This window comes from Lissotriton vulgaris, chromosome 2_1, assembly GCF_964263255.1.
Source record: "Lissotriton vulgaris chromosome 2_1, aLisVul1.2, whole genome shotgun sequence".
Lineage (NCBI taxonomy): Eukaryota > Metazoa > Chordata > Amphibia > Caudata > Salamandridae > Lissotriton > Lissotriton vulgaris.
The window spans coordinates 161002204-161074292 of record NC_141687.1 but is presented as its reverse complement, the minus strand read 5'-3'; the positions used below and the strand labels follow the sequence as shown (position 1 = coordinate 161074292).

Below are 72089 nucleotides of genomic sequence, written 5' to 3'. Positions count from 1 at the left end.
TGCTATTGGAACCCTGACCCATATTTTGAATTCAGACCTAATTAAAACCTGCTGTCATTGTGCCTTCCCACTCATATAAGTCATTACCCTAGTGTTGTATTAGAGAATTAGGTCCAGCCTTCACGTTCTGACCATGGTTCTACTATGGATTATTTTCCAAGGAAATATGACCATGTTGCATGCTATTCTATAAAGAATATAGTGATTACCATAACCAAAATAATGAACTGAACAATGTTACAAGTGCATAGTGAATAAAAACATTGTTAGTGGCTTATCTAAAAGCAGCAGCTAAAGTCAATCATGTTGTGGAATATCTATTTTGTCGCAGCCAATTCATGGTGCCTGCACCAGTTTCACCCAGCCGGGTTCACCTAGCACATGACTACCATGAAGAGGAGACATGAATAGAACACAGAGTCAGGGCAGGCAGGTGTAGAGATCCTCCGTGATGTGAAGGCCTATTGGGGTCTTAGTGTTAAGTAATAAAATGTACTTGGTTTCAAGCCTTCTTAACTTCGTTTCCCTGTCACCTCCCCTTCTGCTGTTGATAATCGCATCAATCACCCAATATTTAAGATTGGTGTTGTCGCTCTGGTGACATTCCCTAAAGTGGCGGGCCACCGGGTAGGTATTGTCACCATTGCTGATAGCGCGAAGGTGCTGGAGGATTCTCCTGTGAACAGCATGTTTGGTGCTGCCGACGTACTGCTTATCACAGGGACACTGTAAAACATATACTGCAAATTCTGTTTTGCATGTTAGTATCTGATTTATAGTGTGCTGTGTGTCAGTGAAACCATCTTTGTAACTTCTGGTGTTAATTCCGTGTTGGCAGGCTTTACAAGTTTTGAACTTGTAAAAACCATTGTTCTCCTGCCACCATGAAGATTTTACATAAGGCTCTGAATTAGTTGTCATTATATGGTCGCGCATGGATGGTGCTTTGCTGAAGGTTAACGATACTCGTTTGGGGAGGTCTTTGCCTATAACGTTGTCTTTGGTAACGATAGGCCAATGTTTATCACATATTTTGCGAATCTGTTTGTGTTGTTTGTTAAAACCAGTGATTATTCTAAAACAGTTCGCCCCTGGTGTCTCCTCACCCTGAGTATTATCAATGGATGTCGTTTGGCGTTCAGATTTCTTTACCAAAAGTTCATCCCTCGATAAGACCATAGATTTCTGTATGGCACCCTTAATTACTTGGCTTGAGTAGCCCCTTTCAAGAAAGCGAGCTTCACTCTCTTTCTGTGCCTGTTCCAGATCTCGGGGTTTGCTGCAAATTCGTCTCAATCGCAACATTTCCCCATAGGGAATGCTGGAGATCAAATGTGCTGGATGCGAGCTGGCAGCATGTAAAATGCTGTTGCCAGCCGTGGTCTTGCGGTATAGTTTAGATTCCAACTTATTGTCATTGACATATAGCTCAGTGTCAAGGAAAGTCACTTTTTCCTGGCTAAGGGTCGCAGTAAATTTTTAATTTAGATCGTTGTTATTGATTTGATCGATGAAATCAAGAGCTCCCTCATGGGTGCCCCTCCATACGACCAGCAGGTCGTCAATGAAGCGGAACCATGCCACCAAGTTGTTGCGTATGTAGTGCTGGTATTCAAGGCCAAGGACCAACTCCTCCCAAGCTCCCATGTGGAGACAAGCGAAGCTTGGGGAGAAGCTGGCCCCCATAGCCACCCCCTGCAACTGGCGGTATGCTTGCTGGTTAAACAAAAAAATATTATTAACCAGACAGAATTCCAACATGTCAAGGAGCATAGCATTATGTTCTTTGAACTCTGGACCCCTTCTTGACAAGTAATAACGGACTGCATTTAGACCATCCTTGTGTGTTATGCTCGTGTATAATGCTGTGACATCCAAAGCAATCAGCCAGTCTCCCGGCGACATTTCTATACTACTATTATAAAGAGAGAACACAAACATTTGAGCCAGGTAAACTCGAAAAGTACACCACCAATCAAAACACCCAAGACATCTTTGAAAACCTCAGGGCAAGCAGAAGGACATAGGCTATTAAAAATAAAAAATATACGTTGTTTAAAAAATGTCGAAATAAAAATAAAGTAGTCTCTTCCAAGCAGCGCCGGCCGCGACGTCTGCGTGATGACATTATTTGGGTTTGCGCACCCTGGCAACACTTCCGGAAATGGCGCCGAAGATCGCGACCTGCTGGGAGGGCTGCCACGGCCCTGCTTGCTGCTGGGCGAAGTGGCGGCCTGTGCGGGCGGGGCGCATGGAGAGTGGCGGCCTGTGCGGGCGTAGCCCCTGGAGAGTGGCGGCCTGTGCGGGCAGTACGCCTGGAGAGTGGCGGCCTATGCGGGCGGGGCGCCTGGAGAGTGGCGGTCTGTGCGGGCGGGGCACCTGGAGCGGGACCGGCGGCTGAGGTAAGGATCAGGCGGGAGTGGGGGCCGGGATGGGAGGGAGCGGGACAGCTTGGGACGGGACGGGGAGGGAGGGGGTGGGGGCATAAGTGTACGCAAGCCTCAAATGCTGCCCCCAGCCCCTTTCTGCCCCAGGCAACGCTGGGGCGGGCTGCTAGTATATATATATATATCCATACTAATATAATAAAGAGAGAGCCCAAATCTTTGAGGCGGGTAATCTCAGGAACCACAGCACCAATCACAACACCCAATACAGCGTTGGAAAGGGCAGTTGCAGCAGAAGGACATAGGCTATGCAGAAGCCCACCATATACATTTAAAGGGTAAAAGAACAGTGCCAGCAAAGTAGTCCCGTGTGGGCGTGTCTGCGTTGTGCTGTGGGCGTGTGCTGGGGGCGTGAAAAACGCTGGGGGCGTGTGGTACGTTCCGCCCTTCATGCCTTGTCTCATATCATGTGCTAATCCCACCCTGATCCCTTTAAATACCCCTGCACCCCATAATCATAACCCACCCTTACTCATTAAAATAACCCAACACCCTTAAACACTAACCCATCTTAACCCTATAAATATACCCTGTACCCTAAAACCCAAACCTATCCCTAAACCCTAAAAATACCCCTGTACCCCAAAACTCAAACCTAGCCCTGAACCCTATAAATACCCCTGTACCTCCAAACCTACCCCTGAACCATAAAAATACCCATGTTCCCCAAAACCCATACCTAGCCCTGAACCCTAAAAATACCACTGTACCCCAAAACCCAAACCTACCCCTGAACCCTTAAAATACCCCTGTACCCCAAAATCCAAACCTACCCCTGAACCCTAAAAATACCCCTGTACCCCAAAACCCAAACCTAGCCCTGAACCCTAAGGCGCTACTTGCAAGGGACTACTTTATTTTTATTTCAACATTTTTTAAACAACGTATATTTTTTATTTTTAATAGCCTATGTCCTTCTGCTTGCCCTGAGGTTTTCAAAGATGTCTTGGGTGTTTTGATTGGTGGTGTACTTTTCGAGTTTACCTGGCTCAAAGGTTTGTGTTCTCTCTTTAGAATAGTAGTATAGATATACTTCACTTGGCTTACCATATGTAAAAGGTCCTATTACATCAATAGCCTGTTTGGACCAAGCCTTATCCGGCACAGGGACTAGAAACAGTAATCTGGGTTTTTATCTCTACCAACACAGGACCTACATTGCATAACAAATTGTTCTACTTACCTATCCATTCCTGGCTACCAAAAGAGTTCTCTCACTCTCCTTTTCATGGCTCGCAAGTCAATAAGTCCTTCATGAACAAGCTCTACAATCCTGAACGTTATAGCCACAACCAAGGCATCCAATCAACGAAGTAATCCTTTGACAATATACAATTCCAAAACAATATGATGGAAACAATCCAATTCAGCAGGAGATATTTTACAAGTTGGCCATCCTTGATTCACATAATCCACAACCGTCCACTCTTGCTCTGAAATAGCATCATTGGTAATTGTCAAAAGGGTGCTCACTTCTGCTTTCTCATCGTCCATAATGACACTCTCTTCACAGTCCTTCAAGGGCAATCTAGAAAGACAATCAGCCATTATATTCTTTATTCCATGTGTGTATTCAATGCAGCTCCTGCAACCTAAATTGCCGCTTGGCAATTCTGGGCATGAACCTACTACCACCTTTTGGGGTAAACAAATCAACCAAAGGCTTGTTATCCATCCTAACAACCCACTCCAATATCCACAAAAACTGATGGAAATAGTCGACAACCCACGAGCAAGCTAGGCCGTCACGCTCTAATACAGAATATGAGGGATCTGGCCCTTTAAGCCTAAGAATAGCAAAAGCAACTATTTCCTCTGTACATTCTCTTTGCAGTAACAGAAGCACAGCTAATTCATGCTGACTTGCATCCATCATTATAATAATTGCAGCAAACTTAGAAAGAGGAACATGCCCAAAAGGATTGTTTATGTGCAGGAAGGTGTGCCTTCCCACGCAAAAGCAATCCTGCTTTTAATGCAGACACCCTTGCTATATAGCACAAGGGTGCTTGCATTGGCGCTGGGCTGCTAATTGCGTGCCAGTGCAGGCAGATGCACACGAATGTGCCGTATCTTCTCAGATATGGCGCGTTCCTGCCCTCCCTCTTTCACGCAGAGCATCAAGGTGTCTTGCTGCGCTGTGCTGCGTAAAGGTTTGAGAAAACTGGCCCTCAGCATACAATGATTGGTTCCCACCAACCGTTTAGGGCTAACTTTGCATTTAAATGGGCATTTGTAAATATGCCACCTGTGCCTAGGACTGGATATAAGTGGGCCACTCTTGCAGAAAGGAGATGATCAGTCCCAGTATGAATGGCTGTCTTCCTTTAAAAGGCATGGGCTAAATCCTTAGGACTCTGAGAAGATCTGTGCTGCTGATCCCTGCTGAGAAGGAGCTAGACTATGGTGTGCATTGAGAACTTGTCTTCCACTGGCAAAGCTTTAAAACCTGAGCTGCTACGCTGCTATGGGCTGCTTTGTGCTACTGTCTGAGACAGAGATTGGGGTTGACCCTTTATGGTCCAGGACCTCTCGAAGCTGATCATCCAAAGCATTCCACTCCATAAACCACTGCTGGCCTGAAACTGGCATGTGACCATGGGAGGGACACCCCTCAAGGTGCCTGACACCACTGCAAGTCCATGCACTCTGCAAGAGACCCCCTGTGAGATGGCCGTCCTCATTATGGAACCATCCACCCTACAGATGTGAGGCCTGTGTACGACCCTTCAAGTGGCCCTCCGCTTAGTGGTCTCTCACCACTCTGAGCATCCTGCAACACGAGTCAAACTGCACTTAGGATCCGGCATCCCTCATGTGACTATTGCAAGCTGCAATGAAGACCCACCCATGGCCAACACTGACACCGTGTGATTCCTCTGTAAGATCCCCAGAGAGCTCTAGAGCGCATGTGCCTGGTTAAATCCAAGATTAAATTCATGTATGATTGGAGCCCTGGAAACTTAATCACGAGGAAACTGGAATTAATATAAGAGTCACAGAACTTCTTAAATTTACCGAGCCTGTTTGCTTAGTATCAATAAACGTGTCCTCCCTGCTTATAAAAGAAAGACCATTGCTGTAACAATCTGTTTATTATTGTGAGTGACGCATGTGCTGCTCGACCTTCATCCCACCACCCTCCAAGAGTGCACATTGACCTTGTTTCCCTTGAGAGTCAAAGCCTATGAAGTGGGCCCTTTGCTCTCAGAGAGCTCCCAGCAGTATCTGCTGTCTGTACATCTAGGATCAGTGCCAATGCTTGGTGCAAGGATTTCCCTATCTGCCCTTTATTTGCACAGGTCCTTAAAGTGGGTACCTTGTACCAGTCCATACAACCCTTATGATGTATGAGGTCAAAGATAACCTTTATTGAAAGCTATCCTAGTGGTAGCTATGGAGAGCAGCCTTCAGGATTAATCTTGAAAGAACGAAAGTAGCTTGTTTTTCCAGAATCTCACCTCCTAAATGACTAAATGAAAAGAGAACCACATAATGTTTATATAAAAATATGTATTATAAATAGCTCATAGACAGCGGGCTCCAGGGGAGACCGAACCATGTACTAAACAAAATGGTATAACAACAATGACTTAACTAGACACAGTACCTAGAGCACGTAGAATTGCTGGGACCCCAAGGAACCACCCAGAGGATTGACACAGGGAGCCCCTGGAGGACGGGTGCAGTGAAGAAACACTGACGCGTGCTCCGTACAACTGTACGGGAAATTCGAGGTTGGAAAATTACAAATAAGGACACTTCTAAGAGGACTTCAAACAAACCCTTTGGAACATAGGAGGTTCTAAGGCCAACCCACCAGTGAGTACCGAGGTACCCGTGTTACCTATCCCAGAGGAGCCAGGTGCATAGGTGTCAAGTGGTGTGGGAAACCTTCGTCATTTTCAATGGAGAGCTGCAAAGAAGTACTGCTGTCAGGACGGCGAAGAGTGTCCGGTGGAATCCAAGCCTGGATCCAAGGTGAGAGGAGCCTGAAAGCAGAGGGGACAGAGTCTGGGTCACTTCTGTTGACCAGGGGCTCGGTAGTCGAGCTTGACTCTGCAGCCACGGGGACCAGGAGACGTCTAGGATGACCAGAATCCGGAGGTGAGCTGTCCCATGAAGGATGTTGAGAGCTGAGGAGTCGTCTGGCTGGAGCACCAACAAGATTTTGCAACTGCAACCCATGCGGCCAGAGGAAACAGGTTACTGTGTGGACCAGCAAGGTCCAGGTTTCATAGTTACGGCGTCCTGGCCACAGCTTGTACCTCCTCGCACATACAGAGGGCAGGAACCCTCGCTTCAGTGTGTCTGATGGGTTGCGGTCTAGTTCCGCGACCAGGAAACGCCCCCATTGACATTGGCGCTTCCGGGGGAATCCGCATATCAACAGCGGTTACCGCCGGCACGGCGCTTTGAATTGTCACCGGAATCCTTTCCATTTCTGCCTGCTACGGATTTGACCACATCCCAGGTAATCTGAGGTCACGCAGGAGCGCTGCCTCGTTACCGATTTTTTTTTACCAGCTCTACGCCGACGAGGGTGCTCGTCTCAGAGCTGGGTTCTTCCGTGTGCCTGCCATTTGACTTGCCTCTCTGGGAACCTAGCCCAGTTCATGTGGGATTGCTGTGGGGGTAACCTACACTGCGCTGGACACTTGTTTCTTTTGCATTTATACTAAGGAACGCTGCTGTTCCTTGAGCTTACTCACGTTGCGCTGGAGCGCTTGCTGTGGGGGTAGCTTACACCGTGCTGGAGCGCTTTACTTTGGGCATCCCTACACCGCACTGGAGCGCTTTACTTTGGGCTTCCCTACACCGCGCTGGAGTGCTTTGTTTTGAGTTTGCACACACCGCACTGGAACGCTTTATATTGAGTTTGCACACACCGCGCTGGAGAGCTTGTTTCTTTTGTGTTTGTACTAATGTGCTGGGGCATTAATCATTTGTTCCTGTGACTGCGCTGAGCGCTTTATCCTTGTTTTGATACGCATTGCGCTGGAGCGCTTATATTGGTATCACTGATCCATGCTGGAGCACCACTTCCTTTCCTTGGCTAAAGATGTCTTCTGGATCCATGGTGCTTCATCTGCCAGGTAGCTACTGTTCTGTATGTGGGCAGAGGTACACATAGGTAAGGGTGGTTTTGTGCCCATTCTAACAGGATTTCCCTTTGTTTCCCTGCTAGCTGGAGTTAATGGTCCTTCCCCGAGTCAAGAGAAGCCCTCTTCTGGTCCACTGAACTCTTTTCCCACCATCTTTAGCTTCCTTCCCTTGCCCCATGTCCATCCCAGTTCAGTTCACTGTTCTTCACTGGGTAAGGTGGGTACAAGGGCGATAGCTCTGGTCGTCTCTGCGAAAACACTTCGCAAGCAACAGGTAAGCCTTGTGGGGTGCCTGACACCAGGGGACTCTCCAAGCAATGGATAGTCAGGGCACATCTGGAGCAACTAGGCAGGCCCAAGAATTCACAAGGTGACCATCATAGGACCCATTGTCCGATGGACCAGGGATCGCGAGGAGACCTCAAGCAAGTATGCAAAGGACCAGCCCACAGGACACTCGGAGAGTAGAGGCCGGAAATCTTTGGTGCAAATACGGCTCGGGTCGGGACTACAAAGAGTCCAAAGCACAGGCTCAAGAATCATCACTAAGAATATGAAACTGCAAAAATATGCTGTGCACAGGGGGTTTGGTTGCACGGTCCGCACGAGGGATACTGCTCTCAAAATCGCTGAGAGGGTAGGTTGACCTCAGTGACATTCGAGAACCCACCTTCTGTGTTGCTGAAATCTTTGGAGTCCGCAGGAGCTTGGGAGAAGCAAACTGGGTAGATGCGTTTAGGTGCCCGCTTTTGCAGGGAAGTAAATCCTTTACTCCAAGGGATATTCTTCAGTCATGCAGCGTCATGCAGGCAGTCAAAGTACTTGGTCTCTTCTTAGCAGAATCGTGTCCAGGTAAAATCTAAAGTCCTGTGAGCATGTAACCAACTTTTTACCCATGGGAAGGGGTTGGATAGATTCTATGGACCCTCCTGTGGGAGGGGCAGGACAGAGGGTTGGCTACACACATGTCCTTTGTCCAGTTTGCGCCACAGCAGGAACCAATGGCTCCTAGAACTGGTTTTAGGCAGACTATGCACTGGGACACCAAATGTGTCCCCAATGCAGACTTTTAGGCACTCAGAGAGTGCACCCATCCAGCCCCAAAACACTAAATAATGTCTGGGAAGTGGTTACACTACCCTGTGACAGGATGCCTATTGTCATGCCTTCCTCTGCGCGAGCTTGGCTCAGCAGCAGGAGGGCAGACCTGTGTCTGTGTCTGTGGCTGGCAGCATCCATTTTGTGCTGCCCTGGTCGAGAAAGCTGGTACCTGGTATACAGGTGACCCACAAATGTCCCTCTAGAAGGTTGGAATCATACCTCCCACGCCAGTTACTGGTGTGAAGGTATGATTCCAAGGTGTTTGACACCAAAAACAATATGTTTCTAATCAGCCGTTTTAAAGTTAGCATTTACCGTGAGGTTAAACTGCACTTAAACATATATGTCTGGATGTATCACAGACAACCATGGAGAATGGTCTCCGAAGGCTGCAGAGGGGCTCTGCTCATGCAGGGGCACCCCCTAATGTAAAACCCATCACCCTGCCTTCAGGATTGTTAAGGCCTGCCATAGGGGTGATGGGTAGGTATTTAAGTGTAGTGATTTAGAGAGATGTAGGGAACCTATATCTCAGTAAGTGGTGAAAGCACCATATTACACAGTCTGCAGTAGCAGGCCTGTCGTGTCAATGTTGATGGCATCTCATGGGTGGCATAATAAATGCTGGGTCCCATGGGAGGCCTCTGGGGTACCTATGCCCTGGGTACATGGTGTACCATATGCTAGGGACTGATAAGGGCACCCCAGAATCCAATCTGGAGTGTACCTAAAGTACATGAATTGCAATTTAAGGGAGAAAGCAGATAACCTGGGGTCCTGGATAGCAGGCTCCCAGTTAGACTAAGCCAAAAACAGTGTGACAAAAGCAAAAAGTGGGGGTAACCATAAGAAGCCGATACTACTTTCCTACAGGGGTTACTTGGTAATCCACTCGGAGGGCAATGGTACCTGTGGGCCCAGAACTACTGTGGGAAACAACGGGGCAGAGGAGGGATACTGCCCAGGAACCAAGCCCTCCCTCCGACCCAGAGAAGATACCTCCGAGAAACAGATTTCCAATGTAAACTTATTGGAAGGGGGTGGAAACTGTATCATTTTGAGTTTTCCTTCTTTGCTGCCTCAACTCGATGTATTAATTATTTGCAACATTTCTATAGCACGCTCATGAGAGTTTGGAACCTGCCACATAACGCTGAGGCTTCAATGAGTTACAAATGTGTCAAACGGCATTTTTAACCAGCATCAATACCATGATGGAATCAGTAGCCACGGAAAGTGCCTTTACAGTTCTAGGTGACCTAAATTTTCACTTGGATCAAAGTCACTTAACTGATTCGGTCACCCTCATTTCCGATCTAGAAATTCTAGGGCTAAAACAACGGGTTACGTCCCCTACCCACCTAGCTGGCCACATCCTAGATCCCATATTTTCCAACTTAGAAGGCTTACAAATAACCAACATCTTACCCATGCCTTGGACTGACCATCATGCAATTTTTGCAACTATAACCACCAACACTCGTCTTAATAACAAACCCCTTCCCATCCCCAAACAGCCCTTTGAAGATTGGAAAAATATCAATCAGGACGACTTAAAGCTAATACTGGATCACACCCGTCCAACGCTGTCCACAGAGCCTAACCTAGCACTTCAGCAATTTCACACTTGGTTGGGCCAGGCCACAAATCAGTCAGCCCCTACCAAAGAACTATCCAGAATAAGATCCAAACCTACTGCCCCCTGGTATTATGAAAAACTAAGGGCACAAAAGCAAATCAACCGTAATAAGGAAAGACTATGGAGAAAAGATTATGACACAGCTAGCAAAGCAGCTTACAAGGAAGCCCTGGCACTCTACAAAGCCATGATTGCTAAAGCCAAAAAAGACTATTACACTGACCAAATCCAGAAAGCCAAAAATTCTAGCAGATTACTGTTTCAAATCACCAAAGCACTGTCAGGCAACTCCCCCGACCTCACTCCTCCCCCATCGCAACGTTTATGTGATTCTTTAGCTTCCTTTTTCTTTACCAAAGTGGATGATATTTACCAGGCTTTTTCTGCTAATTCACTTTCGAGGACAGTCAACCCCCCCATTTTATCTCCAGTCAACATGTTCCCCAGCTTCCAAACAGTCACCACCGACCAAATAAAAATTACACTGTCTACCATCAAATCAGGATCACCCCTGGATCCCTGCCCACTCTCAGTACTCCTGCCGGTAATGGACTCTATCATACCACTACTCACTCAGGTCTGCAACTCCATTCTCCTATCAGGTAACTACCCAGACCCCCTTAAAAACACTCTACTAAAACCCCTGTTAAAAAAACCGTCCCTGGATAAAAGCGAGCTAAAAAACTACCGTCCCATTGCGAGTCTCCCTTTCATGGCGAAGGTGATTGAAAAAACCATGAACATTCAGATCTCTGAATTCATTGAAAAACACCATCTAACACGCAATTTGGATTCAGGAAATACCATGGGACAGAGACAGCCTTGATTAAGGCTGCTGATGACATCAGGGTAATCAGGGATCAGGGGGGCACAGCCATTCTAGTTATGCTGGATTTATCAGCAGCTTTCGACACGGTCGACCATACCATCTTGGTCGACCGTGTCGAGGGATTTGGCATCTGCCACACTGCCAAAGACTTAATTGCGTCCTTCCTTGCCAAAAGAACGCAGGCTGTCATCTTAGGACCCTTCCAATCGGCCCAACTTTCATCTCCATGTGGAGTACCTCAAGGCTCATCCCTGAGTCCGACACTTTTTAACATCTATGTGTCGGACCTTGCTAAAACCATCAAAGCACACGGGATGAGCCTAACCTCCTACGCCGATGATACCCAACTAGTGTTGGCGATCAAGGGGGACGGAGATCTAGTGGCTGAAAAATTCAAGAAGGGACTTGTAGACATAGGAGAATGGATGGCTACCAACTGCCTCAAATTAAACTCAGAAAAAACCGAGGTGCTCATTTTCGGACCCCTTTCGCCAGCCTGGCCATCAAGCTAGTGGCCAGAGACCTTCGGTACCCCTCCCATTCCAACTGCTAAAGTCAGGAACCTCGGTATCATCTTCGACGAGGGTCTAAATTTCATGGATCATGCCAACAAAACAGTGTCCATAGCACACCTGAAACTGAAGATGATAAGGAAAATATGTCCTTTTCTTCCTGACTCAGCCATCAAAACACTGGTCACCTCTCTTGTCCTTTCTTCTCTGGACTATTGTAATGGTCTCTTCCTTAATGCTCAATCCAGAGTAATTACTAAACTGCAGACTACTCAAAATGCAGCAGCACGTCTGCTCTCTGGCAAAACAAAATACAAATCAATATCCAACAGTATAAAGGACTTCCACTGGCTCACCGTGCGAAACAGAATCCATTTCAAGTCCCTCTGTATTGTGTTTAAAGCGCTCAACAACCAAGGACCCCACTTTTTGAAAGAACAGCTACAACAATACAAACCTAACAGAGTTCTACGATCAGCCACCCTCAATCAACTGGTCATCCCTCGCACTAAAACCGTCACTTGGGGCGACCGACGCTTTTTGGTGGCCGCCCCAAAGCTCTGGAACACGCTACCCTTAAACATCAGGGAGAGTTCCTCTCTCCTCCAATTCCGTAAACTTTTTAAAACCTGGCTGTTCGTTCAATGAGTATTCCTTCCTCATGTTAACCGTTACAAATAACTGGTTTTTACTAGCGCCAAGACGCCCAAGGGTAAATGATGCGCTTTATAAATATTAAAAATAAATAAAAATAAATGGGCACTAGTGCAAGCAGGGAAATGCCACTCAAGCCCAAAGTGGATAGTAACAGACAGTCATAGTGGGTTCATGGGCCCCTCACACTGGGCTCCTGTGCCACTGCACCTACTGCACTAATTATAGCGTCGCTCCTGTGAGGTCAATATGCCGTGTGATGGGCCCTCCTGGTCAGCGCGGGTGTGTTCACGTCAGCTTCTGTAGTATGTATTGACACGTGTGTCGTGATTGTGTCACTAAGTCTGGTCAGTGTGTTCCTCTTTCTCCGGTCGTCGGTTTCAGGTGAAGGGGGAATGCGGGCCGGGGGGCCTCATCATTATGCAAGACCCCCCGGAGACAGGGGAAAGGGGAAGGGCTGTGACCGCGGGGGTCTCTTGCCTGAGTCACGAGTCACTGAGTCCATAAAAACAAAGGGAATCGTTGTCTCTGCACGACGCCAGTCAGAAAGCACAGCAGCTGAGAGGCCACACACCGTACAGTCAACCTACCAGCAAGTAAGAGATTCGCCCTGTCTGAGCGAGAGCAGCGGGTATAAGAGACTCACTGTCCGAGAGAGGACATAGACACGAGAGATGTAGCGCTCGTCGACCTCCACTATTGTATATAATGGTGTAGACCAGGCGGGCAACTAGAGCCAAATTTCGGGGGGGGGGGGCTGAAAAATATTTCGGGGGGGCTAATTCTTCGAACCATAGACAGAGTGGCTAATTTACAAGTAGATGGTCTTTTAAAGACCTGTTAAGTACTCGGGTGCGGCTGCAAATAAATTGTCGCCAGCCCCCGAAGCGGTCTCTGCCCGGGCTGACTCACACGACGGGGGGGGGGGGCTGAAGCCCTGTGAGCCCAATGGGTGCCCGCCAGGGGCGTAGCTAGAGCTTGTGGCGCCCGGGGCTATCCCTCAGATTGCCGCCCCTGGGGGGGTGCTGGTGAAAAAGAGAGACACGTAGTATCGCCGCTGAATTGATAGTTACCTGGGGTGACAGACAATGCACAGTGACTTTGCTCAGCATTAGAAAGGGGCTGGTGCATGCAGTGCTTCGTGTAATTTCGGTGGGGCCTGCAATATTCAGGCTGGCTTTTCGCAGTATCAAAGAGAGGCCTGCGTTGCATTTAGAGGAATTCACAGTATTTAAACAGGCTTTGATGGGAACATTGCACTGGGGGGTTTGACAATATTTAGGAGCAGTTAGGTCTTTCTCCCACATAATATTCCTCAATTACTGCTCCTCCTTTATTCATTCCCAGCCATCTTCCACCCTCAACATCCTCTACCTTTCTGTCTGTCTGCTTACTGGAATTTCCATCTGTTTCCCGAAGGGCAACACTTGAAGTCCATTGCCGCGTTGGTTTCACTCAGTAACTCACTGTACCTCTCGTACAGCGACGAGACAGTGACAGTGTGAAAAAGCAAATCCCGACACACTTCACCTGCGCCGAGAGACCCACACACTGAACATCCACAGTACTATTCACTTTGGTGGCTGGCAACACGATGCAGGTGGTTTGCTTGCAGACACACAATTACACTTGCTGCTGCTGCTAACTGCTGCGGGCGCGCTCTCGACAATAAACTTTGCACTTACACGTGCTGCTGCTCCTAACTGCTGCGGGCGCGCTCTCGACAATAAAGTTTGCACTTACACGTGCTGCTGCTCCTAACTGCTGCGGGCGCGCTCTCGACAATAAAGTTTGCACTTACACGTGCTGCTGCTCCTAACTGCTGCGGGCGCGCTCTCGACAATAAAGTTTGCACTTACACGTGCTGCTGCTCCTAACTGCTGCGGGCGCGCTCTCGACAATAAAGTTTGCACTTACACGTGCTGCTGCTGCTAACTGCTGCGGGCGCGCTCTCGACAATAAACTTTGCACTTACACGTGCTGCTGCTCCTAACTGCTGCGGGCGCGCTCTCGACAATAAAGTTTGCACTTACACGTGCTGCTGCTGCTAACTGCTGCGGGCGCGCTCTCGACAATAAACTTTGCACTTACACGTGCTGCTGCTCCTAACTGCTGCGGGCGCGCTCTCGACAATAAAGTTTGCACTTACACGTGCTGCTGCTGCTAACTGTTGCGGGCGCGCTTTGGGCAATAAAGTTTGCACTTACACGTGCTGCTGCTCCTAACTGCTGCGGGCGCGCTCTCGACAATAAAGTTTGCAGGGCCGTCATTGGTAGCGCTTTCGCGCACAACCTGATTGACGGCCCTGAAACCCAAACATGAAGGTGGCGCGTGCAGTGCGGCATACTGGCCAATCGAGCCCAGTCATGCTGCGCAAGTCCGCCTCCTGCTCCCATTCGCTAAGGGATGGCAGCCAATGATGATAAAATGTCCTACACTGTTGAGGAGCCATCCCTGCTCAAAAAAATGCGCACAACGAGCAAACGCGGTAAGTCCGTCGCGGGCGCAATTGGCAGCACTGCAGCAGCAGTTACAAGAAGCGGGTCATGTGCGACCGTGCGCTTGCACGTTTTCAATTTTTTTTATTTATTTGCCATTTTATATAGCGCGAACTTTACCCGAAGGTGTACTTGTGGCCCCTTGTGGCGGCCTTTATAATTTATTTGGGGACACTGACACTACTGTGACTGACGGTAGTGTCAATGAGTGTCCTCAAATAAATTACAAAGGCCACCGCAACGGACCACTAGTGCCTCGCGCCGCCTGCAAAATTGTGCCGCCTGGGGCGGACCGCCCACCCCCTAGATACGCCGCTGGGGCCCGCACACGCCCTGTGACTGGCACTGAATCCCGTTTTCTTCTGTGACCCTGGGTGCAGCATGCCAGCCCCTGTGTGTACCCCCGGGGGTCGGGCTCCCCCCCCCCCCCCCAGCGGTTGGAACCAGGCCCTGTTCATCATCAGTAACGCCCATCACAGGCCACAAGGGACGGCAGGTAGGCTGCGTCACGGGAGGTCACGCCCGTTCTTGGAAAGCAGCCGTGGCCCCTGCAGCGCGAGCCTTGCCAGGCACTGGGGTCAGGTGGAGCTGGTGGAGACAGGGATGCTTGGGGTGCTGGGGACCGAGCGCCCCACTCTTCCAGAGAGCCCTCCCTGGCATGGTGATGCTGGGGGCTGCCGGGGTAGGTGGGGGTCGGGCAGGCCGTCTCTAACTCTGTCCCTTGTTGTCTTTCAGCCATGGGTCCCGTGAGAGCTGCCCTCCGGTTGCTGCTGGCACTGGGCTTCTTGCAAACAGCAGCGTCTTCTTTCTACGGTAAGGCCTTGTCCTGCAGCCTCTGTCCCTCTTCCCCACTCGCCCCGGAGCGCTCATTCCTAAAACATGCTGGTAAGACTGTGCAGAATGAAAGGTGGAGTCGGCCCTGCCATGCTTTTAGCCTATAGTCTACAGGTTGTCCCCCGAGTTAGTACACCCGCTTTGGAGAGTGCCCTGTGCGGCGGGTATCAGGGGGTGAGACCGCTGCCGAGGACACTCTGGGCTCTCGACTGCTGGACGCGGGTGAGATCTGTGCGGACTGAGAGCCCTGAGCGGAAAGGGGACAGAGTGTGAGGGTAGAGGCCAGAGGCAGCCGTGACTTCGGGCAGGAGGGGACTCACTGACTGTCAGTTACGATGAATGTTACAATGAATGTTTATTTATGCGTTTATAGCGCGGACTTTACCCGACGGTGTCAGTGCGCTAATGTCTCACTCCACGAGGCCGGCAGTGGCACGGTGAGACTTGTCGGGTCTAGTAGTGGGTGACGCATGGGTACTAAAGGGATTGATAGTGCAGAGACAGATGGGTCAGGGTGAGATGTGGCTGCTATGAGTGGGTGAGCGGTGCCTGCTATGAGTGGGTGAGCGGTGCCTGCTATGAGTGGGTGAGCGGTGCCTGCTATGAGTGGGTGAGCGCTGCCTGCTATGAGTGGGTGAGCGCTGCCTGCTATGAGTGGGTGAGCTGTGCCTGCTATGTGTGGGTGCAATATGCCTGCTGTGTGGGTGCGATATGCCTGCTATGAGTGGGTGGGATATGCCTGCTATGAGTGGGTGAGATGTGCCTGCTATGAGTAGGTGGCTTAAGCCTAGTATGAGTGGGTGAGCTGTGCCTGCTAAGAGTGGGTGGGATACACCTGCTATGAGTGGGTGATCTGTGCCTGGTATGAGTGGGTGGGATATGTCTGCTATGAGTGGGTGAGATGTGTCCGCTATGCTGTGGGTGGGTAAAATGTGCCTGCCATAAGTGAGTGAGGTGTCTGATATGATTGGTGACGTATGGCTGCTATGAGTGGGTGAGATGTCTGCTATGCTGTGGGTGGGTGGGATATGTCTGCTATGATTGGGTGAGATGTGTCCGCTATGCTGTGGGTGGGTAAAATGTGCCTGCCATAAGTGAGTGAGGTGTCTGATATGAATGGTGACGTATGGCTGCTGTGGGTGGGTGAGATGTGCCTTCTATGAGTGGGTGGGATATGCTTGCTATTAGTGGGAGAGATGTGTCTGCTATGCTGTGGGTGGGTGAGATGTGGCTGGTATGAGTGAGTGAGATATGCCTTCTATGTGCCTGCCATGAGTGAGGGAGGTGTCTGTTATGAATGGGTGATATATGGCTGCACTGATGTACATTAAGGGCTGATTACAACGTCTTTAATGGGACTCGCTCGACTGAGATTAAGTGGAATGGACGCGCTGCTCTTTGCATGACTTTAAGTCAGGCAGCTCCCAGATGCGCCCCTCTGAATAATGGCGCCCTGAGCTCAGCTCGCCCATGCCCAAGGCCGGCCCTGGCTGGGGCATCACGACTCATGAGTGCCCCGAGTCACGCCGAAGCGTGTACAGTGGCCACCGTTGACTGGTTCTCTGGTATTGCAGTCTACTCCAGAAAAGGGGACTCTGTGAGCCTCTAGTGGCGATCTGAGGTACTGCAAACTGCTACAGAAAACTATTCGTGATGGATTCCAGAACCTATAGTAATAACATAAAATACTCCACCTGCTCCTGAAATAATTAGTTTCTGAGTCCAGGACCTCGGTTACTAACCCATGCTCCTGTAGCCTGATATTTTGTAAACACCTATCGTACTGCAGCCTGTAGAGAAGTCCTGTTTCTTACTAGTGACCTCTACAAATGACCAAAGGTACTCCAGTCTGAAACAGAAACAGGATTTGTTTTTGAATCCATGAAGACTACTGCAGTAAGAATTTCTCTCTGACTCAAGTGACCACTAGTAACTACCTAAGATACTGCTGGATTCTACAGAAAGGTCTTACCTCTGACTGGAGACATCGCTAGTAACAAGCATTAGCAAAGCTAATTTTCAATTACAGCCATATGTATTGGCTTTTCCAATTCTTGTTTAAAAAAACTCAGACCGGTGGGCTTTCCAACACTTGTTACAAATCTGCTGTCTGTGTCTCCTTTTTCCCTTGGTTGTTTTCTTTACCCTCTTTCCCATCGACCACATGTACCTTTGGCTACTTCTCACCTGACTTTTTTCCTTAAGCATTTTTACCTTTCCCTGTCTCCACACCGCTTCTTTCCTTCCAACTTCTTTTTGCTTTTTCTTCTGGCTTTGCTCTTTGCTTTGTTTCTTTAATTCTCTCTTTCTTGACCTGTCCTTTTGATTTCAAGGAACTATGGATGCATTTATTAATAAACTGGAAAGGTTTACTCCCTCGAACTCTTCCCACGCTTTTGTGTATAGAATTCCACGGCAACTGAGAAAGCCTATTGAAAATTGTATCCTCCTGAACATAGCATGATACACTGGCGAATTAAAAGGCTGTATTTTATTTTCATTACACAGGCTGAATTCAGGTAGGTACTGTTAGTTTCGCAGCAGCACTTGCAGATAAGTGTCAGACTGTAGGCTCTTATAAATGGCACCACTTTGTGTTTAATTTGAATTTCATCTTTGCAGATGGGCAGGAAGAGGTGGAGACTTCCTTCATTCTAAGGTGTGCTGAAGAAGCCAAGCACCTGGTGGATGCCGCCTACAAGCACACGCGCCAAACGTGAGTCACAAAGGTTTGGGTATTACTGATTATATCTATATAGCTGACATCACTTCCTGTCTTCTGGTCTCTGACCTTCACATTCAGCGCTGCCACTACTGCCCAAGATGCTTTCAGATCTGCCATCATAACAGGTTTCAGTACCTGCCCCTTCAAAATAGGCAACTACCGCTGTCTGGCCTTTAATCTCTCAACTCGTCCCTCTAGAGCTGCCATCCCTGTTAGAGTGAAGAGAGAATTCACCATAGATCACCACCAGACATCCTATCATTGTTAAATCTCTGAACTCTGACCTGCCCTTTCAGAGCAATCATAACTGCCCGAATTCTAACTCAGCCCTTTGGAGCTTCCATCCTAGCTGAATCTATCATTCCGCCATCGGAATTCCCATAAATCCACGAGATTCGCTCTATATGCCACCTCTTATCGAGCTCCACTTAGGCTCTCTATCTGCTGGTGAGGCGTGTGCCACCGCTGTTGTTGCTGTCCTGTGAAGTGGGGTGGCTCAGTCTACCTTCCATGTGTCACACCTCTCTGGTGAAGCATTCATTGCTGCTGGTGATGCTATGTCTGTTCTGCATATGTGAGGTGGCTTATACTACCCTGCCCTTGTGTGTCACACTCTCCTCTCTCGAACAGTGAAGCATTCATTGCTACTGGTGATACTAAGTCTGTTCTGCATATGTGAGGTGGCTTAGTCTACCCTGCCCTTGTGTGTCACACCTCCCTCTCTCCGATGGTGAAGCATTCATTGCTACTGGTGATACTAAGTCTGTTCTGCATATGTGAGGTGGCTTAGACTACCCTGCCCTTGTGTGTCACACTCTCCTCTCTCGAACAGTGAAGCATTCATTGCTACTGGTGATACTAAGTCTGTTCTGTGTATGTTGGGTGGCTTATACTACCCTGCCCTTGTGTGTCACACCTCACCTCTCTCCGGTGAAGCATTCATTGCTACTGGTGATACTATGTCCGTTCTTTGTATGTGGGGTGGCTTTTCTACCTTCCAGGCGTTACACCTCACCTCTCTCCGGTGAAGCATTCATTGCTGTTGGTGATGCTAAATCTGTTATGTGTATGTGTTGTGGCTTAGTCTACCTTCCATGTGTATCACACCTCTTCTCTCAGGTGAAGCACTCATTGCTGCTGTAGATACTATGCCGGTTCTATGCTTATAGGGTGGCTTAGAGTACCCTGTATGTGTCACACCTCACCTCTCTCCGATGCTGAAACATTCATTGTTGCTGGTGATACTATGGGCCTAATCTAGTTTAGAGGACCGAGTACTCTGTCACAAAGTTGGTGGCTATCCTGTTCGCCTTATTACAAGTGTAGGATAGCCGAAGGTACTTATAATAAGGCTAATGGGATATCCGTCGCGTCTGTGATTCTATGATGAGTAACTTGCCTTGAAACTTTACATCAGGTCCTATTTTTGCTCTACGTGAGGGAGTGTACTCTACCCTTCCCATGTGTGTTGTGCCTCATTTTTCTCTGCTGGTGAAGTATGCCACTCCTACTTTACTTTAGATCTTGACATCCTGACCACTAACTCCACTCCTCACACCTAAAAATCATGCAGAGATTATGTAGGACCGTCTTTTTCCTGAGGCCAGCTTTCCAACTTTGTAAGATTCAGTAACTGTACATCCGTTTCATGACATGACCTGCTATGGCCCTCAATGCCAGTGGGCACGTTGCACCAAATTGGTATTTTGAGTTTTACTGTGATTCATCACACAATTTTTACCAAGTAAAATATAGTGGAATTAGTGCTGGCAAAAACACCGCACCAACAATTTACAAACCACAGAGGAGGACAAAATATGCAGTATTACCACGTTAGTCCTCATTCTGAAGTGTGGACATCACACTTCGTAACAACCAAACCCCATGGTATTGATATTTTCGGGCACAATAGAAGGATATGCAACACAAAAAGATGATGGACGGAATGCTGAACATTGTTAAACATTCACCCCTAGTCTCAGATATGAGTATAATCCATCATTATGCTCACCACGCCATTCCAGTTTAGACCCATCCATATGCAAATGAGCCTTGACCCGGCTCCCCAAGGGAACAGTCCATCACGAACTGACTGGCCAGGCCCTCCCTGGACCGGAAAACAAGCATCCTGGGACCGGTTTTGGGGTATCACCTCTCATCAGCCAGGCTGGGCTGCAAATTCGGAGTCTGATATTTTTTATTTCAACAAGTTTTATTTTTTATACAAGAACACATTAGCAAATCTGTTACAGGGTTTGAATCGATTAGTCCACTCTCTTTTAGACCAAATAATTCTTTACAGGCCCTACATATCACAACAGTGAAGAAGAGAAAGAAAAACAGAAAGGAGCAGGAAAGCAAGGAGTGAAAGAAGAGATAGGAGACATCTGAGAACTACATTGCTTATAAAATGTCTGACATACAGTGCGAGTTTGATGGTATTAACCCCTCAAATTCCACTGAGGTTTTAGCTGCGAAAAAATTGTGCGGGCAAAATTAAGTGGGTATTGTAATTATTGCAAAACCAGGCATCTTGATTCAGCCATAAACTCCTTTTTAGTGCACAATCAGCATTTGCCGGGCACTCAACGTGGACCTTAGTATTGACTATTCCAATTTATTAAACACATATTGAGGCTAACGGTGGTCTGTAGAAAGCAAACAGAAAAGGTATTTAGTGATAGTCCTGTTCAATACACAGATGATCTACTCCTAATATTTAATTCCATTGGAGGATCGCAGGAGGACTGTTCAAGAGCTCTCAGTGACATTAATCTTAAACGGGTTAAGAATGTGTGAACTTTTCGCACATCAGAAATTCAAATTGTCAACACTAGTCTGGAAAACGTTAGTTTTGGGATAAATCTTTGTCTTTCTGTTTTGCCTTCAAGAACCTTCTGTCCAAGCTCACAATTTGAAAATCTTACTTAATGGGGAGCTACAGCATGCAAGGAACACTGTTCTAGAGAAGTTAGTTTCATAAAATAAGGGAAAGGGGGTACACTCGTTAGTTTCATATCTAGCAATGAAAAGAGTAACTGCACTACAAAGATCACTTCTTTGATAACCATAAAAGTGAATCTGAACTTTAAGACATGTAGCTCCGTAGCTCCAGTCCTCGGCCGCGAGGTTTGCATTGCTGGGGTGCTGTTCATGATCTGTGTGTAGCTCAAGGTCTTCATTTGCAGCACTGGCAATTGACACATTTAGCTAAAAATTAAAGCCACAAAAAATTGACCAGACCCAAATTATATTTTTCCTTCCCAGTTTAAAGAACAAACTGAAGCAGGGGAGCCTCTCGCCTTCGGACATCATGGCTTTCTTCAAGCAGCCGGTGGCAGGCAGCAGGACCGCCATCCGGGCAGCGGATTATATGGAGACCACCTTCCAGTTGTTGAAAGAGAGGGTAGAGAACTCCTACCAGAGGCCCTTCAATATCACAGGTAAGAGACTGTTGGATAGCCCTAGGAGGTGATTGTTCACTAACCAGCAACTAGCAAAGTACTGCTCAGTCTAACCAACCAGAGGGCCCTGTACATCCACTGGCAGACTGTTTGGCATACCCACTAAGAGACTGTTTAGTATTAATTATCAGGTATTCTATAATATAGCTGGAAAGAGGCTGCCCTCTGCAACCAGTGAGACTCATCAGAGGGTATCCAACTGCAGGATGTCAGATACAACCACTGACAGTCTGTTAATTTTAACACACCACTGACAGACTGCTTAGTACAACCACTAAGAGATTGTTTTCTTATTGCCAACTAGACAATGTTCAGTAAAGCTACCCAAGACAGTCGATTACAACCTAAGAGACCGTTTAGAGGTTAAGCAACCAGAGGAGGCTCAATACAACCACGTAGACCATGTTCAGAGTGTCCCCAACCAGAGGAGACCAAGTACTACCAACAATAGACTGTACTGCACATGAAAGAAGTACAACAATTAGCAGCCTGTTCAGTGGAACCAGTAAGAGAGAGAACAGAATATGGTGACTATAACTATGAAAGTAGGGAAGCTGAAAGTAATTCCTATTACAAGTTAACGGAGTCCCTGTTAGATTAGTGTCCATTTTGGAATGGGTTAGAAGACCTGACATTCACTGTAACTACTGTCTTGTTGTAATGTAGACTCTGCCTCACTTCAACCTGTGCCAGCAGTCATGGGCATAGAGACCAAAGTCCTCTACGTGCGACCAAAGCCTATGACCAACAGCACATGACTCCTGAAAACCAAATTCCTTCAATTCTCCATTCCCAGAGTTTAGCAAGGGTTGGTAGAGAAGCCTTTGTTGGTGGGTGGAAGACACTCTCTCTGAAAAAGACTTAGCTCTTGGGAAGAGAGCTGGGTCGGTCTGGCACGCAGCCTCCATACTTTAGTTTGGTGCATTTGAGGTATAACAACATCAGTAAGGGCATATATTGTGTTGACATACCCCCATTTCAATAGGCAAAGTTTTCAAATAAAGCCTGTTCTGATTTTGTACTATATTTTTTAAATTTCTTTGTCAGTTGAAATTCTCACAATCTCCTCAGTAATTGTTTCTTGAAATGCACTAAAGCACATTTCTATGGGTAGACTTTTGCAGGTTTGTTACCATTCCGTGACCTCTCACTTGAAGTATCTATTATACAGAATATTTGTAATTTTCATTGTTATTTTGTGTACATTTTTGCATTTTTTAATTTGTAATCAATTTAACATTTTCCCAACGCTTTTTTTTATCCATTTATCGAAGATGTATCCTTCTGTTATTATTTGGATTCTTTTTGTACAGTGCCCCATTTCTCCATTTTCCAGAATGCACTTTGTACATTTTATACTTAAAGAAGACAAGACTATTAGCAGATAAAGGAACAATTTGAGATGACCAGTAAAACAGCTCCAAATCTAACCAATTAAGGTTTCTTTGGGAAAAATAATTTTGATAAAAGTGCTTGTTAGGCAAGCATGGTAAATAGAATTGAAACGAAACTGGGATTGGAAGGGGTTGGCAAATGTAGTGAGTTAAAGTATATATTGAGTGATATAGGGGTGGGAGGATTAGTAAGGATTTAATATTACTTTTGCTGTAACATTTTGCAGATATACTCACTGCTGAACAGCTTCACTCCGTCTCAAAGGTCACTGGGTGTGCCTATCAATCAATGCCCACAGCCTGTCCGAACAGTCGATACAGAACCATCACTGGTGAATGCAACAACAGGTAAACGTGCTCAGCATTTCTTCCTTTGACATATAATGCCTGTGGGTCACTCTGAGCTATAAGGGCCACTGGAGTTATGTAACTGTGGTTGTTCCGTTTTTCAGCTTAATTATGGATCTGCCGCAGTTGTTAAATCAATCATCTGTTGCATAGTCCCTTAGATTTTAACAAAAAAGTGTCTAGCTCAAACGGTTCAGAAATTTAAATGAAATAAAAATGTATAATAAACGCGCACTACTACCCGAAGGTGTCTAGGCGCACAAGCTTGCTAACCGGAGAGTACCAGGTTAGGAGGCTGGCCAGAGTTTAGAGACTCCTACAGGTTGAAAAAACAGGTTTTTCGTTTTTTTCTAAAGCAGAGGAGGTTGGTTCCTTTTTCAGGAATAAGGGAAGGCTGTTCCAGAGATGGGAGGTACTGCCTATAAAACCGCTCCCGCCCCATTTTGCTCTTTTTACTCTAGGAATAATATTGCATGTTTCCAAGCGAAGGAATTGTGGCGGAAAATAACAATGAAACCAAAGCTTAAACTTGAGGGCCTTCCCCGTGAAGAGCCCTGAAAGCAATGCACAGGGCTTTAAACTGTATACACTTCTCAATTGAGAAGCGGAAGTGCAGCTGATACTGATTATCTTTTGTATGGCAAGTAAAAGGCGAGCGGCTGAATTCTGTAGGACCTGAAGCTTATTTAGACTTTTTTTCCTATGTTTACGAAAAGAGCATTTGCATAGTACATTTTTGAGAGTATCAGAGTGGAAATTACAGTTTTCTGCAGGTCTTTTGGAATGAAGGGAAAGGCCTTTCTTAAAAGAATCATAGTAAAGGAGGCAGACATGATTGCATGTATGTGCTCTTTGAAGGCTTGTTGATTATCAAAAATAACTCCATGATTTTTTACCTTTTTAACTGGTGATGGAAGTTGGCCAAGTGCAGGTGGCCGCCAGTCTTGGGACCTAAAGGAAGGGTCCTTCCCAAAAGCAGTACCTCAGTCTTGCCTGAATTCAACTTTATGTGTAAGAACAACAGAAGACCCATAAACCTTGTTGGGATGGGTGTGTCATGTAAGCAGAAACAATTCCCAACAGGTATCATGTAAAGACAGTTTCAATAATGTATGCAATGTGCATTACAAAAAGGAAGAAACAAGGAGTCACTTGAATTTTTTGAAAGGCAGTATTATTCACCAAGAAGCAAAAGGGAATGGTCTTTCACATGACAATACAGTTAAAACAGCACTGTACAGAGCAGATCATGTGACAACCCAGTGGCACTTGGTGCAAGGTGCTATATACAATTGGTGATAGTGAAGGTGCAAGTGCTAAAGTGAACAGCGTGATCGACGCATGAACTAAAGTATTTACATCAAATAATGGCTCCACAGAAACAAGTTTTAATCACTTAAAACAATTATTTGAACAGGAGCACAGAACGTGATAAGCGTCATATGATTCCAGCTGTAAAGTAGACGGCGTTTCGATCCCCTTTAATCGGGATCGTCATCAGGACAGGGTTGTCGATGGGCGGGACTTGCTGCGCCTGAATGAATCAGGGCGACTGAAGGCAATTGGGGCTCTTCTGGTAGGGGGCTGCGAGCAGTCAATGCAGCATTAACTGCTCGCAGCCCCCTACCAGAAGAGCCCCAATTGCCTTCCGTCGCCCTGATTCATTCAGGCGCAGCAAGTCCCGCCCGCTTACCAGATACAATCAACGATCAGTTTTCGACTTTTGAGCGACCGCTTGGACTCCAGCTACCCACGCTTCCCTGCCTGGGTATCACTCACTGATTCCATCGCATACATTATTGATACTGTCTTTACATGAATTCAACTTTAAGCAGTTTTGGACCATTCACTTTCCGATCTCCTGCATACAGTTGTAAAAACACTTTGCTGTCTCTGAAACATTAGATAATACTGAGATCACTAATTGGATATCCTCTGCATAGGTGACTGCAGAGAACCCAAAAGATCTAATAAGTTAGGCCAAAGGGGCTACATAAATGTTAAATGGGGTTGGGCTAAGAGACTAACCCTGGGGGACGCCAGAAGGGAGAAAGGATGAGGTTTTAAATTTGTCAAATGCAACAAACTGAATTCTTTATGACAAATCATTTGACCAAAGCAGGGGCTTTATCTTTTACCCCAGTATCCTCCAGCCTATTCAGCAGGATTTGGTGCTTTACAGAGTCAAATGCCACAGAGGTCCAATAGGACAACACTGCACTGCCCCCTGCATCCAACGTCCATATAATCTGTTCCAAAGGACTTCTCAATGCCTATTCTGTACTGTGATGTTACCTAAATCCGAATTGACTAGGGCCTAGGTGGCTTTGGTCCTCAATGAAGGCTGTAAACTGCAAAATAATAGCTTTTTCGATTATTTTCGCCGGAAGGTGCAATCTGGAATTGGGACAGTAGTTCCCAGGATCTAAAGGATTAGTTTAGCTTTTTTAACTAAAGGAAGACTATAAGCCATCTTCCATGAAACTGGGAAATTTTCCTGACTTAATCATAAATGTAAGTAAATGTAAATTGATACTTGTATAGCGCACTACTCACCCGCAAGGGTCTCAAGGCGCTTGTACGAATACCGCTGTGGAACCCATCCTGGCTTTCCCTGTGAGGCGTCCACTCCTGGGCACCCCCAAGGGGGAGGCCAGGCATCCTTAGCGTTGTGGGGGCATTGTGGAGATTAAGCAAGCTATTGCCCAGAGTCAGAGTGGGACCCATGATTGGAATAGGCACCAAGGCGAGAATTATCAGGTCCGTGGAATTTTGAGCCCAAGACCCGCTGAGGCGGGGAATTGAACCCTGGTCCTGGGCTAGACCTCTGCATCAGGGTCTGCCGCTCTAACTATTGAGCCACACTTTTCCAATCATAAGATTCAACATGTCTGTTAAGTGTTCTGAAATAGTGTTGGCTACGAAAGGATGGCTTTAGTTTGAACCTGGGAGAGTTCAGCAAATGAAAGTCAAATTCATTAATAACAGTTTGGGAGTCACTGTGACATTAATTATTTTTAGTTTGAGTCATTGTGATTAGTCAAAGGTTTAGAGGAAAAAAGATTAAAAACCGACTTGACCTTATCTTGAAAAAAGGAAGCCAATGAATTATAGATGGTTTGTCCATTCCCTGAAACCCCATTTCAGGAGGTTTAGATAACTGTTTAACAGTTGCAAAATTATTTTGTGGAATTCTTGGCTGCTTTTATCTTCTGGAAGTATTTGGATTTTTCTTTAAAATTCATTTTTATATGAGGCTAAAATAAGTTTGTATTTCTTTTTTTCTGAATGCTCATAATGACGCCTCCATTATTTCCTGCCTACGACAAGCAGTCTTAGGTTTTCTGTGAACCAAGGTACAGAGGGAGTGTCCCGGTTCCTCCTATGGGCTGTAGCCGGTGGAAATTTTCAGTGGCATAATAATGGTCTAGAGCCTTAATGAGGTCCCTACGGAGTCTGGGGTTCCGCATATACCAGGGGATAATAGGTGCTTCTCTACCTGCTGAATTAACAACTCCCCACAAAACTGAAACCAAAGAGGGGAATGGTCCGAGAAGCCCCTAGCCAAATGAACCGCCTCAGTTATACAAGATGTGTGGGCCGCCGGCACCAAACAATAATCCAGGCGAGAGACACTACCGTGAGCTCCAGAGTAAAAGGTGTATTGCCTCTGGTCTGGGTGGAGCAGCCTCCAGCTATCCACCAAACCTATTGCGTCAGTCAGGCAGCCATTGCTGGGTACGTCCCGTATCTCGCTGGGGATGCCTATCCAGAAGTCCAGAGACCACTGCAATGAAATCACACCCGTACCCCCACCCCCCTCCCACCCCACCCCAAGATCAAGAGTCCCACTGGCAGGTCCAACAGGAGCTTTCCCAGATCACCAAAAGTAGTGGCCTGCATATCTGGGGGAAAATACACCGACAAGAGGGTAAGGACAGGCCCCTCCCAGTGACCTGTCACCCCAGCATATCTGCCTCTGTCATCCTCCAACCTGGAGTCAATCAACAATGGGAGCGCCTTCCGAATATGGATGCCCACCCCCCTGGATCCCAACATGAAACCAGCATGAGCCACCAACTTGTACCCCATTCTGTGCAAAAACTGTTCTTCACAGCAGCAATTTATAGGTGGGTAGCTCAATATGGTTGACCTTGCAATGTTTTAACACCAAGTTTATTAGCAGTGCCTAATCCCAGCATTCGTTGCATTTGTCTTACATTCTCGTTGTAGGAGGAATCCGCTTCTCGGTGCTTCAAACAGGGGGTTTGCTCGTTGGCTTCCAGCGGAATATGAAGATGGAAATTCCCTCCCCAAAGGATGGACAGAGAACAGAAGAATAAATGGATTTGCACTTCCTCTGGTAGAGTATGAGGGGCTGGACCTATGGTGAAGATGGAGGGCTTCTGCTCTGTGATGACTGATGGTAGAGCCAGTGGTTAAGAGGGAAGGTGTCACCCTACCATATTTTTATTTTTAGAGTTCTCTATAGCACGAACCAGACCCAAGGCATGGTATCAGACCGCTTCACATAGTGAGCAAGGTATGAATAGCACATTTAGTAAAAACACGGCATACAAAAACAAAGCATACAAAGTAACAAAGCATAACAGAGTTCGGGGGATAAAAGCAGAGTAGAGAATTGTTCTGAGAAATAAGAATCAATTCAAGATTGTGCACGTCTTCGCTTCGAAGTATCAGTGAATGGAGAGTATTAGCAAGTTAGAGGTTGTAAGCTGGTGTGGTGTTTGTGCAGATTCAAGGCCGGAGACCATACAATAGAGGGGCTGTACAAACCACGTTCTGTAGTGGGTACATAGTACAGATCACCAAATCAGGCAGGTTACTTCTTGAATATATCAGGTCCCACATATGCTCCTAGGGAAAGTAGTCAGTAAAATGTAGATATGACACCCAACTTTGATAAAATGTTTGTTCAACCTCCCGATCCTACTGACTCTCAGACCATTCCACACACAACACTCACAACATTCCATGCACACATCACTACTTAAGCAGTGTACCTTCATGACCACGCCAAAATATATCAAGTATCATTACTTAGCTGGTGAGTTGCTACATTTATAATCCTGATTCATTACATTTGGTTAATCTTTACTCCCCATATCCGTGCAGGTAAGTATTTATAAATAATGAAAGCATAGGAAAAGGGTTAAGGAGATAAATAGTATTAAAATTAAATTATTTAAACTAGATTAAATGGCAATTTAAGTGAACACATAAAATATTACGTTGAAATATAATGTTTTGAGAATCGAGCATAACGAGTACAGTAATAGAGGGGAAAAAAGGAATTTATTAAAGCTGGTACATTTAGAAAATCTACATATAGGGTCATAAATATATATAATATGCACTCACCTATACATGTATATTTTATCAGGAGGTGAGGTGTAGTCATGGAAAAGTTTTTTTGCATTTTGCTACTAACTTTGGCACTGTACATAGAACTGCATGAAACTTTCCAAAGTAAAGGTTCATCTTTAGGCTCTTCATGGCATGGCATGTTGGGTTCATGTCAGATAAGGGGCAGGGATGTCGCACTTCAAGTAAAACAGTGAAGTTCACATTTCCAGAATAAGAAGGGTGTCCACACTTTCAGGCGAGGAGAGGAAAATATTTTTCAGAGCAGGATGGGGTGATCCTATTTCCAGAAGAATGTGAGAAGTGGCAACACATTCAAATGGCGTGCATTCTTTTTCAGAGAACGCTTGGAAAAGGAGAGCTTATGATGCATCCAAAAGGGGAAAGGATAGTCCCACTTCCTGAAAAAAAGGGAATGTTTTTAAAGGAGAGGATGGGTGTTCACACACCCAGCAGAGAAGGCAGTGTTCTCACTTTGAGAGAGTAACAGGTCTAGCCATGCAAGAAATGGGAAGGCGGTCTCACTTCCAGAGAATGAGAAAGTGGGCTTATCAGTAATACAATGAGGTCTTATTGGTTGTGGAAGAATATAGGTCTCACTTCAGAAACATGTGTGTGGGGGGTCTCATTAGAGAAGGTGGGTCACTCTTCCAGAAGAATAGAGATGAGGATCAATTTTTCAGAAGAGTAGTTTGTGGTCTCACTTTCAGAGAAAGTGTGGGGTCTCCAGTCTAGACGAGGAAAGGAAAAAGTCACTTTGAGAGGAAGTGGAAATGATCTCTTTTCTGGATTAGGAAGGAGTGGCCTAGCTGTAAGCAGAGGGTTGATCTCATTTCTAGAAGAAGATGATAGTCTGAAGAATTAAAAATGTGTTTAAGCAATTTGTGTTTGTAGAAGGAGGGCCATCACCTTTCTCTGTTCTTAATTCCAGGCACGTGCGGTTTCAAACCAGATTGTCCAGTTTCCAAACAATGAAATCACACTGGATAATGAACGGTCACTCGCCTTCATGCAGTTTGGTCAGTGGACAGACCATGACCTGGACCTTTCTCCAGAAACTCCATCCAGAACCACCTTTGTTGAGGGCATGGACTGTGACCACACCTGTGTCAAGGCACCACCTTGCTTCCCACTGAGGGTATTATGCAGACCAGTGTTTACTGTACTATATCTGTTCACATGATAGAATTAGGCTTCCTCTAGCTGTTCACAGTCTATGCTTAATGCAAGCAATTAACAATTGAATTAGATAAGTAAGTTATTCTAGAAGCTATCCCATAATGCAACAATTAAATAAACCATTAAGGCTGTCATCTACAAGACAGCTGTAATAGAACAACCCCCAAACAAAATAGTTTTTAATCTGAAAAGGGTCAGGAATTTGCACCAGATTCCTTCTCCTAATGGCTAAAATGATGCCAAACAGTTTCTCAGGCTTTCTCAGAACCAGCTCTTAAATTAAGTAGTGCTACTTGAAGAGCTTTGGATCACCTCCACTCTGATGGTACTCGGAGAATATGCAAAAATTCTCCTTCTTAAAATATCTTGAAACTTTAAACTAGGGTTCTAATGCATTGGTATTAACTTATCTGGCAGCATAATCTTCACTGTTGTATTGAGAACCCAACTGTTACATTATTACTTGCATCACTCTGATATCATTGCTGGAGATTGCTTAAATTTACAAAGTGTGTGAAGTAAATACAAATTGTTTATTAGAGATTCCAGATTTAATTTTGAAGTAAGAACATGAACATATCAGCCTTCAAATTGCAACCAAGCATGATAAGTCAGGAGTGCCCAACCTATAATCTGGGGGTGTGATTGTTGGTAGATATTCAGAATATCCAAAAATATACATGTATTGATTGTAAACGGAACTAATTTACGTACTTTATAGCTATCCTGAAAATGTGCATTTATCCAGCCATCTGGATTTGTCGGACAATCCAGCTATAGTTTATCTGTCAGACACTTCCCTTTTGTAATTATAAGGGTCATCTGACCGTTGTTTTTCCAATGAGCAACCATAGTAACCACCACTGTCTTCACCTCCAGTAACACTCCAATGGTGCTCCATCAAAGGAATTTTGAGATGTTACATTCCAAATGTCTATCAAAGACCTTCCAGACATTCAATGCCAATAACCAATCCAACCATTAGTATATTACCACCCGAGACCGCCTATCTGTAGAACCTGAAATATCTATTATCAAAATCGAAGAGTCTTTGAATCTCCAATTTAGCAAAACGTTTGAATGTAGCCTAGTGTGCTAATAAAGAATGGTTTAAGATTGAATGAACAAATAAATGCCATCTAAGATGTCATGGTCTTCTTCATTACCCTATCCATGGAACTACCTTAGAGCTTTCCGAGCTCTGCTTTTAATGTTTCTTACAAACCTTCCCATATGAGTTGTACTTCAATTTTCTCTTACTGATGCCCCTATATCTCTGGTAGCCTAATCAAAGAACACCAACCCACTATGTCTATCTCTTAAAATCCATCATTGGAAGTTTATGATTACCACAATCCAAGCTGAAACCATACAAGATCTTTCTCTTCTTTGCCATAGAGATGTTTAAATCACCGGAATTAATACATGCAAAGAATCCTCACCCACACCTACATATAAACAGTATTGTTTGAGGTTCAGAGTCTTCTCCTTCAATCCACGCAACCCACAAAATACCACTACTTTGTACGACGTTTCTATATCTCCACTGCCAATAACCACTCTTAAACCTCTGTCCTTTCTCTACCTCGAACAACTCATCAGGTAAGCTCTACCCTAGATAAATCAGTCAAGTACATACCAAATATCCAGTTCCTTCAAAGAGGCATTTATACTCAGATTGCAACTGACTTTGTGCATTTACCTTAAGATGTCATATAGTCCTATAATTGCCATCATATCATATATCAGAATAACAGACTATCTTGTCCTGTGATGTTTTTATTGCAGATTCCACCCAATGATCCAAGGATTTCAAACAGAAGTGACTGCATTCCTTTATTTCGCTCTGCTCCAGTTTGCAACGAAGGATCAACTGTCCGTGAACAGATTAACATTTTGACATCATTTATCGATGGAAGCCAAGTGTATGGAAGTGATATGGCATTGGCAAGCAGACTTAGGGACCCGACAAACCAGTTTGGGCTGTTGGCTGTTAACCAGAGATTTACTGATAACGGCCGAGAGCATCTTCCCTTTAACACCATGGGAGAAGACTTCTGCGTCCAAACCAACAGATCTTCGGGCATTCCATGTTTCTTGAGTGGTAAGTAGCATCATTTGTGCTTTCAGTTGATTTGTAGACTCCATTTACATTCATGATTTCTGAAAACACTGAAGTGTATCTTTATGTGCTTGAATATAATTACTTGTGTCTCTGTATTATTGAGCACCAGAAATACAAGGTCTCCTTCCCAACCCTTATTCCCATTATTCAGACAGTGTTCTGCCAGTTGCCATAAGCTTACAATATCATGGGGCCTCCATGGGGTGATTAATGTACAATCAGTCCTGGATCTCCTTAGTTCTCTCATTCCTCCAGGGTATTTGTTTTTATTTATTTACTATTTTTAGATTGTCCAACATTCCAACTGGTTTTATAGTGAGAGAAAAATAGGGGCCTAAATGTGAAATGAAGGAAATAAACAAGAGTCTTGTGTGAGACTGCAAAAAAGCTTTGGGAAACAGCCAATGTTTAGGAATACTTTACCTATGGTGCAATGAACTCAGTTTCATGGCTGGCATTTAAGAATGAATCTCTTTCTTTGGAATTATCTAGATATATGAGAACAAATGGATGAATTAATACACTTACATATCATAAAGGAACAAAGTATAAAAAAAACTTTTGGAACTGATGTTTTGAGTGTGGCGACAACCATGTTACCAATAGTCACATTTATTGTTGGCCAATTTGGTTTCCTGATTTTCTGTTTCTTTATGAACGGCCGATTATATAACTGTTCCTCCCGGAGAGGACTTTAACCTGAATTCTTCAGTGACTGTCTGAGACTGCAGAAATGTTATCTGTCATGTTTTTCTTGAAACCTTGTAAAACTGGATAGACGCATAGCTGGATCTTTTTGTTGGTGCTAACTGGGATGCTATGAAACTCAATCAATCATAACATTTGTATAGCGCACTATTCACCCGGCAGGGTCACAAGGCGCTTGGGTCCGCTATTGCTCGAACAGCCAGGTCTTGAGTTATCTCCTGAAGGGCAGATGGTCCTGGGTCAGCTGAAGATGGATGGGGAGGGAGTTCCATGTCTTGGCCGCCAGGTAGAAGGATCTACCTCCGGCGGTGGCTCTTCGGATGCATGGTGCGGCGAGGGCGAGGCTTGTAGAACGTAGCTGGCGGGTGGGCGTGTAGAAGGTCAAGCGGTCGTTGAGGTACTTGGGGCCCAGGTCGTGGAGAGACTTGTGCGCGTGGGAGAGGAGCCTGAACGTGATCCTCTTGCTGATGGGGAGCCAGTGCAGGTCCTTCAGGTGGCCGGAGATGTGGCTGTGTCGGGGATGTCCAGGATGAGTTGGGCGGAGACGTTCTGGATGTGTTGGAGTCTTTTCTGTAGCTTAGCTGTGGTTCCGGCGTAGAGGGTGTTTCCGTAGTCCAGTCGGCTGGTGACGAGTGCCTGGGTGACTGTCTTCCTGGTTTCGGTCAGGATCCATCGGAAGATCTCGCGGAGCATGCGCAGGGTGTTGAAGCATGATGAGACGGCGTTGACTAGCACTTATAGTAATTATGACCTTCTCAACCATTACACAAAATCAGTGAATCCGTACTGACCTACAGTGACCTAGTCAATCCAATCCGTTAATGACCGCAATTGATCGTACTACCCACCAAGAATTCTGAGGCACTTCAACAAGACAGGTGGAGCAAAAATGAAAAACTAAGGAACAGGTACTGTGATGCAGAGCTCTTTGGCAACAATAAGGATGTCCCCTTTTCATGTTAGGTGAAAAACTTGGTATCCAAGCCATACTAGCTCAGACATATATAATACCGAGTGGGTCAAATGTGGCTTTAATCTTACAGAGGGCGATTTAATGAGTAACAGTGAGTTGTGCAATGGCCAGCATATCCCATCTGTCAATACAGTCAAGATACCTCTTTAGGAGCTGAATGTGTGCTCCTTTAATATACCTGTGATGCTCGTACTGTTTACAACCCCGGCATCAGATTTAAATGCCAACTTTATAAGAAATTGGGGTATTAGTTGAGGGGGAGGAGTACCCACCACAAATATTTACCATAATCCTTGAAAAGGTGAACCCATAAAGTCACTAAACTAACATGAGCCCAATCCCCTGGTAGCTATGGCACGGAGCAGACAGGCTTAACTTAGAGGCAATGTGTAAATGATGTTTCCCTATTCAAACAGTAAGTATAAAAACACTAAAACAAAAAAAACTCCCTCACTAATGTAGAAAAATTGAGTGGATTTAATAAATAAAATGACACTGAATTGACAACCTAATAAAAAGAACCAAAGTTATTGGTTTTTTTAAAATTCAGAATTTAAAATTATTGCTAATAAGAGTTATACGCCAACCGCAGTCCTCTGGTTGCACATGACCGGGACAAGGGTGAGTGTTCAGGTTGAAAGTGATGGGAGCACGGTTGGGATAAAAGGACTGAATTTGTCCCAGTCAAAAAGTTAGCTTTGCACTTAAAATCTTTTATGGACCAAAACGGCTTAAGCAAGGCAAGTCAGCAGGCTGTGGTCAAAGCTGTGCTCAACATCAACGGGAAGCCAGAGTCCATAGTGTTTGTGACTTCTTTGGGTGCTGTGCGGATACAGCGAAGCCAAAGCGGGCTTTGAATTCATGGTGTGTCCAGGACTCGATTTATTTATCGAGTATTGATCCCACTTATTAGTTCCAGTGATTCGTATGGGTTTTTCACATTCATGACAAATTACTTTTATACAGTTTTCCCGATATCCGCTGTGTGGGAACTTAATTGGTGAAGGGGAGTACACTCTACTGGAATATCCCTGCAAGTCTGCATAGGGCAATGTGATGCCTTGGCATGCTGCCATAGTACGATACCAAACGATGTTTCCTACGGTTTTCATATTGATTTATTTTCTTGTGATATTGGTTTATGTATCCAGGCAAACATTGTTTTGGGATGATGCTGATCCCTAAATTTGAATGGTAGGAAACGTTGTCGACCTAATCACTCTAACCAGCCTGATTAGAATTAATTAATGGGTGCAGCAGTCTTGTGTTTTATGGACTTGTGACTTTATTTCTGTGTATTTTTTGTCACTCACTTTTTTGTCTGTGTTTTTGATACCTTTACAAGTGCACCTAATGAGGATAATTTTTATTTTATGTATTAAGATGTTTTAAAAGTTGATTGGATGGTTCCTGGGCATTATTTATATTGTCAGTGAATTATATTTTTAGGTCTCGTAGCGGAAACAGTGCGTAAGCGCTGTGTCTCGCCAGATCTTTTGTTACTCACTGTGCTTCCCAGGAGACAGTACCCGGCCGCGCGCATTTCCTGTTGGAGATCGGCGCAGGCCACGCGCACGAACGCGCTGTCTGTCTCCTGGGAAGCGCATACATACACAGGCACACTTCCCCCTGCACGCATGCGCACACATACACACGAGCGCACATGCACGCACACATACAGACACCCCAACCCCATGGTGTCGCACAAATGCGCACACACACAAGCGCACCGGGATCTCCCACTCTTCAATCTCACTGTTACTTTTGGAGTCGAAGCTGCTTCAAACGTTTCATCACTCACTTTTGTCAAACTTTTTATGGTTCGATTTCCTTCAGCAAGTTTACCAAGCACCTGCTGCACTTGAATGTGCAGAGTAGTGAGCCATCAGTGCGCACATCAATTGTTAACGCATCCACAAATAACTATTGTAGCAATCACAGTATGGCGCCCTTTACTTTCAAACATACATCTAAAGCGCAGCATGCCACCACTGCTACAAAAATAAATACACATTTTTTGGCCTACAATTTACAGACTTTTGCTGCAATTGGTGTTGCAATATTAAGCAATGCCAATAGCTCAAACTTAATTAACACGAGACCTATTGCATTGTAAATGCTTGTTATATTTCTGTTTAGGGACCTTTGTTCACTGTAATAGTACCCTTTGTTCATTCACTTGTTCCCTACACATCCTTGGCTTTTCTTGTGTGCACAACAACCTACCAACAACTTACTACAAACAATACCACAGTGCCCTTTCTCCCTTAATCCAACATGGCAGAACATTTCTTTCCCTGGTCAGAGCTACCCATGCCCACCCAGACGTGTGGCTATGGAAATGGCCAGCCCTTCCCCTGTGGTGCTGAGGCAGCTCCCTCTCCTTCAGGGATTGGGACCAGCCTTACGAGAGGTTCAATCCAGGGGGGGTCTGGCCTAGGTGTGAGCTAAATCTACCTTAGACAGGGTAGGTCGACCTTTAAGTTCACCTAAGTGCCTGGGCACATTTTTTAAGCCATTCTGTCAAGGAAAGTAGAACACCTATCCACACCCAAGTCCCTGTCCTTTTCATGGGATCAATTTAAACCTCACTACCGGGGAGCCATCAGGTGACAGTTGGAATACTTACAGAAAGGCTTTAGAGGCTTTAGGCAGTGAAAGGGTGATCTTTCACAAATACCTTCTCCTTAATAGTTTGTAAAATCCAACTCTATCATTAACTTTGATTTAGTCTAACTATTAAAACAAGTCTTTGGAATAATTGTTTTACTGTTACAAAACCAAAATTAGCATTAAAAAGTGTAATAAAGTAATCCAGTGTTTCTATATGGAAGCAGCCAGCCTTGCCACAATGAGAATAGCTTTTAGGCTTTTTCACTGTGTGGGAAATTAAACATTTATATGTCCTCATGTTAAATACCATGAATAATGTTTTATGGGCACTAAGCCCTACCTTAAGGATGACTTGGTATTTCAAATGAAGACTTGGGTCTGTCAAAGGGTATTATTTTGAAAGGTCGAATTGGCAGTTTTAAAACTGCTTTGCCAGGGGTGGGGGTCGGGATTGCTGTAACAGTGCAGTGACAGCACAATAAGTGCTCTATCCCACTGGAGAAATTTAACTAACAGTTACTGGATACACTTTGGGTACCATGTACTAGGGACTTATAGGGAAGTACAATATGCAAATTAGGGGTATGCCAATTTCATCATGTTGAAAGAGGGAACACAGGCACTTTTATTTCACTGGTTAGCAAGGGCAAAGTGCGAAGAGTTCTATAGCCAATTCCCCAATCTGGGGGAATACCATCCAAACGATGGGCATGTACAACACCTCCCAGTCTGACTTCCACGCAGCCTCAGAGGTGAAAATAATACTTTGCTCTGAATTATTGTTGTTAAGTGACAGGACTGCTAATCTTGTATGTAATGCTTTTCTTTACATCAAGGTGATCCCAGGACGAGTGAGCAACCAGGCCTCACAGCCTTCCACGCACTTTTCATGCGAGAACACAACCGTGTGGCCAGGGAGCTGCAGCGGATGAACCGGCGATGGACAGGAGAAATGCTCTACCAGGAAGCCAGAAAAGTTGTAGGAGGCATTCTCCAGGTATTCCATAAAGTACATTTATTTGACTGAATTTAAAACCCTGTTGAATATGCGTTGTTAACACCAAAAACAATCATCTATGCGGGAGTAGCACATATAATGTGCCTGAAAGTAGCAGAGAACTTCTTATTGAATACCATGGCTTGACTATGCCTAATACTAGTGTGAGGCTGTCTTATGCACCCACATTGCCAGTCCCCACCGGAGAAGGATTGTATGATACTGACCACAATGTTAGCTGCACCAGCTTAAGTGTCAACTTCAGCAGATCTATTTCACAGTACGATGTGACTGAAGAATAAAAGCGTTTTATATATTAACTGGTGCATTTGAAGTGTTGTATCCATGTTGAATGTTATTCGTTATTGCACAAAAGCAGGACTGACCAACACGGAAAGCTAAACCGTACTACATGGTTCATCCACCTTTAAAGCCTGTTAAAGTGTAGTTTTCTTGGTTGGACAGTCCTATTTGTGAGTGAGTCAGAGAGCAAACTGAATCCTTTCCAAGCGGGCTGGAAGCCTCCTCGTACAAACACAAGTGCAACAATGGGAATGATCTAGTAATGAGTACACTGTACTGGGTAACAATGTTAGCGAAACAGTGCAGGGTAAGCTGTACAGCCTGTGAAGCAGTGAGTTCTTTGTAACAGTGATCTATTCCTTGTGAAACTATACTATAGTTTACAAGAGTGAGTGATCCACTGCTGGTGATACAGTATTGACTGTCTAATTGTCAGTTATCTGTAACAGAGTAGTTCTGTGCTTGAGATACTATCCTGTATTGTGTAGCAGTGAAAGGGATTGTGTGCTTGTGATTCTGTATTTAGTAACAGTGAGGCATTATATGCTGTTGATACTGTGCTGCGAACAGCTGTTGATGCTGCACTCTATAACAGTGAGTGACCGTGTGCTGGTAATAGGGAGAGAGATCCTGTGCTAGTTAAACTATACTGTGTAACAATGCGTGAATCTGTGCTAGTGAAAATATACTGTGTAACAATGTTACTGAACCTGTACTGGTGATATTTCACTAACAATGACAGTGGACCTGTGCTGGTGATACAATACTGTGTAACAATGAGAGTGAACCTGTGCTGGTGATACAATACTGTGTAAGAATGAGTGAAGCTGTGCTGGTGATACTCACAGTATTGTAAGTCTGTGCTGGTGACATTATACTGTGTAACGTGAGTGCACAAAGCATGCCAGACCATGAAACCACGAAAGTTGAATCTCACACTAACTTGTCCTCATTGAACAGCAGCGAATGTCAATAAGCTAGGCACTCTAACTCTGTACCACAGGCCTAAAGGGGTCCGTCATAGCTAACCTAATGCATAAACTACCACAGCACCTTTCTGTATTTATGCAGACCAAGATCACCAGACCTATTTAGTCTTTCCATGTGCATATTTCGGCACCACTGTAGGCACAATGCAGTTTCAGATTGGGTAAAACCCTTGTAATGTGTGTTTTCTTCCAGAAAATCACCTACAAAGATTACATCCCCCTTTTGTTGGGCTATGAAGCAGCTGCACGAATTATTGGTACCTACCAGGGATACAATGAGTCCGTGGACCCACGAGTAGCAAACGTGTTCTCCATCGCCTTCCGCTTTGCTCATGCCTCCATCCAGCCCACGATCTACCGCCTGGAGGATGGGTACCGCCCGCTGACTGGGGCAGCTTCTGAAGTTCCACTCCACATGACTTTCTTCAACAGCTGGAGGATTGTTAGGGAAGGTAAGAAAGTACCCCATCTTTCTTGCCAAAACGGCACGTACAACTCCTCCACGCACAGCATACTAGGAGGTAAAGGACAGAGGGTTGCACAGAAAATCCACTGGAAGGCTGCCCACCATATGTCCATGGAGGGTCATGAGCAGGCAGTGATATGTTATTTTGGAGGGCTACACCTATCAATTACAAGTAATTACCAACTTAGTAATGTCGACAAAAATGGTAGCGGAGGCACAGCACTGTCGAACTGAGGCTGCTAAACAAAACCGGCCACAGGAATAAAATTTGTGATGAAGCATCTTGTAGGAGTGGGAAGGTAACTCAAAGACTCCTCTTACATGGCCACTCCCTGTTACAATAATCTTCAATGAGGGGTGGCCATCTCTGGATATGATCTTACAAACACAATGAGCCACATGTACAGGACACTGGCAATGAAGGCTCTGCTCAATTTATCCAGGGGCTTAGCTGCCCAGTTTAGAGCACAGTTTATGGCACACACACTTCCATCCCCAGTACTGAGCCAGCCAAGCTAGCTCCATCAAAAATGGTCATAGTTCAGCGCCCTTTTTGACAGATCAGATGCACCACTGAGTGTTGCAGAGCTAGCATCATGGATCGCTCTTTAAAAGGCTAGTGAACAATCATGAGAACATAATTAAACTTTTGAGAACATAATTAAACTTTTGAGAACATAATTAAACTTTTGAGAACATAATTAAACTTTTGAAAACATTCGTGGAAATTCACCTGAATGCTAGGGAGACATTGTGTGCGGGTATTGACTCCTTGCCTCACTTTTGTGGGTTAAATTTTAAGAATCCATATGCAAATACCACCATCCTACAAAGGTACTGGTGCAATGTCCCCCAGACATTTACTCTAAAAAATGCCTCATCCTAATAGAATCTCAAAATATTGAGTATTATGTTATTGACGTGCAATAATATTGTGTCCGGCATAACAATTACTAAATGTTGTAACATATCGTAAAAGTGAACATATATGGAAAAGTAGATTTACTATTTGATTATTAATTTAGTTTTTCATAGTTAAGGAACACTTCAAAATCTTGTCACAGCTCAACAGGCTATCTGCAACTGAAAAGGTTTTACATAAGTGGCAGACATTTCTTGTGCACAGCTAAGGGTTCACAGTCAGTACTTCAGATGTTTCGTAACTCATAAGCACCCCCTAGTATTTAGAATTTTCAACTTGTTGACTAACCGCATTATCATTTGCTAAGCAGGCATAAGTCTTAATGCTAATTTTTCAGTGTTTTCTCCCACCAGGGCGTCTGTGCTTACTGCAATCATGCACATTTTCCCACTAATGCCTAGTCACTAACAAGCTTCTGCTTCAAATTTCAGTCCCCCGCCTGTTTCCAAAGGATCACTATTCACATTTTAGGAAGAATTAAGCCTAGAGACATCAAGAAGAACTGCATGTGTATTATTCTTGGGTGAGAGTGTAGGCCCAGAATGCAGTGTTTAAGTTATAATTTAACTAGTTGTCCAATGGTCCTCGAAATTCCAAAGTATCTGACTCAGTCATGCCACGTGGATTAGGTCTGTCCACTCCACATGACATCTAGAGAAACGTTATGGTTACTGGTGGAGTATTGTTATGTAGCTCTACGGGTTGGGTTAGGTTCTATACAAGTACTTAATGTGGTGATCCTGAACCGTGGGTTTTTGAATACTTTATGAAAATAACCAAACACTCTAAACCACTGACGGTCAGTATGTAGTCCCTGTCCCATTTAACCCATACCTGTACATCCTGATTTGATCAGTTAGGATATATCACTCTAAAGTTTATAAATAAGAAAACCATCCAGTCTCAGTGTCAGAAAGATCTTTATGGTGCTAGATTTTGATGGTTGGTTATCTGGAAATGCCCTCCAAACTGGTGTGTGTGGTGCTTGACAATCTTACGTAGAAGTGAAAATTACCGAACTGCACCTCCTACAGTAGTCCAGCTTCTCAAACAATGAATACCACTATACAAGTCCCCCTTGTGTCACACTCACCTCTGGTCCTTTACACTGCCCTTACCGCCATGTAGAGCTTGCAGAACTCTTGAGGCCTCCACAATGGTGCGAAGTCAGAACGCAGTGTTTTCTCTTACTAATCTGGACAACCGGTCCCAAGTGTGTCAAAAGAGTCTGACCACTGGATCTCTTGTCAATCTGGAAGAAGAACTGCTATATGGGTCTATTTCTGTGACATTTGTCTAACCTGCTTTCTTTTTCACATTTGCTAAATTATGTAAATAATGGCGTGTTTAATCTCTGAAAGAACCCACACTGTTCCAGATGTTGCAGTTCTGCATGCACACCCCACATTTGCTTCCTAATGGTCCCACACACATTTGTTCATCAACTGAGATTATCAACAGCAGTTGTGACATATAATGCAATAATATTTCCAAGGCTGGCAGGCCATGGCAGTGGAGAGCCCTTTCATGGGGTCAGGAAGGCTGCTCCCCTCCAGAGCTTTGGCACATACCTCTAATAGTTTGTCCAATAACAACTCGATATATGCTTGATAAAACTCGACTTGGGGTCCATCTATACCCAGTCTTCCCAAGTTCATTTTCTCAAGTGTGGATTTTTGATGGAACATCAACTTTATTCTTTGCATAAATTGCATCTCTCTATTATGATCAGGATTAGGATTGGTCACTTTTTGATTTCTCTTTGAATAACCAGAGAAACATCCTCCCAGACATTCTACTCCTGTAAACAATGTCAGTTGGAATGTTATGTATGAACTTGCCAGTTTCATAAAATAATCATTGCAGTTTAGATTGCTATCTTTCAGGCGTTCATGTAATTATAGTCTTTGTACTACTTTCTCCAGGGCGGTTGTCTTCCTCTTAGTCTCATTTATATCTACCTACAGATATTTACTGACCCCATACATTTTCCTAAACACGCTTTGCTAAGTGGAGCTTTCATTGCATTCTACTCGATTGCCCTGTTACAATACATGTGCTCATATTCCTCACTCAATGTAATCTTATATTCACACATTACAATCCGTGCGATCCATTCAGCAAAACATCACAATTCTTCTCTTTTTTTTCCAGGAGGGTCTTTTATGTATTTGATCCAGCTCTTCTAGTTGATTATTTCTAATGTGCTCCATTTGAAAATCTATTTTCAAGTGTAGATAATTTTGTAGTCCGTTTACACATTTTGAAGGTGCTATGGCGGTCTATTAGCTCTCTATCTTTAGACATTGTCATTGCTAAACTCTTTAATCCACATGGATATACAATCATGTCTATGATGCCCCAGAAAACAAATTTGTGAATTTCTATTTTTCCCAGAGGTGCCACAGTCCTAAGACAATACATTTTGACTATTTCTATGTTTACATACAGACCAGCTGCCACAAGTATGATATCCTTGTAATCTAGGAAGATTCCAATCAGAAATTGGTCATATTGTGTTATCATCTTGGGCTTAGAATGCACAAACTGATTCTTCAAATTTCTTATCCTTTTAAAATCAAAGAGTGGCTGATTAAACCGCATTATCTCATTTTATTTGTAGTCTTACTCATACTTAAGTATTTTTTTTAATTCTGTTACTCGTTGTATGTAGATACATGGGATCCTGTCCTTTTAGGAATTCTGAAGTTTCTTCAATAAGGCACTTTGTAATTATTTTAAGCTGTTTTTGGTTCTTTGCCTTTCTATTTGCCTGAGGTCACCAACTTATTTTTTAAGGTTTGTGCTATAGGATATGTTCCTTCGGATTTGTTAATATTTGCCTACTGGCAATTTTGTCCAGAACACTATCAGAACGAAGCTCTCAGTCGATAGAAGAGTTTCTCTCCATGGGTTTAAAATGTACCTTGCTTTTCAATTTCTCATCTTAAGACTCCAATTCTAGGTACTCTGTTAATCCTACTTATTTGAGCTGCAATTTCAAATGTATGTCCTGCTGGTTTATCTAACATGCAAACTGTCTAGCTGTTGTCATTATCTCTCCTAAAGACTACAGTGCCATATATATTGCTTCTAAACAACATGAAGCTACTTAGATAAGGGGTACCTGGCTGGAAAATTGCCTTTTCCTTAAAGGAAAGATTGTAGAGATTTGCCAGACTCAGCGCAAAATATGAGTATATGATTTCCTTCTATCGTAGTTGAAGAAATGTTTTGTTAGCCTTTTTCCGTTGGTTGCATCATGAAAGACATGAGTATGTATTACAATCAAAAGGTTTCCACCTAAATTCCTCTACAGCGGTTAAGGGCGCTCTTTGAAGGAAATCAATATTGAGAGGTTCTATATTGAATTTAATAAAGATCTGTTTCGTAGAGTGAAAGTCAATCCTCTTTTAAAGATTGATTGTATCCCTGGAATCCAGCACACACAGACATTACCATTACAATAGGACCGAGAAAGAAACTCAAAACGTATTAAAAGGTTCTAACAAAGACCCCTTACTGCAGAATATAGGCCGCCCCTGATGAACGCTCTAAATCAGTGTGTGCTAGTTTCAACTTGTTACAGTAGTATTCTTTGACCATATCCTTCCACATACAGCCTGAAGCTCTGATTTAGGTAAGTAGCATGGGTGTAGCACACTTACACCCAGTTGGTGTCAAATATTGGCCCTGGGAATTGCATTGCAATGCTTTTTTATAGTGAGGAGAAATCAACAACCTGAACTTTAAAAAAGACCAAAGGGAGTGAATAAATAAAGTGTAGGTTCGAAGGTGATTCAACATTGATAATTATTCACTAACTTTCCAAGGTTTGTGATTGGCTGCACTGAACGGTTTCAAAATATGCCTTTTCTTGTTTACAACCACAGTGAAACTGCACAATCAGCATTTATTGACCCAGTCAGCGGTTTAAGGGATATTACAAAAACCCAGAAGTTAAAACCATGTATCGGTCCAGTTACAAATGTATGTGTAAACCCAAGTTGAAGAGGGATAATTCAGTACCTCCAAACCATCAGTACCATGGAGTCCAATGCAAAAATTGCAAGTGCTCATGCTTAGCCCAAGCACAAACCATACCTGTGCTCTCTGGCTCTCCAAAAACAAAACTCTATTTTCTGGTGCATGCCCCAAAATTTAGGTTATTAAGTGAGCACATATATTGTGCAAAGTATTTGCAGTATCCAATCAAAGCCATCATGGTAAGCTTACCACTGATAGCAAACCAGAAAGTGTAGCTTTCATTTCCCATCTTACAGGCCACGTCTCAGCTAAACTAGTTTTTTTAAACGTCCTTGCTCACTCAATCTAGTTACATTGTCACAATCGCAGTACAGATGTAGTAATCAAATTAATAATTTTGTTTTGCAGGTGGCATTGACCCTGTCCTCCGTGGCCTCATGTCAAATCGTGCAAAGCTGAACAGGCAGAATCAGATGGTGGTGGATGAACTGCGAGACCGTCTCTTCAAACTATTCAAGAGGATTGGACTTGATCTAGCGGCTATCAACATGCAACGAGGCCGAGATCACGCCATCCCAGGTATGACCCTTTTAAGGTTTGGGCCCCAAAGATCAGAGTGGGGAAACACTTGTATCCCAGGTAAGGAGCTAGATGGAAGAGAATAAAGCTTCACAGACAAAGGACTAAAAGACAGAGAACATGAATTCTAGGTAAAGGAAACAAAGGGTAGAGAGAATACGGCTTCACAGGTAAGAAACCAGGGAAGGGGGAGAAAGATTCCTAAACTCGAGCCTTCAGTCATTAAACCATAAGATAGAGAGCTAAGCCTTCTAGGTAAGTAGCCTAGGGTAGAACATGGTTTTCAGGTTAAACTCTGGGGAAGCTCTTCTCCAGAGTAAGCACTCATTTGTAGATGTGCCTTCAACAGACGTGTTCAGCTGCAAGTAAAGGCTTTTACCTAAAAATGTTGTTGTCAGTGTAGAAGGTGGCAGCAGCAGGTGGTGACATTTCAGCTAGGTTGGGGTGCAGTACTGCTACTTATACCGGCCTCTTACTGCATCAAGTAAAGTAGAGCATTCAGTGCGGTTGTTTTCTAACCAGGTTTAGAAAACAATCTGAGTGAACAGCACATTTTTACAGCAATATTTTTTAAAATAAAACTGTGCCTATTAGAAAATTATTAAATACCCAGCAGTAATACGGTCTGCCCAGCTCAACATTATTTTTGCCAGAAGTAAAACAGTGCTTTTCAGATAGTGTTGCTACCCATCAAAATGTGAGCATCAAAACAGAACATATAAAATACTTTACCAGGGTATTTATCAATAAATACTTGGGAATTACTCTAATGTTGTAGGCTTATGCAATAACTTTAGGGTGCTGCGCTAATATCCCCAGGCAATTTTTGCAAATGATGCTCGTTATGCCATCCTGCCAGTTACTGCTCAAAAATGCCAGTGTGATTTACAAATATACCAGAAGGCTGGTCAGGTTCTGCAGTTGACTACTCAAACTTGCCAGTGTTCTTCTAAAGGTGCCAGCCAGTCATGGGTGAGACTTAAATTAATATGGGAGGCTCAGTTCTCCAATAGGGTTTCTTAACAATGCCCGGGCTTTTCAATGTGCCATATAGTGTTCATGGTACATAGGTTTTCTTTCTTGGTTCCCTTTTCATTTTCCTCACACTAGTAGGCACAGCCCACCACTTCACTGTACAGTCAAAGCATGAACACAGTTTTATTACAGTTTTTAAATAAGTCTTACTTACTGTTTTTAACTAATGTTTAACTTAGTATGTACAGGGTTTCAAACCCTGTTCAGGTTACTGATATATGGTTTGCACATTTTGGAAGGAACTACTTCCTTTGATTTCATAAAAGGAAACTAATGGGGACACCTAAAGAGGTTGAATGTGATGCAGTTTTTTTCACCAGAAAGTATTTTCATACTAGAAAAACAGCCCTAAATGGGGTTAAGGTAATTACATTTAAAAAGCAAGCTGAGGTCTCTAACCTTTAGTGATCTCCTACGGTGGTTATGAAAGATGGATTTAAGATGGTTAGCACCAAGATATTTAACAAACAGCCTGACATATGCAAAGGACAGAGCCACTAAATCAAAGAAGAAACTTTAATATTTCGATATATGGGCAAGAATCAACAATTGAAGTGAGAAAATTAAGAAACATGTACCCGGTTTGGTATTTGGTCAGTAAGTCATTTCGCACTATGGGCTTCAGAATGAACACATAAGACAGGGGATCTAAGATTTTACATTGGCACTCCTTTATTACAGAATTATATCCCTTCAGCCAGTCCACGCTTTTATCTATATGCACCTTTCATCCTGGGACATGTGGTTTCAATTTAAAAGTTGATTGTAAAGTGTGAAATTAAAAATAATGCAGAATTCAACTTTTTGTTTGCTAAGAAGCCAAATCAAATTAAAGGTGTCATTCATGACATGAGAACAATTTCCAGCTGTGCCCCTAGCACAACAATGCAATGGTATGTTGACCATCACTAGTGATTTTGGAAGTTTCTTTCAAACTTCCCACCACCCAATACAAATTTAACTGATTGCGGTTTCAGGGTATAAATTGGAAAATTACATTATTCTCACCACTCTATTGTCTATCCCTCACAATAGATTACGGTGCTTGGCGGCGTTTTTGTGGACTCTCTGAGCCACAAAATCTGGCAGAACTCCAAAGAGTCCTGAATAATGGTGACCTTGCCAGAAAGTTGATAGACCTCTATGGGACTCCCAAAAATATTGATATTTGGCTTGGAGGAGTGGCAGAACCTTTTGTTCCTGGTGGGAAAATTGGACCTCTTCTAGCCTGCATCATTGGAAACCAGTTCCGTGTGGCCCGGGATGGTGACCGGTAAGTGCATCACTTTTTAGAATATTTTGAATGTTTGTGTGAAGAGATAGCTGAACTCCCTGTAAACAAACAACCCCCATGTCATTCTCAGGAAGTACTGGCTCTTGATCTGTGGTGAGAGACCCTTGTGGACATTTTTGAGATGGCTAGGTGTATTTGGGAACAGATTGTGTACCTCTCTATAAGAAGACACTGTCTTTGGGACTATAGCCTGGATCTGTGTCTGTTGGCATACACCCTTTTATGTTTGTATCTGTAAAGAGAATTCCCCATCAGGTGTCTGTTGGGGTAGACCTCTTTGGATATATAGCTGTCGGCTAAATACCCTTCAGATTTTTGTCTGTTGGGATAAAACTCTTTAGATATATGTGTATATATGTATGTAAAGAGTCCCTTTCAGGCCTGTTTCTGTTGAGATAGACATCTTTAGGTTCATTTGTGTGAGGAGCGTTCCCTTAAGGCTTATATCTGTCAGGATAGACCTCCTTAGATCTGTTTGTGTCCTTTAAAGACATGTGGGTGATCAATGATTGCCAATGACAAAGGAGAATAAACACATGCTTACAAAATGACATAGCAGTTAAACACTGTTCATAACAGATTCTGCAAACCTCTGGTTCTTACCGTCCTGACCTCTGTTTGTGTAGCAGTTAACACCATCGATGCTAGTGTTTTCCTCCTGTGCTGATTTCTTGGGTTTCCCATCTTTCATGACGAGCTCAGCTCGTCATGAGTGTATGGAGGTGTACATCATGACGAGCTGAGCTCGTCATGAGCGTCCAAGGAGTTAAAGTGCAACTTCCAGAACCAGACACTAACCCAATTGAACTATGTCTAAAAGCGCAGTTTTGAAAAAAGATGGGGTCCGACGTTCTAGGGACTCATTTTGTAAGCTCATCTCTAGTCCAGTATTGGAATGGGGTGATCAGGCAAAACTCTGCTGAGAACTTTACCATTTGATCTGACATTTCCCAGCTGTACAATAATGCTAGGTGTTGATAGCAGGAGCATATCACCCACACCATAAAAGGGGTTTACTCAAGTGCAAGATTACAGTTATGGGTAATACTGTGCATGAGAAAAGGCATTAATGCTTCAAAGTGATCTTTTGTGAATTGCTTGCAGCAATAAATTTGGCCATGTGCTTTTGCAAGTTACTAACATGTGGAAGTGGTTTCTGGTTCAGGCATAGGCTACCTGGATGTGCATATTATCATTCAGTGCAAATTCTAGGTTTGGAGTTTACTTCGTGTAATCCTCGTGGACTAGCAGGAATGTGATAATGGCAGTTGTAGCCGATAGCACTGGTGTGAAATGTCTCTGAAATGTGCCTCATATGGTAAGCAGGCCTTCACCATATGTGCTGCTTTCTTTCCTACACAGGTTTTATTATGAGAGTCCCGGTGTTTTCAGCAGTGCCCAACGACGCTCTCTGGAAAGGATCACACTGGCGCGAGTCATCTGTGACAACACAGCTATCACGGAAGTGCCAAGAAATGTCTTTATGGCAAACAGTTACCCACGAGATTTTGTGCGTTGCAACCAGATTCCTGCCCTAGACTTAAGTCCCTGGAGGAGCCGAGGCACTGAGCCTGGTACGTTCACGACGATACATAATCTTTGTGATTTTCTTCCCAGAGGTTTGCAAGCTGTCTCTACAATAGGGGATTCTTGCAGATTACCCAACTGGTGCTGCATGGCACTGGCAACAGAATCCCAGATATTACTCTTTTGCTGGTGAGGGTTTGGATACTAAGTGGAAGATAGTCCTAGTATTACTGGAGTGTCCCAAGGTGTATAAGAGATGGAAGACACCACTCTTTCCATGTTGACTGAGTTCACTAATTCCTCGAATCCAGACAAATGCCGGAGTACTCCATTACCTCTTTGCCTGTCCTCCGGTCCCAGGCCTCCCTACTAGTGTAGAGGCCCCATCCCAGACCGTTTGCCCAAAGTCTGAAAAAACATACTAAGCACAGAATGATCCTTTCTCTAATTTACATTGCTATGGGGTATAAATACCCCCTCCCTTCCAAGACTTCCAGTTCCAGGTTAGACGCTTTTTCTGTTTTAATGTATGTGCTTATATTTCATCTCACTCTGCTGATACATTTTCAGTGCAGTCCTCCGATACTGTTCCCACTCATGTGCTGGGCGAGGGAAGGGAGCTAGTTCTGGTCTCCGAATGTGCTGCTTGGAAGCCACTGAGGTCAGCAGTCCCATCGCTTAGCGGTGTAGAAAGGGTAACACAAGGTTTTTTGTTCATTTTCTCATTTTGAGAGAATAGTCGGTACCGAGCAACCCATATTAAAAAAATACACTTCTGCTAGTGCAATTTTTTTATTTGCAGTTGTGAAGGTCAGAAAGTTACTTTCTCTACATTTTCGATGCCTAATTCCACATATACGTAACTTGGTGATCTAGATCTTCACGGTACATAGATGTGGAGTTAAGATTATTAGATACTTACCTTTGTCTCTGAACTTACCTTTTGGTACTTTGGCATATTGTTATAAAATATTCTGTCCCATCGATTTTGGAATACGATATTCACAGCCAGTCGTATGTTCCACTACCAATAAGGAATCTAGACAAAGTTTTCTACCACTCACATTTCTGTTCACATCGAAACCCTGTCTCTTATCTGCATTCAGTTTCACACATGCTAAAAAATGTAAGTGGTTCCTACAAACACAGCAACTAGAACAAATGAAAACCTATAAATATCTTTTATGTAATATTTGATTAGAAGGACTCCTTGAAGCAGCATAGGATGGATTTACAGAGGAAAGGAAACTCCTTACTCTTGGCATTCCGTTCATTAGAGGTCACTAGGAGGCCCAAGCCACCAACAACTAAATCTGCAAAACATTTATGAACTCATGTATTGAAGTGAAACAATACGGGTCGAGATGCAGTAACATTAAATAGAACTGTCGCTAAAATATTTTGATCTTTTTAACCTTCAATGCAATTTTTCGCCAGGTCAAATCAAATTAGACTTTGGTCCGCTAAACAATTTTTGCACAAAAAGGATAGCTCGTCAAAATCTGGAACAGAATAAAATCAAATATTTCAAATCAGTTTAACCAAACTTTTTGGCATGAAGTTCAAACAAATCCGTAGACAACAATATGGAAGTATTTAATTGAGGTACTAGAAGATTTGTCAATTCATTCTTTATAGGAAAAGCCTCTGGCTCCAGCAATGTTTAAAAATAAAAAGCATCAAATGTTTTAACAAAAAATATTTCAATACTAAAGGATAAGGATTTATTTGCACCTAGGTCGCATGCCTGGATGGTTATAAATGAATTTAAAATGCTTAAATCACAGTACTATTTAGAGTTTGCTGCAAAAAAGCAGGTTCACAAGAGTACGATTTGGAATACTTCCAGGCCTTGCACACGCAATACACTGGTTGCAATAAACAAGACCAACCTCTTATAGGCTGGGTGAACTTGGTAAAGAGAAACATCATTCATTTAATCTGTACAATCCTAGTCTTATTGGAAATAAGTTGGAGGTTATGTAGGCTACCATTTAATCAGCTAGCCATTTGTTCATGCAGACAAGCTGTGATAACAGGCTTTAAATCATCTGATACAGCACTGAAATGTATATTTGTAAAATTCAGGAGGGCAGTGGAAATGAAAATGGCTTATTATTATTATTATTATTATTATTATTATTATTATTATTATTATTATTATTATTATTATTATTATTATTATTATTATTATTATTATTATTATTATTATTATTATTATTATTATTATTATTATTATTATTATTATTATTATTATTATTATTATTATTATTATTATTATTATTATTATTATTATTATTATTATTATTATTATTATTATTATTATTATTATTATTATTATTATTATTATTATTATTATTATTATTATTATTATTATTATTATTATTATTATTATTATTATTATTATTATTATTATTATTATTATTATTATTATTATTATTATTATTATTATTATTATTATTATTATTATTATTATTATTATTATTATTATTATTATTATTATTATTATTATTATTATTATTATTATTATTATTATTATTATTATTATTATTATTATTATTATTATTATTATTATTATTATTATTATTATTATTATTATTATTATTATTATTATTATTATTATTATTATTATTATTATTATTATTATTATTATTCCTAAGAGACATGACTGAGGACTGAGTTAACGGGAGGAGCATAAGGGCTAGGGGAAAAGATGTGTTTTTAATCGTTTCCTGAAACGGAGGTAGTGGGGTTCCAGACGAAGATCTCGTGGGAGGGAGTTCCAAAGACGGGCCGCATGAACCGCGAACCGTCTTCCTCCTGATCGTGCTTTCCTAAACCTTGGGGCATTGATAAGGTTTTCTGCATTAGAGCGAAGGGTTCTTGTGGCTATGTAAGGGGTAATGAAGTTTCGGAGAATTGGAGGGCCTTGGTTATTCAGGGTTTTGTGCACCAAACACAGGGCTTTAAATTTAATTCTCTCCCTTATGGGGAGCCAATGCAGGAGTTTGAGGGCAGGCTTGGCCGAAGATCTGGCCGGGGTGTTGGTAATGATCCGAGCAGCGGTGTTCTGGATCCTCTGCAATTTAGTCAATGTTGCTTCCGGTGCACCCAAATAGATCGCATTACTATAGTCCAGTCTAGATATAATAAGACCCTGGACTAAAAGTTTTTGCGATTTCGGAGGAAGAAGGGGCAGGACTTTCCTCAAGGATTTAAGCAGACCGAAACAGGTCCCTACGACCTTTTTTGCTTGTGGGGCGAAGGAGAGCTCCGAGTCGATCCAGACACCCAAGCTTTTTACCTCTGTCTTTGGGTCTGGGGGGGGACCTAGACATGTTGGCCACATGTCCAACGGAAATGAGGTTCCTTTTGGGCCGAGTACAAGGACCTCGGTTTTTGCCCCGTTTAATTTTAGCGCTGATGTATTCATCCAGTGATGGACCTGCGTGAGGCAGTTAAGGAGATCGGCTTTCTGTTGTTGAGGGTGGGACAACGACACCACTACCACTACTACGTGATTACACTTCCAGCCCTAGCAATGAATGTTTCCTTAATTAATATAATGTAGAAATATGTAAGGTCGGTTTCTGATCAATGTAAATATGTAGTTATTTTAATAACATTCAGATATTTTATAATTATGGCTAAATTGATTTCCCTCATGATTTTATTCCTTTTTTAATATTGTAAGATTTTAATTAATCAACAATAAACTACTATTACTACTACCACACATGCTATCTTCCTCTTACATGCCCACCTTTACATTCAGGCATATGGTGTATCCTACTTTTGCTTGCCATCCTTCCCACGCCAGACTCCTGTCCTACTCAGACCTAGAGTATGTTGATCGCACTTACCTTCCACTCACACACTCCCCTCATTTCGTAAACTTACCTACCTCCCCATTCATTTAGCATTGGTGGCATGTTGCCTCATTTCTCCAGTAACACATTTTTTTCTTCCTCAGAACATGAAGAATCCGCTTTGTAAGGAGCCAGCGATATCCAGAACGAAGCCCACAAGACATTGAGCTTTTATTGTGAACCAGGAAATCTTACCTTTGATCCTACATCTTCCTGTCATTGGTTCTCTACCTCTGAGTGACAGTGCTCTTAATTACATCGGGGGAAACTTCAACTTGCAATATAAGCACCATTTGTAATGTTCCTTGGAGAGACCATTATCCTAAAATCCTACAACTTAACTCCAGTGTCTGGAGAGATTTTCTCTTGAGAGCCACACTTACTCTCATGTATGGTGAGGCCTTCACCAAGATCCCAAAAATGTATGGAGAGTTTTACTACTGTAATTCTATCCTTAGTCCCAGTATATACTTACGCCTTTATCATATGCTCATGCCGTCATCAAAGTGGATGGAGAAACCTTCTGCTTGAGATTCTACACTTAACCCTAGTACATGGAGAGACCTTCCTCAAATCACACAGCTATTTCCAGTGCTTGGAGGGGCCTTTTGTACTGAGATCCTATCCGAGTATATGGAGAGCCCTTCATCCTCCGATCCTACACCTAATACTATTGTTTGGAAAGCAATCCATTCTAAAATCCTTAACCCAAATCCTGGAGAGGTGACCCCTTCTTTCTGAGACCGTACACCTAATGATAGTGCCTAGTGAGTGCTTCTTCATCCTGAAATCCTACACCTAATCCTAGTGCTTGGAAAGAACTTCACTCTGAGATCCCACACCAAATCCTAAAGGGTGGAGAGTTCTTCTTTATGAAATCCTGCACTCAATCCTAGTGTTTGGGTGACATTCATCCTTAAATACTGCACCCCATTGAAGTGTATATAGAGACTTTTATCCACTGGGCCGACATGGAGTTATTGGTTACTGAAACAAGATATACTCCAGTCTACTCTAGTTAGAAATGTCAAGCCTGAGATTTTAGGATCAGTCTTAGTCCCTGGAGAGATATTAATAATGTAATACAATTCTAGACTATACTGTTGAATTGATAGACCTTTGCCATGAGAGACTATTTAAAGTCCTTTCCTTTGTGAGACTACCATGTATCAGTCCTAGGCCTCAATCTGTCCATGTGTCTCATAATCCATTCAGCAACAAGATTCCTCTTAACTCCACCTGAGAACCTCTGCATCACTTGTGTAAGCGGTGGATCACAGTGTGTGGTCGCATGTAGAATCTAAAAGTAAATGAATCATGAAGGACAAAAGAGCATCTAGAAGACCCTCAGATAGGCTCGAGGAAAAGTCTCTCTCAGATTTTTACATATCATGAAGTCAGAAGATCCTGCAAGCCTGTCCCTACTACTGTGATCATGAAGGACATATGGTTTCATAAAGCATATATTCTTCTTCCTTGCAATTGTTTATGTGGTATTTGCACAAGATAAAGCTGGAAGCGTTCTTCCCTGTATTTATAGTTGTCTGCTCAGCTAATTGTCTTGCAGTATATTCAGCGCCAACTATCCAAATAATCCTATTCCAAGTCAATCAAATTAATGTTATTTTTGTTACTAATAAATATGCTTATGCTTATTGAGTCAATCTTTTCTACTTCTATTTTAACACTTCTTCATGGCATTAATACTCTGGGGGGGGGGGGGGAAACTATTTTCTACGAGACATGGGATAATGTAAGGACCGTTGCTTGTCTTGTTGTGTGCTTGCCAATAGATTGGCTGGGGAGAACTTTATTTATTTACTTGAGTTTTATATTGCGCTCGCTAAAACCAGAGTTATCAGAGCGCTTCACATGAGAATTAGCTAGGTTACAAGTTACAGAAGGTACGTCCATTACAAGTTACATCAGTTGGTTCAAGGCGTGTAGAGGGTAAGGGGGTAATGTAAAAGGGCAACGGTAAGGGAGATTAAGCAGAGAATTGTCAAAAGGAAAAAACAGAGCAAGTAGGGGGAGAGATTCAGGGGAGAGAGGACAAGAATGGGGGAGGCAAGGAGAGAATTAAGGAGGGAAAGGGTGCGGTTTGGGGGGAAGGAGACAGCAAGGAGACGAGGGAGTAACTGTGTCTGATGTCTGGCTGGGTGGGTGGGAGACAGCTCCCGCTGTAAAGGGATAATTTCTAGTCTTCTATTTTGTGTGATTCCCTTGTTACAGTGGAGTCTCTCAGCGGGGTTGCTGAGACTCCAGGGCATAGATGCTGGATCCCTCCCCAACAAGGGGAGTAGGAGTGTTTTGGACAAGGGCATACTAGAGGGGGCCATAATAGGGAGTCGGGCTGGTAGGGTTGCATAGTTTACAAATTACACATTATTACAGACGGTACGTCAATTACGAATTACATCCATTTGTTCAAGGCGTGTAGAAGGGTAAGGGGATAATGCAAAAGGGTGACTGGGAGGGAGATCGAGCGGAGCATAGGCACTGGGATAAACAAAGCGGGTAGGGGGAAAGAGATTCAGGGGATAGAGGGAAGGAATAGGGGAGGCAGGCAAAGAACTAAGGAGGGGAGAGATGGGGGAGGGGGTAGGAGACACAGCGAGGAGACTAGGAAGTCCAGGCTAGACCTGGAGGTATCAGAGTGCTTTACATGAGGATTAAGGCGTGTTACGGCGTTAAATCGCAGTTACAGTACAGTTAGATCCGTTGCTGGTGCATTCAATAAACATGGAAAAACAAGTTGAGGAAGAAAACAATGTCTGATGTCCAGTCGGCCCCTCTGCTCACCTATTTCCACCATTTTTGGCTGTTGGACTTCAGAGTGGTGTACTGAAGCATGGTACTTTCATAGAAATGCTTACTAGCTGTTCTTTAGCTGAGTTCTTTTGGTGAGAGCACATTATTGCCTACAAAACGCCTGGGTGACATTGCCAGTCCTGGCTAGGAACCTACACCTGTGCCTGAAGCAGCTGGTAGATAGGTGCTATTGCCTTGGCGCTTCACTAAGACTGAATGTGCTACTCCTTTGCCCTGCAGCAGCCACTTTTGTGATTCCATTCACAAGAGCAGCACAGCATGCACCCACTTTACAAGCTGATCACCTTCCGAGGCTCTCTCCTTTCCGTGCTACATTGCACTAACCTCTAGCCCCAGTGACACAAGTGTACTCAGGGCTCACACCAGCAGTTCCTTTAATGCTCCTGCTGCCCACGTCAGACAGCAACAAAGTTGTTGAGTGATGTGTAGGATTGCACACACTTTACGCAACACTGCCTCTCCTCCCACCTGGCCCTAATGGCTTTATGGTCGAGTATTACACACACAATGCTGGCTGTTGGAACACTCCTTGCTGAATATGGCCCTGCATGGATGGATGTCATTACCCACTCAAAAGAAGCCTGTTCCTAAGTCTACCCGCAGCCTACAGAATTTTCGAGCTTACTGCTGCCATAAGAGCCTTCTTGGAATATTTGTATGCCAATTGCAATGCCATGTCTGTTTAGAACTGTGCGTTTGACCCGACACATGATTTTACCTTGAGCAGGCTTGTAACTAGGTGAAACATGTCGGCTGCACTTACCTGTATACAGTGAAGAAGAAATAGATTAAAGAGTCGCAGAAACAATCAAAGGATGTATTCATTTCATTGACTCCTGGTGTCCTATGTACAAATGTTTGAATGGGGGCTCTGTTTTGTTGCCTCTTAACTGTGTTAAAACACCTTTACGGGGTTGTCTGCATTGCGCCACTTGCATGGCTGCTTCCTGTCTCACAGGTCTGTAGGAGTGCCTCTGTTCAAAGTTCATGGCCATGTAGCCCTAGTAGAGTTCACTACCCTCATGCCTCGCGCGGATTGAGCATTTGTCTTGTATATAGCTTCCCTGGTGACTGCTGGACAAAATATTTTCACCTTCATTCCTCTACCCCTGGTGATCAGGCTGTCCATACTTTACCTCTAGTATGTGGAAGGAGAGGTTTGCACTGAAAGTATTGTGCTGTATCAGGTGAATGCGCCAATAGGGAAACTTTCACTGTTGTCCATGATGTGTTTGCTATGTGTGTTTGGCTCAGGCTGGAAAGTCATCTGCTGCTCCTGTCCTCCCCATGGATTACAACTTGAGTGCAACAAGCACACTATACACCCATCACAGCCAGGGCTTGTCTGACCCTTACTAAAACCCATTTGAAGGACATAGTGGAGAGGTGTCACTGCTGGGCTCCTGACACTGAAGCAATGCAACAAGAGCCTTCATGGGGAGAATTGTATTATATTGCAGCATTTATATAGCGCTTACTACTATGTGGGTTGCAGAAGCACTTGCCAACTTGAGTAGCATGCTACGCCATGTAGAGTGTGTGGCTGGAAGGATGTTTTTGTTTTGATCCTTTGTGTGTAGCAGTTCTATGTCATGTGTGATGACACCTGCGGTGCAGTTATCGTGTTATGTTACGCAGCCCGCAACAGTGTGTTGGTGATTAAGTGTAAGTGATAGACATGCATTTTTATGATTTTCAGTATGCTGTTAGCTTTGTACAGATCTGCAGATCCCTTTATAGAATCTTTTATGATCTAATCTGCTTAGCATGTACTGCACTGAAATTCTGTATATAGATGTGGTCCTAACCGGGCATGGTTGCAGGGCAAGCAAACAGGAGAGATCTAAAGCTATGAGCATTTTCTATTATCTTATACCGGAGTCTATGTGAGATGTAAAGAAGGGATCCGATTTATATTGATAGACCTGCAGAGCATGGACTACATTAAATTCCATCAAAACTGTCCTGTTATGTGTGACAGATCTCTCCATTTATTCCATGCTGTTCATTTGGTGTTTTTTTTTAGCTGTACAGTGCTGGTGATGGACATCCTCATAGCAAGTATGTATTAAGTGAATTTGATAGTAAAAAGTTAGAAGTTGTTGCTGAATACTGCGTGTTATGCTTTTTATATTACTGTGGGCCATAGCATGTGTATATGGAAGCACATAACTGTTATGACGAGCCAAAGTTCAGCCGTTTTGGCTTACCTGCATAATGAAAGCAGTCTAGTTTGCAGGTTGAGTTGTTTGCAATTTATTGGTTGTAAACTGAGGACAGAGCATGAGGCTGTGACCGTTTTCTGGGATCTGTTGCCCGTCTGCAAGTGATGCATTTATCTAGGAAATAGGCAAGTTTCCATCTCTTTGGAAGTGTGTATGCTCCTGGGTGCTTATAATGCTGCTGGTAGGGAGTTCCAGAGCATGGCAGCAAGTACTGAAAAAGCAGTGCTTCCTACGGATTTCCTATGGTAAGGCGATACAATATGTGGTACAAGCTTCATTTAACTTGTGGGTATAGCAGTGGTTTTCCTTGGGGAAACTCTGTGGGCAGTGCAGATTGCCTTGAACATTGCCTTTCTAGTTATAGGTCACCCGTGGAGCAATGGCAGGATAGGGGTTTGTGTTCTCTTGGGTGAAGGTGGAGAAGAAGCCTTGTAGCAGCATTTTGGATGAGCTGTATTTTGCATATAATGAATGTGGATGCATCAATGTATAGGTCATTGGCATAGCCAATTTTGGAGATTGAGAGTGTAAGGATGGCTTTCAATTTGTTGATATGCAAGGTATGAGAAGATATGACCGTGTTATTGTGTAGAAGGCACTCTTGGGGCGATGTGAAAGGGCGTACTTGCACTACACTTTGTCTATGAGATGAGCAATCCATTTGAAATCTTTTTCACAAATTCTGATATTGTGAAGTCTTTACAGTAGGGAGTGGTGGTTGCCAGTGTCAAATGCAGCTGATAAATTCTGAAGTCTTAAGACAGTTAATCTGTTTTTGTCCACTGTTTTAGATCATTGCAGTTATATATATATATATATATAAGGGCTAACTTTGTGCCTTGCCTTGTCTGAAACCAGGCTGTTGGCTGACAGTAAGCCATATTGTTTGGTAAAATTAGAGATTTGAGTAAACATTGCTCTCTTAAAATCTTTTCCTAAGAATAGTCCATTTGATATGGCCCTGATGTAGATGTTTTTGAATTCAGATGGGAATGAACAGTGTTCCAGGGACTTGTTGAGTAGACATCTGGCTACCTCTCCTGCACAGGTTGAGTGAAAGATTCTTGCAGTGCAGGATCTGATGGTGATCCTAATGGTCTGGTTGGAATGATCATATTGAGGAAACGTTTTAAAACAGAGTATTGATGGTATGCACTGATGGATGGTTATGGTATTTCTATGGTTTGTTGATTTGGCATTGTTGTGGCGTTGTCTGTTTTTTCATTTAGGTAACTTTCAGACTTTGTACATTTTGAGATCAAGTATTTGGAAAATTTGTCACAGAATTCTTGCGGCTGGGTGTTTCTGTGCTTAGGCACTCTAGTGGAATTCTGCTATTGTATGGAGTTGTTTGGAAGGGCAGTCTTATTCAGATATGCATGTGTGGTAATGATTTATTTTTGTGGTTCTGATGGCTCTTTTGTAGGCTTTGCTATAGAGCTCTAGTGTGCTATGGTCATTTTTCTCCATTTGTGCTGTAGCATATTTAGCTGTTTTAATTCTTTTGATGTTTTATTAACCCATGTTGTGTATGTATAGAATGCATTTAACAAGCATAAATGTTAACTAAAATAAGTTTCAGAGCAGACTCCCCTACTCCCTCCACTACTCTGTCCACGTTCGTTTCCTCAACCCTTCTAAGCAGGAGACAAACTGCAAACTGCAATGTCCATTTGTAGCAAAGGAGGAGGGTGTTTCCTTCATGGTACTCACAGCAGCGAAGGCCAGTCCATTACAGCACTAAATCTGAATAGGGCTGCAAGCCCTGTTTACCTTCTACATATAATATTGTGGTCATATCTGGATGTAGTTCTCGTCCGCTCACTGTATTATATGGGGGAGGGTCGCCATCTTATTAAATGGTTATATGTTGGTATTCCGGCACAGGCATCCATTCAACTTACTGACCTCAGGACAAAATGGACGGAGACAACTGGAGTTGCAATGACTGACAAAGCATGGGCGAGTAGCCTAGAGGATACCAAGCGAGTATTCTGCACCGCCAAATTTAAATTCATACAAAGTATGTTATTACACCGAGACTATCACATGTTCCCAATTACACAACACTACTGCCCATGTTGCAGATCCAAAGAGGCGAGCTGTATTCCCATGCCTCCACTTCGAGACTATTGGGCAGGGATCCGAACCGCAATTGGGGAGATTAAACATTTGAAGATCGTAGACAACACTCTGGAGTGTTTGTTGGGCCTCCGCAAATGCACAAGTACTTTGAAGGTCCAGCTGCGCTTCCTTGATCTAGCCCTCCTATTGGCCATACGAGCGATTACCATGAGATGGAAATCCCCTAGATGCCCCACTTTATGTATGTGGCAGGAAGTGGTGGTACACTGGTGTGGGGCCGAAAGTGCAGGAATTGGGCTCGAAGGGGCTCCCTGATTACGAAAACACCCCATCCCAATGGAATGGGATCTCATAGTAGGCTTTAAATTACTAAGGGGCATAGTATCAAGCAGGGCATTAAAAATTATCGCCGTTTTAACGGCGGAAAACTGCAGCTAAAGCGGCGATAATGGACTTGATAATATGGCCTTGTAAATTCCAATAGAAACCCATGTTCTGGTGTGAACATGGGCTTCTATTGGAATTCTCCAGGGCATATTATCATGTATGAACTCCTGTTTCTTAGACACGCTGATTAAATAACTTTACTTTGGTTTATACAAGCAGAACTTTAATAGACATGAAGGACACATGTGTACGATCAGAAAAGTGCTGCAATGTATTTGCTATGTCAACTGGAAATTTTCCTGCGGTGCTCAAAGTTGCTTTTAAAAAAAAAAAATCTGGTGTGGTTTTTGTCATGGCCGTCAATTCATTAAAATGTCAGGAGTAGCGAAGGTGACATCAGAAGCCCTTTGACCTGATGACATCACAGGATGTGTAATCACACATCCTTTCAGGTGATGACACATGACCTTTGTCCCTGATGGTAAACAGAAATCCCATCGCTTACAAAAACCTACAAAAATGCAATATCATTTAAATATTAAATATCAAAAAAGTAAATCCGACAGTTAAGTTGCTGCTCAAACATTAGTTGCATCGATATACTAGAAGTACATTATTTAACCTGCCAGGTCCAGATGTAAAATTCAAAAAAAGTGGTCCTAGGCTTAAAAAAGAAATATAAGTGGCAGGTGTGTAGCCATATTCAGGGAATATCCCTTCGCTGCTGATGACGAGCTCAGCTCGTCATGGAGTGGCCATTCATTTCAATGGAAATTACATATAAACCTCTGAAATGCCCTAGCAGCCAAGGCAATGTTTCCAAGCCACACAAGGGTGCTAGGTCGTAGACTGACCCCTTCTGATACCTCCTTTATTTACCTCTTCGTTCTAGTTCATAATGGTGATCACTCACTGAGAAGCAGCTGCAGGTATACTGGGTGGGCACTTAGCTTGCTGGAGTGCGATTGGTCTCAGTCAGTGATACTCTTGTGCATCAGCCTGCGAGTGGGCTGTACACAGACTCTGGAGTCTATAATCCGGCTGGATCTTCACTCATGAGGCTGGATTGTATGGTACCTCACATCCCCTCCTGAGAGCCTTCCTGGTTACAGATTTGTAACAAATGAATTGTTGTGGCAGAACTGGAGAGGGTACTGGGACATAGTTTCTGTGTGCAAGGCATAAAAATTCAAAATGTAATGGGGACAGAATTGCTGGTTTACTAGTTTTCTTTCAGCAGCAAACTTACAGGTTAACATAGGTTAAAAAATGAAATCTTATGGACTGTCTTTCATTGCTACTCTTATAGTCTGTTTTTTTCGCTGCAGGAGAACGCAGAGTATTTCCCAGAGAATTTATTTTAACAGGCACAAGACGTCGGCTAAAATGCATCTCCAAGCAGTCTCCTCCCACTCCTCCTCCACGACTCTGTCCCCGTCAGTTCCCTCACCCCTTTCGAGCAGGAGACAATCTGAAAACTGCATTGTCCATTTGTAGCGAAGGAGGAGGCAGTTTGCTTCATGGTCTTCCAGGTAGCAGAGGCCAGTCTATTCCAGCGCTGAAGCTGAATAGGGCTGCAAATACTGTTTACCTTCTGCATATAATAATGTGCTGCACCTCCGTCTTCTCAGGACAGATCACAAGGGGACTACCGAGGGTCACTAGGGGCAAGCCAAGAGTCGCAGCTGCGACCTCTAATCAGGCCTTAAACTCATAAACATTTTCATAGACCTGCAGGTCGAGTAACATCAATAATCTACTTGCCCTAAATGTAATGTACTTGACCAGCAAACTGGTCTCAAATTGTGTGACCATTGGCAAATATTTCTTCATTCTCACATGTGAGTGCACCTTCAAATATGTGAGTTCGGCCTTTCTGCTGTACTAAAAAAACTTTTGTTTGATTAGGGTAAATGTTTGCTCCATGTGTAATAAGAATCTAGCCCACAAATAGGATACACATGTTCCCTGACTTGCTTCTCAGCTTACTGATAGCATAGCCATCCGGGCAGGGGTAGGAGTGTTTCTCAGTTCATGTTTGAACACTCACTATTAATAAATATAGTTCTATAACATGATGTGGTGGTGCACTGTTATTTACAGACAGTACATTTCCATGAAATGGGCAAAAACCATTACACTACTTTTCAGATATTAACAATCTATGAACATTGGGTTTCCAAAATGTATTTATCATTTGCACTCACCAAGTAAAGTGTGCTGATTTGTTTTTCAATCAGTTAAAATGTTTTTTTCATCACACAAGTATAAAAAATGGGCTTTCACAACTACTGAAATATATTTCGATGTTTATACAGTTGACTTATTTGCTATTTCAATGTGTTAGGAAAAACCTGATACCCTTCATCCTTTTTTTTCGTACTCTTACTGCAGGTCAGACAGTTCACTTTACAAAATCCTGGAACTCTGCAGGCAGAGAAGGAAAGGTAATTGTAAACTGACTTCTGTCTCCCATCACACAGCAAATGTGACCAGATCAAAACAAGAATCGAATATATCTTTATTGCCTTTATATTGATTCCCAAAAGTTCTTTTCTTTTTTTCCACCCTTCCCAGCTTCTCAGACCTGTCTGCTCATTATCCTCATTTAAAGTTCTAGTGAAAGAACATTTGCTGACACCCTGTTATCAGGCTTAAACGGACTGCATAGCGCTGCCCACAGCAAATGGAGTGGGCCCAACCCTATCCTGGAAAGAAACTGGGAGATCACCAATTTGGTTGTCCTTGGCAGTTGCAGGAACCCCAAAGGTTCATCCATGTAAACTGCCTTAAACCCTACCCCTAGCTGGGGGCTTTTCTGGAGCCCCCAGCTATGCTAATATCTTCATTATGCAGTATGAGAACGAACACATCCTGTCTCAACTGGACTGAACATCTAATAGAGTTTAAACGCTATATTGACACAATTTTTATCATATGGCGTGGGTCACGAACTGAACTCTAACAATATCCTACATCTAAATACTATCAATCCACGCATCCAATTGAGGCAATTAATATCCCATTTTTGGATGTGCTGATCACTTTATCAGATGACAACATTGAGACGTCTTTATTCGTAAAAAAAAACGACCGCAACAATGCTCTGGCTTACCAGTGCTTTCATCCCTGGTCACTGAAGCGCCACCTACCATTCTCACAATTCTTATGTGCTAAACGCATAAACTCCAATCAGCTAACCGGCATGCAGACCATTGACACTTTTAAGCAGAAATACTCACAAAGAGGCTATCCCATCACTGTGATAGAACAGGCAGCCACTAGGGCTTCCGCTCTCAAACGTCAAGACTACTGAAAAAGGTCATTAAGCCAGATTCTCCACAGAGGTTTTTGTCTCCACGTATTCAACTCAATCTAAAATGGTGAAGTCCATTATACTTGAGAGGTGGGCTCTTTTATGATCATAACCTGATTTCAAAGGGATGTTCGCTGAACCTCCCATATTTGCCTATAATCAATAACAAAATTTGAAAAATCTTAAATCAACCACCAAAACCAACCGTAACAAAGGCATGATGACTTGCATGAACAGTTCAAACTTTAACAATGTCAGCACTGGTAGACTTGTACATCATCCCAGGTCAGGAAAACCCATCGTTCTGAAATTTAACGCCACATGTAATAGCCACCATCTGGTGTACTTTATCAAATGTCCCTGCGACTTGTTCTATGTAGGGAAAATGAACGGGCCATGCACACCCGCATTCCAGAACACAAACGTTGCATCAGAACTAATACAGCCAGTTCTCCTATTGCTCAGCACTGGCGTACGATGAGACGTAACATTGCTCAACTAAAATGCGAGGTACTTGAAGTAATTGAGCACCGACCTGATCGGGACATGAGTAAATTCCTATCCCAGCGAGAGACACACTGAATTTGGTTCATGCAATCACTGACCCCTCTTGGGCTCAATGACAAATTTGAATTAGCATGTTTTTTATGATCCTGCACATCATGCATTTATCTTGTTTTCTCACCACTAAGGTCGTCGGCTGTTATGATAGTTAACATCAGCCCTTTTCTCATTGTTTCGGCTTTATTTATATGCATATTTGATTGTATAACAATTTATACACTGAATGTTAACTGTACCTGACTCTATTTTTATAGCTGGGCTACCCCTGATGTGCCTGTATACTTATGTTTTGAATAAACTGTACTATTACGCGATTGTCACTTTAGTTGCTCTGCCTTTTATCTTCCCTTTCTTTTTCATTATCCATTCTAAGATGGTCGCTACTTCACTGTACTCTAGTGCTGTCTGTCTTTTCTATCCTTACTTTTCATTATCCATCTCAAGATGGCCGCCTCTTTACTACACTCTGGTGTTGTCTGTTTTCTCTGTCTACTCTTATTATTACTACACGCAGCCACACGGTTCGGTTGTAACCACCGTGACCCGTTTGGCGGTAACAGGCAATCCCGGTGAACTCTAGGTCTGGTTAGCGTCTGACTCCACTTTCACACTTAGGTGAGTCTCACACACCTACTTTTTCTACCAAGCACTTTTTTCATCCAGCAATTAGAATATCTTGCTTTTTTCTTGAATTTTTAGGATTCTCCATACTCTTGTCCAAGCATTGAATCCTGTTTTCAGCTAATTATCATTCGCGTTCGGTAAGTTTTTTTCACTCATTGTCTTTTTAACACATAGCTGGCTTCCCATTCATTGACTGCAGTTTTTAATCTTTCGCAGTCATTTTCACTCATCAATACATACCCAGAGACGCGCTATCGCGCGGTTTGTTTCTCTTAAAATTTCCAGTCAGTCGAGTTTCAACTCGCGCTGGTAAGGTTTATTAGTATTTTTGTCACCTGCTCTTTGCACACGCTTGTTTCTTTTACCCGTTTTCTGCACATGTTTCTACACTCGCTTTTTCACCCGTTCAAGTCGGGTCGACACAGGTTTCTCCTTTTTCTTTTTCACCGAGTTGTCTTTCCCATGGTGACAGGGCATCTTTTTACTCCTTTTTTTAAAAACTTTTTTTACTTACTTCAATTTCCTCCTACCCCTCCCTATTGCAATGAGCTACTGACATCGTTTATCATTCTATGGAATTTTCCTCACCCAATTTGTAAGATTTCATTTGTTTCCGCTGTATAAGATACATACATCAAATTGTTTACTATTGTCTTTCTATAGATTCCCCTGAAGGACAAATGTTATTGCCCGAAATGCATTGGGATTTTTAATTCACGAACTGATGTATCTATGGAATATCTATAATCTGGATTTTGTGAGATTTACAATAATCTCCATGAACTTTCAATAAAAAAAGCATCTAAACTACGTTGAAAGTCTACATGTTACTTGCTATTTTTTGAAAGTAGATTAACGCTAGTTTAATTGTGTACTACCACTGAATGATAATTATGTTGGACCGATTAATGCCCAATATAATGTAAACTCTTTAGAGTGACTTGTGCAGTGCATCAGGTCACCCAGATAACTGTCTGGTGATTTTCTTTTAAACCCTACCATGACAGGGCTGAGATGACCATGCTGATGGTCACAGATGAGGACCAGGAATGAGTGAGTAAACCTCTGCCTGACGGCCTCTCTAACAATCCTAAAGATGGGTCAGTGGAAGGAGTTGTCTTCTCAGACACCCTCTCTTCCCAACAGTATGCTGAACTCTTCTCTTTGACCCCTGGTTAGACTTAGTGGTATACACATGACTTGGACCCTGGAGACAGACTACCTGTCAAAAATTAGATCTACAGGCAGTTTGATCATGTCATAGAGAGCATCACAGCTGAAGTAAGCAAGATGCTGGGCCATGGAACTATCTGAACCACAGGGCCAGCCCAGTTGTTTTAGTCCCCAACCTTATACCCAAGGTGATAAAAAGAATCTGAGGTTTTGTGTAGGCTGTAGGGGACACAATGCAGTAACCAAGACAGATGCACACCCAATTCCTAGGGCTGACAAATAATTGACATGTTAGGGGAAGCCAGTATCTCAGTACTTTTAATTTGATGTCCAGTTACTGGCAGATTGGTCTGACCCCTGAAGCAAAAGAAAAATCAGCATTCTCGATGCCAGATGGGCATTATCAGTTCCCCGTTATGCTCTTTGGACAAAAGAATGCCCTTGCCACCTTCCAAAGGTTGGTGAATATAGTCCTTAATGGGCTAGAATATTTTTGTGCAGCTTATCTTGACGATATTGCTGTCTATAGTTTCACCTGGCAGGATCACCTTATCCACCTTAGTAAGGTCCTTGAGGCTATGTGAAGTGCAGGGATTACTATCATGACAAGCAAGTGCCAGCTAGGGCAGGGTCAGTTGTATACTGAAGAGTCAGTAATTGACTTGGCGCCAACCCTGCCAGCCTGCCTGTTGACTTCAACAATGATGACTTGCCCTGCAGATGCTTAGTCGCAGAAGTCAACACTTCACCCAGGACCAAGACCTCCAATGCAAAGCGACACACTCCATGTAACCTCCGTGTTCCCACTGCGAACCCTGTGCCCTGTATTGTGCCATTCTTAAAGTTCCATCAATGATGCTCCAACCTCGCGGTTAGAGTGGTGACCCTGTCCTATAGTTACACTCTAAAGAAGTAATCAAATATTTTGTATATCTACAACTTATTTACAAGTAGATCAAATGCCCTTCGCAAGTATCATTTCAAAACCCATTTCTAAGGATCTAGTTTTCAGAGCCCTTTACCTATCAGGTAATTGCTTATAAATTCGTAATTTTTTACGTTTGTCATAACCGGCATATCCCAATGCCAATGATATATTGATCTTGCACTTAATTTAGGTTGCCAACTACATTTTCTTTCTTTCATTTATATTAGTATTAGATTATTTTTTTACCTTCATGCATTAACGGGACACTTGTTTTTACAGGCTCTATTCCAGCTCATTTATTGTTCCCAGGGCCGGAATGGCGATACCGGGCAATCCCCCTGTAGGCCGGATGGTGTGGAGGCTGATTTTTAGGTCTCGCCTGGAAATAGCATCCGAAGGATGCGTCCAGGCTGGAGACTTATAGCTAGCTGACACTGGGGAATGAAGGACAAGAAACTGTCATGAGCTTATCCTTGGCTGGATTGAGCTGCGTGCACGAGCTTTTTGCCTTCAGCCTTCAGTTTCTTTTACAATGTTTCTTTTTCTTTGTGTGAGCTTGCCTTCACTTGACAATGTTTCTTTCTTGGTGTGATCGTTCTTTCACTTTCGTTTCCCGTGTTAGACCGTTTTGTTTCTCGTCTCAGACTAGAGTGTGTTTGTTCTGAACACGAAATATGGGGCACAAGGCACACATTCACTTGACACGCAGCAATCAAACAGCACAGAGCACATTTTAAATACAGCCGTCCGACTGCGTGAAAGCAGCACCCAAGAAGGGCGGGAGTTAATGTTTGAATACAGGCGCCATTATGTGTGACAAACACGAAATAAATAAAAGTACTGTCGTGTTTCTTTGAACACGAAATAAATAGTATTAATATTGTGTTTCTTTAGAGTCACGTATGGCATTAAGAGGTCTCCTCGGGCGCTTCACTCACAGCGCCGGATGATCTATACTGCACCCTATCTAAGGAGGAACATTCATGGCGCGCCCGCCTCACTGCTGATCAGTATGGACATCACACTTCACATGAATGCATTGGGTGGAAACATCAGTGAAGAAGCATCAACGAGCACATTTTAAATACAGCCGTCCGACTGCGTGAAAGCAGCACCCAAGAAGGGCGGGAGTTAATGTTCGAATACAGGCGCCATTATGTGTGACAAACATGAAATAAATAAAAGTACTGTCGTGTTTCTTTGAACACGAAATAAATAGTATTAATATTGTGTTTCTTTCTCTGTGTGACGGCTCTTTGATAATGGGCAGTGTCAGGAACACGAAATATGGGGCACAAGGCACACATTCACTTGACACGCAGCAATCAAACAGCAAAGAGCACATTTTAAATACAGCCGTCTGACTGCGTGAAAGCAGCACCCAAGAAGGGCGGGAGTTAATGTTCGAATACAGGCGCCATTATGTGCGACAAACACGAAATAAATAGAAGTACTGTCGTGTTGCTTTGAACACGAAATAAATAGTATTAATATTGTGTTTCTTTCTCTGTGTGATGGCTCTTTGATAATGGGCAGTGTCAGGAACACGAAATATGGGGCACAAGGCACACATTCACTTGACACGCAGCAATCAAACAGCAAAGAGCACATTTTAAATACAGCCGTCTGACTGCGTGAAAGCAGCACCCAAGAAGGGCGGGAGTTAATGTTAGAATACAGGCGCCATCATGGCGGGGCTCAATGCAAAGTGAGCCCATGCATATGCAGGATGTTAAAAGCAACAATGAGCGCATGTTGTTTTCGACTAGAGCGCCATTATGGCGTGGCTTAATGCAAAGTGAGGCCATGCACATGCAGCAAGTTAAAAGCAACAACGAGCTTATGTCGTTTTAGACCACAGTGTGTTTATTTCACTGTTAACTTTCATCCAGGGTCACTTTTCAACACAAAATAAATACAATATCATGTGTCTTTCTACCATCACTTTCGTTTCCTGTCTTAGAGCTGAACGTGTTTATTTTTACTGACCGTTTAACAATGGGCATTTTCCAACATAAAATATATACAAGTAATATCGTGTTTCTTTCTCTGTGCGATCGTGTTTTATTTTACAAATATAAAATGTGGCATACAAGGCATACGTTTACTTTACATGCAAGAACATTAAATAAAGTAATCAGTTGCTTTTTTATTTAGCACGGACTTCACTCGAGTGCGTAAAAGGAGCAGGCAACAGTAAGGCGATGTAACCTGTATCGTTGACTTTACTTATGGTTGTTGCTGCGTGTAATTGTGCTTTCTAGAGCGCGGGAGCCTATGTTACAACACAGCCGCCATTATTGGGGGGCTCCAAACAAAGCGAGTGGATGTACACGCAGCAATTTAAAAGCGACAAAGATACCATGTATATGCAGCCGCTCGTTGTTTGTCTTAGAGTGCGTTTACTTTCAGTACAATATTCCCAAAAATAAAAAAACACTTTTGATGTACTGCTTCTGTCTACACTAACATTATTTTGATTTTCTTTCCGTAAGCAGTTTGCTACAGACTTTCTTAAGCCTGCAGGTATCTACTTGCATGAATTCGTTTACACATTCTTTTCTCGCCCCTACAGTTATCGACATGGTGTTATTTAGTAGGTGTAAACAGTCGGAAATAACAACAGCACTTCAAAATGTGCTTTGCGGCGGCACTATGTCTGCGGCGGTGCTATGTCTGCTTGTTGTAATGAGATTTAGAAATGTTGTGCTTTGGCTTTATATTCAAAGCAAAACATTATAGTATTTAAAGTGTTGCATTATATATTAAAGGTACTGGCATTATACATAATGCAAAATAAAATAGCGCTTTTTAAATACGTCGTTGGCACCAACTTTAGAGGCCCTGATTGATATCTAAAAGAAAATGCTTTACAGTTGCATGCTGCAAAATGAAATAGTACGTTTTAAAAACGTCGTCTTCACCCTCTTAAAGCTCGTGTTTACATGTGAAAGAAAATGCTTTACAGATATTAAATGTGGCATACCTTCACTTTATACCTAGCAACTAATAATCTCTTCGGCCTGTTCCTCGAAGGCCTACTTTCAAATGTCAAAGTAAATGCAGGCGGCACCGTTGGACCATAGTGAGCACTTTTTGTTGTTTCTCTTATGTGTTGTAAAAAAATGTTTCACACGCAAGGTACACGTTCACTTTCCAAAAAAGGTTTATTCCTGCAGCAGGTGCTCTGACACAAAAGTGTAAAGTGGCATTGATCCACTGTATTACAGTTAAAGGTCTATATAATTATATTTATTTACATTATGTGGTTAATTTTTTTGCTTGTATTTGGGCCATAGCACACAGGCTATTTCACACTACTATTTGTTACATGTGCCTCATTGCAACGCATTTGTTAATTCTGGAGGCTAACATTTCTGAATTGATGCCTGTACTTTCGCGTGTAATAAGTTCGAAATGTTGGGGATAGTTTTCACTGATTACAAAGCCCGTTTGTAAAAACGTCGGCGGCATACTCCTTTAAGGCTCGTGTTTACATGGTAAACAAAATGCTTTACAGATTTACATGGCACACGTCTACTTTACACGCAGCAATTATAAATCTCGTCGGTATGTTCCTCGGAGGTCTAGTTTCAAATGTTGAAGTTTGCATACTTGCATTCGGGCCATAACACCCAAGCTATGTCACACCACTTATGGTTTCATGTGCCACATGGCATTGCCTTCTTTGATTTAGGAGTTTAACATTTCTGAGATGGCGCATCTACTTATGCGTGTAATTAGTGAAAAATGTTTGAACCAGTTTTCGCTGAATACAAAGCTCCATAAAACATAAGGAGCAACATTCTTAGAATAAGGCATACGTTCACTTTACATACAGCGATTAAATAACTCAGCGGGATGTTCCTAAAAGGCCTTCTTTCAAAAGTTAAAGTAAATGCATGTGGCTCATATTAAAGGCATCACAACAAAAAACTGCCGACAGCATTTTACCAAAATGTTTTACATCTATACATTTGCAAATTCATTTTGTATTATATTTTCGCATGCATTACTTTAAACATATATCCATTTACATAAAGCATCCTAAGACTTGTAGTAAACAACTAATATACATTCATTTAGCTATATTTTACAAATACGAACTGAAACTCAAGCATGTATTAAAAGAAACGAAACTGTTTAAAACTGAAACTCACGGCATGCATTCAAAGAAACGAAACTTTAAAAAGAACAGTCACCTTTGCCCTTTTAATTTACATTGAGAAGAGCCAGACATGTTTTTTCGCACTTAGCCGACTTTCTCACTATCCTGAAGTATTTGTTAGTCCTGTGAGCCTTGCATTTTATTGCTTTTAACCTTTGCTATCTGATCGCAGCCGATACTTACGTCGGGACTTTACCAGTTGTTACACAGACCCTTAGTTGCTGAGAACAACAACGTACGTTCGGATACCTATATAGCTGAGATACCCGCCACCCCCTCTCAACACAATCCCCAAGGATGGGAAACCGGAAACGGTTCTGAACTTTTGGAAGACGGGAGGGAGTGACCCTCCCGGCCGTATTTATTAAAATATGAAACAAAATTAAAACATTAAAATAACAGTTTCATATTATGTACAATTTCATTTCCACATTGCGATGTTTGGCTAACCTTAACATATTCTCTAATACAAAGGTTCTCCTAGCCGAACTAACATCCTACAAAACATTTAACTTGAAATTTTGAAATTGTACATCCTAACGTTTAAGGGCCAACGGCAAGGTCGTAACCGGTGTCAAGATCCCTAAACCAGAAATATCCCCCTCACTTGTGAGGGGCGACCGCACAGAGGTGTACCTCAAGTGCATCTACCAATTTCCCTTGACTTGACGGGGGCCCAATAAACTCGACGCCATTTAAAGGTCGTCCGAGGACTCGTGTGAGGTATCTAGAAGGTAGCGTAGACCCCCTCCCAAACCCCACACAACTTACCACATCTGCCGTCGCAGATGTCCTGGCCCCGGAAAATTCCCCAGGAGGGGGCTGTAGCCCCTCCTACCCAGGAAGGGGCCTTGACCGCCTTTCCTTTCGCCGGCCCTTCCTTAGAAGGGACCGCCTCCCCGTTGAGGGGCCAATGGCCACCTCCCCCGAGCGCTCCCTTCCGTAATGGGTGACGCCCACCCATAGGGATCTTCCAATTACTGCTCACCGATCATGACCTTACCGCCACAGGCCGGATAGTTGACCGGCTATCCGGACCCCCCACAACACTCCTGCCTAAAGGTCATGTCATAAAGTCTTTAGCCAAGCTATCAGGTCTCCTATGAGTAACTCGTTCCCCATCCGGGACAAATGAACACCATCCCCCAAATACATACTGTCCCCTTTAATACAACCATGCGAAATAGAATGCAGTGTACTTGAACGGAACAATCTACTCACTTTATTATTAATTTTCCTTACTGAATGATTCAGAGCAGAAACCGAAAGAGCCCCCCGCCACACTT

General features: G+C 43.3%; 1 protein-coding gene across 1 annotated transcript; it reads left to right on the top strand.

Annotated features, from left to right (window-relative positions):
- The first annotated feature begins 15522 nt into the window (after positions 1 to 15522).
- Positions 15523 to 54165, top strand: LOC147729752 (eosinophil peroxidase-like). The gene is made up of 13 exons (XM_086954640.1): positions 15523 to 15598; positions 18242 to 18335; positions 21612 to 21787; positions 23430 to 23550; positions 27784 to 27913; positions 29867 to 30073; positions 31903 to 32218; positions 37370 to 37530; positions 39016 to 39274; positions 44606 to 44776; positions 46847 to 47084; positions 48468 to 48679; positions 52606 to 54165. The coding sequence occupies exons 1-13, from the start codon at positions 15523 to 15525 to the stop codon at positions 52626 to 52628; spliced, it is 2184 nt and encodes a 727-aa protein (XP_086810766.1). The 3' UTR covers positions 52629 to 54165.
- The last annotated feature ends 17924 nt before the right edge of the window (positions 54166 to 72089 follow it).

Coding starts and splice junctions, on each gene's coding strand:
- LOC147729752 (XM_086954640.1), top strand. CDS start 15,523: ATGGGTCCCGTGAGAGCTGCCCTCCGGTTGCTGCTGGCACTGGGCTTC. Junction 15,599..18,241: donor AGCAGCGTCTTCTTTCTACG/GTAAGGCCTTGT, acceptor TCATCTTTGCAG/ATGGGCAGGAAGAGGTGGAG. Junction 23,551..27,783: donor ACTGGTGAATGCAACAACAG/GTAAACGTGCTC, acceptor TTCTCGTTGTAG/GAGGAATCCGCTTCTCGGTG.